The 68,888-nt window shown below is 55.2% G+C and overlaps 2 protein-coding genes and 1 pseudogene across 4 annotated transcripts in view; 1 reads left to right on the top strand and 2 right to left on the bottom strand.

Annotated features, from left to right (window-relative positions):
- Positions 1 to 5,324: 5,324 nt before the first annotated feature.
- On the bottom strand, positions 5,325 to 23,315 carry LOC100585483 (annotated as a pseudogene).
- A 1,155-nt stretch (positions 23,316 to 24,470) lies between these two features.
- On the top strand, positions 24,471 to 59,302 carry EVI5L (ecotropic viral integration site 5 like). Of its 2 annotated transcripts, XM_030807791.1 has the most exons (20): positions 24,484 to 24,647; positions 40,795 to 40,978; positions 42,015 to 42,204; positions 43,200 to 43,424; positions 43,535 to 43,609; positions 44,274 to 44,399; positions 45,714 to 45,857; positions 45,960 to 46,049; positions 47,374 to 47,471; positions 47,555 to 47,615; positions 50,334 to 50,387; positions 51,409 to 51,441; positions 52,491 to 52,631; positions 54,847 to 54,975; positions 56,161 to 56,301; positions 56,405 to 56,560; positions 56,671 to 56,817; positions 57,286 to 57,381; positions 57,498 to 57,593; positions 57,737 to 59,302. In XM_030807791.1, the coding sequence occupies exons 2-20, from the start codon at positions 40,842 to 40,844 to the stop codon at positions 58,019 to 58,021; spliced, it is 2,424 nt and encodes an 807-aa protein (XP_030663651.1). In that variant the 5' UTR covers positions 24,484 to 24,647; positions 40,795 to 40,841; the 3' UTR covers positions 58,022 to 59,302. The 2 variants fall into 2 exon arrangements, with proteins under 2 accessions (XP_030663652.1, XP_030663651.1); XM_030807792.1 differs by lacking the exon at positions 51,409 to 51,441 and having other exon boundaries at positions 24,471 to 24,647.
- A 3,729-nt stretch (positions 59,303 to 63,031) lies between these two features.
- The window catches only part of PRR36 (proline rich 36), a 5,899-nt gene continuing 42 nt past the window's right edge, over positions 63,032 to 68,888 (bottom strand). Inside the window, exons 1-6 of one of the 2 annotated variants that reach the window (XM_030807782.1) lie at positions 68,539 to 68,888; positions 67,681 to 67,958; positions 67,459 to 67,561; positions 67,113 to 67,225; positions 64,054 to 67,020; positions 63,032 to 63,883 (exon numbers count right to left, since the gene is read on the bottom strand). The exon at positions 68,539 to 68,888 is cut by the window's right edge and continues 42 nt beyond it. In XM_030807782.1, the coding sequence (XP_030663642.1) occupies positions 63,372 to 63,883; positions 64,054 to 67,020; positions 67,113 to 67,225; positions 67,459 to 67,561; positions 67,681 to 67,951 (3,966 nt within the window). In that variant the 5' untranslated portion in view covers positions 67,952 to 67,958; positions 68,539 to 68,888 and the 3' untranslated portion in view covers positions 63,032 to 63,371. Of the gene's footprint in view, positions 63,884 to 64,053; positions 67,021 to 67,112; positions 67,226 to 67,458; positions 67,562 to 67,680; positions 67,959 to 68,266; positions 68,417 to 68,538 lie in introns of those variants that run through there. The other variant, XM_030807783.1, reaches the window with a different exon arrangement.

Here is a 68,888-nt window from a genome sequence, read left to right on the forward strand (position 1 = left end):
CGCAGTGGCTCACCTCTGTAATCCCAACACTTTGGGAGGCCAAAGCAGGTTAGGGTTTTCCAAGGTTGCAGGGAGGCAGAAATGTGGAGTGACTGCTTAGTAAGTATGGGGGGCTGAGCATGGTGGCTCACGCCTGTAATCCCAGTACCTTGGGAGGCCAAGGGAGGAGGATTACTTGAGGCCAGGAGTTTCAGACCAGCCTAGGCAACATAGCGAGGCCCCATCTCTACAAAACATTTAAAAATTAGCTGAGCATGGTGGTACATGCCCATGGTCCCAGCTACTCAGGAGCCTGAGGTGGGAAGATTGCTTGAGCCCAGGAGGCTGAGGCTGCACTCAACCACGATTGTGCCACTGCAGTCACCCTGGGTGACAGAAGAAGACCCTCTCTCAACAAAAACAAAAATAAATAAATAGGCCAGGCGCGGTGGCTCACACCGGTAATCCCAGCACTTTGGGAGGCCGAGGCGGGTGGATCACGAGGTCAGGAGATCAAGACCATCCTGGCTAACACGGTGAAACCCTGTCTCTACCAAAAATACAAAAAATTAGCCGGGCGTGGTGGCGGGCGCCTGCAGTCCCTGCTACTCGAGAGGCTGAGGCAGGAGAACGGCGTGAACCCGGGAGGCGGAGCTTGCAGTGAGCCAAGACTGCACCACTGCACTCCAGCCTGGGCGACAGAGCGAGACTCTGTCTCAAAAAATAAATAAATAAATAAATAAATAAATAAATAAATAAATAAATAACTATGGGGTGTCCTTTTGGGGAGATGAGAATGTTCTGGAACTAGATAGTAGTGATGGTGGCACAACATGGTAAATGTGCTAAATGTCACTGAATTGTGTACTTTAAATGATATGCTTTAAATGGTAAAGTTTATGTTATGTGTATTTTACTACAATAGAGGAAACGAAGGGAATCCTTCAGGATGAAATGAAAGAACACTAGAGAGTAACTCAAATCCACATGAAAGGCCGGGTGTGATGACTGTTGCCTGTAATCCCAGCACTTTGAGAGGCCGAGGCAGGCGGATCACCTGAGATCAGGAGTTTGAGACCAGCCTGGCTAAACATGATGAAACTCCGTCTCTACCAAAAAATACAAAAATTAGCTGGGTGTGGTGTTGTGTGCCTGTAGTCCTAGCTACTTGGGACTTGGGAGGCTGAGGTAGGAGAATCACTTGAACCCAGGCGGCCAAGGTTGACGTGAGCTGAGATCGCACCACTGCCCTCTAGTCTGGGCGACAACGTGAGACCCTGTCTCCAAAAAAAAAAGAAAAGAAAAACCCCACATGAAGAGATAAAGAACCCCTTCCCACCACTGGCATTTTCTGCAACTGCCTCCCATATAAATTCCTCTTGTCCTCAAATTTGGGTCTGCTTAGTGTAGTGATTAAGCATGGACTTGGGGCAACTTGCCTAGGTTCAAATCCCAGCCCTACCACTTACAAGCTGTGTGACCACAGTCAATTGTTAACCTCTCTGTGTCTCAATTTTCTCCCCTGTAAAGCAGGACAATAACTGTGCTTTTCTCGTAGTGTTATTGTGAAGACTGTCAGTGTCTCCCTCACCCAACCAGTCAAAGAACACCAGAACCACACATGTGGTTGAACAAATGTCTTTTCCTCCTCTCCCCTCCCCTCCCACCTCTCCCTTCCCCTCTCTTTTCCTTTTTCTTTGAGATGGAGTCTCGCTCTGTTCCCCAGGCTGGAGTGCAGTGGTGCAATCCCAGCTCACTGCAACCTCCACCTGCCAGGTTCAAGCAATTCTCCTGCCTCAGCCTCCTGAGTAGCTGGGACTACAGATGCGTGCCACCAAGCCTGGCTAGTTTTTGTATTTTTAGTAAAAACGGGGTTTTGCCATGGTGGCCAGGCTAGTCTTGAACTCCTGACCTCAAGTGATCTGCCTGCCTTGGCCTCCCAAAGTGCTGGAATTACAGGCATAAGCCACCATGCCCAGCCAGTTGAACAAATTTCAATGTGTTACTTGTCACAGCAAAGGAGAATACACACCACAGGTAGCTGTTACTGAAACACCAGTTCAGTCGCTGCTTGCCACACAGAAAGCCAATCACTGAGACACTAGTATTGCCCATGAAGAAGGCTTTAATTAGGTGCTGCAACCGAGGAGATGGGAGATCAGTCTCAGATCCATCTCCCTGACTGATTAAAATTAGGGGTTTAGGCTGGGCACGGTAACTCACGCCTGTTATCCCAGCACTTTGGGAGGCTGAGGCAGGTAGATCACCTGAGGTAGGGAGTTGGAGACCAGCCTGACCAACATAGAGAAACCTCGTCTCTACTAAAAATACAAAACTAGCTGGGCGTTGTGGCACATGCCTGTGATCCCAGCTACTCAGGAGGCTGAGGCAGGAGAATCACTTGAACCCGGGAGGCAGAGGTTGCGATGAGCTGATATCGTGCCATTGCACCCCAGCCTGGGCAACAAGAGTGAAACTCTGTCTCAAAAATAAATAAATTAATTAATTAATTAATTAATTAAAAATTAGGGGTTTATATAGCAGGGAAGAAATGTAACAATGTGTGAGAAAACAACAGTTAGGTAGGGGTAAGGAAGAGAAGTTGGTCAACAGGAAGCAGATGGTCAATTAGGCAATCATGATGGGTGAGGGTCTGACATCTCATTGTCCAGGTGTGATCTGCTAAGTTTCAGCTCCTTGATACTATCTGGGAGGCCTGATGGTTGGTTTCCTGGAAAAGGAACTCAGATAAGACAAATGTAACTTTCTCAAGTCAATTCTATGTTTATTGAAAGAAACCATTAATATAAGTTCCATGGGACAATGGGACTAGTTTCATAACCATGGGGTATCTCAATAGGAGAGTGTAATAAAGGACTTATTATATGACTGGGGCTTGTGTTAAATTCTTTAGGGGAGGATTCTAGGTTGGATGCTATCAGGAATAGGGGGTAATCTTATGACTAGGCATTCTAATAAGTCATTTAATTTAGTTTTTTTTTTTTGAGACAGAGTCTTGCTCTGTTGCCGAGGATGGAGTTCAGTGAGGCAATCTCAGCTCATTGCAACCTCCGCCCCCCAAGTAGCTGGGATTATAGGGGCCTGCCACCACGGCCAGGTAATTTTTTGTATTTTTGTAGAGACAGGATTTCACCATGTTGGCCAGGCTGGTCTCAAACTCCTGACCTTAAGTGATCCACCTGCCTCGGCCTTCTGAAATGCTGGGATTACACACGTGAGCCACCGAAGAACTAATAAATCTTATATACAAGGAGTAAAGACTAGACTGAGGCTAAAGCCATGATTGGTAAAAGAGAGTGCTATGAGCTGAGTGTTTTAATTACCTCTGAAATTCGTATGTTGAAATCCTAACCCCTAAGATGATGTTATTAGGAGGTGGTAATTTGGGGTTAGTAATTAGGTCATGAGGTCAGAGCCTTCATTAGTGCCCTTATAAAAGAAACCCTAGAAAGCTTCCTTCACCCTTTCCACCATGTGAGAACACAGCAAGAAGACACCATCTATGAATCAGGAAGCAGGCTCTCGCCAGCCACCAAACGTACCAGCACCTTGATAGCTGGAAGTGCTGGGCAAAGTTCTAGCAATGCCATGATCAGCTGGAGGACCAGACCAGCTCCTAGAACACCATGGTCACCTAGCAAGGCCAGGGCAGCTCCTAGCAACACCAAAGCCAGCTGTGAGCTTCAGATCTGCTCTTGACCACTCTTCTCCTCTCAGGATTAAACTAGCTATGTTATGTAGAGCATGTGGAACAATGTCTGATAAATCTTTTTTCGAGACTTGCTTTTTCTAGCCTCCAGAAGTGTGAGCAATAAATTTCTACTGTTTATAATCCACCCAGCCTATGATGTTCTATTAGAGCAGCCCCAACAGACTAAGAGAGAAAGGTTGTTCCAATTAGCCAAAATATAGGAATGTTTGGTTATGTGTGGTTTGGACAGTACTCACATTTTGTCTATGTTCAGACATGCTTACAGAATGATCTTGCTTTTGTCTTGCTTTGTACACATTTATAGTTACAAACATTTTTGCTTGATGTTGATGTTCTGTGAAATTGTTTATATTCGAGAGGACAACATCATAACCTAGGTGGAAGTGCTGGGTAAAGTTCTAGCAATGCCATGATCAGCTGGAGGATCAGACCAGCTCCTAGAACACTGTGGCCACCTAGGAAGTCCAGGGCAGCACCTAGCAACACCAAAGCCAGCTGTGAGCTTCAGGCCTGCTCCTGACCACTCTTCTCCTCTCAGGATTAAACTAGCTATGTTATGTAGAGCATGTAGAGCAATGTCTGATAAATCTTTTTTTGAGACGGAGTCTCACTCACTCTATCACCCAGGCTGGTTGCTCACTGCAACCTCTGACTCCTGGGTTCAACCAATTCTCCTGCCTCAGCCTCCCCAGTAGCTAGGAATACAGATGTGCATCACCATGCCCAGCTAGTTTTTGTATTTTTTATTTTTTTAATGTTTTAGCAAACTTTGTTGTACAGAACAAAAAAAAAATCATGATTTTGCATGATTTTCTCTCCCACAAAAGCATGGTGAAAACCAGTAACTTACCTATAAAAATATTTTATTTAGGACTGTAATAAGATAATATGTACATTCATACCTTGTCTTCTGAGTATTTAAATGGGGAAAGGTTCATCTGAAAAAAGTTTTCCCCAGGAAACCCACAGTTTCTTGGCTCAACTGACCCATTAAAAAAGTCCACCTAGGGCCAGGTGCGGTGGCTCACACCTGTAACCCCAGCACTTTGGGAGGCCAAGGCAGGCAGATCAGGAGGTCAAGAGATTAAGACCATCCTGGCCAACATGGTGAAACCCCGTCTCTACTAAAAATACAAAAATTAGCTGGGCGTGGTAGCATGTGCCTGTAGCCCCAGCTAATCGGGAGGCTGAGGCAGAAGAATCACTTGAACCCAGGAAGTGGAGGTTGTAGTGAGCCGAGATCACGCCACTGCACTCCAGCCTGGTGACAGACGGTGACTGTCTCAAAAAAAAAAAAAAGTCCACCTAGGCCGGGCTCAGTGGCTCATGCCTGTAATCCCAACACTTTGGGAGGCCAAGGCAGGTGGATCACCTGAGGTCAGGAGTTCAAGACCAGCCTGGCCAACATGGTGAAACCCCGTCTCTACTAAAAATGCAAAATTTAGCCAGGCATGGTGGCACTCGCCTGTAATCCCAGCCAGTCAGGAGGCAGAGGCAGGAGAATTGCTTGAACCAGGAGGCAGAGGTTGCAGTGAGCCGAGATCAAACCATCGCACTTCAGCCTGGGCGACAAGAGCAAAACTCTGTCTCAAAAAAAAACAGTCCACCTATATCAACTTTCTGCCAGTCTGGAGAAGATTTGTTGTCTTTGATCTGACATCATGTGTTCACAAGCTTCTAAAATGTTTGCCAAAATTAAAGTTTGATGGATGGTTTTTGTTTTGACCCATATTCTTCCATTCATTCCAAATACTATCTCCAGGGAATAGAGTTATCCCACTTCCTGTGTGATTCCACAACCTGGATCTAATAGCTTTCTAATTAAGCCCAAAGTCACTTTAAAAAGCAGACCATCAGGGCCAGGCACGGTGGCTCACGCCTGTAATCCCAGCACTTTGGGAGGCAGGGGCAGGCAGATCACCTGAGGTCGAGAGTTCGAGACCAGCCTGACCAACATGGAGAAACCCCGTCTCTACTAAAAATACAAAATTAGCTGGGTGTGGTGTGCATGCCTGTAATCCCGGTTACTCAGGAGGCTGAGGCAAGATAATTGCTTGAATCTGGGAGGCGGAGGTTGCAGTGAGCCGAGATCACACCATCGCACTCCAGTCTAGGCAACAAGAGCGACACTTCGTCTCAAAAAAAAAAAAAAGCAGACCATCCTGTCCAACGATACCCATTCCATTGGCTCATCCTCAGCTGTCAATACACACCATCTCTAGTTCCATGTCTTTATTAGCAACCACAAAGTGGCCACAGACGAGATCTCCAACCTGCACATATGGTCTGTTTCTTTTAGTTGCACCTTCAAATGCCAAGTAAAACAAAGAAGCTGGCTCACTCCCTCAAACATCAGCTCTGAATCTATCTCCAGATTTAGCTGTCACTATGCCAATCACATGGTCTCCTTTTACTCGAACATACTCGTTCCCGGGGCTGCAGCACTTGCAGCCCGGTGGTGTCTCAGCTTTCCCAGTCCTAGTTCTTGTATTTTTTAGTAGAGACAGGGTTTCACCATTTTGGCCAGTCTGGTCTCAAACTGCTGACTTCAAGTGGTCTGCCCACCTCAGCCTCCCAAAGTGCTGGGATTACAGGCATGAGCCACCAGGCCCAGCCTGAAAAATCTTAAGTGCTGTAATTACTGAGTATCCATCATTCAAATAGGCAATTTATACCTATTACTAGGGCACTGTATTAAAACTCATAGTAACATGGCCAGGCATGGTAGCTCACACCTGTAATCCCAGCACTTTGGGAGGCTGAAACAGGTGGACCCACCTGAGATCAGGAGTTCAAGGTCATCCTGGCTAACACGGTGAGACCCCGTCTCTACTAAAAATACAAAGATTAGCCAGGCATGGTGGTGCATGCCTTTAATCCCAGCTACTCTGGAGGCTGAGGCAGGAGAATCGCTTGAACCCAGGAGGCAGATGTTGCCGTGAGCTGAGATCGCACCACTGCACTCCAGCCTGGGCGACAGAGCAAGACTCTGTCTCAATAAATAAATAAATAAATAATAAAAAATAAATAAAACTCACAATAACAGTGTGAGGCAGTGTAGTTGTCTCATTTCACAGCTGAGGAAATTGAGACTCCCAAAAAGTGAGGCTCAAGGTATCAGTGTCGTATATGGGTTCAGATAGAGTCTTTTGGCACTGGAGTTTACTGGATAGTTTCTGCCCACCCTTTAAATGACTCTCCTCTGTGTCAGGTGCTTCATCTCTCACCCCAATTTTCAGGAAGGGTGTGTCCCCATCCTGTTCCTTATTCTTCCTGGCTTGGAGAGATGTGATTCTGAGGAGGGGCTGCAATGCATGGGGTTATAAAAACCCACAGTCCAGAGAGGGGATGGAGAGAGAAGGGAGTAGAGAGGAGAAGATGGAGGAAGTGTGTGAGCCCAAGGGGCCAGGCAACCCTGGTGAGGCTGCCCCACCCCTTCCGTGGGATGTTGGTAGTGAAACAGAAAAGGTTCCCTTGTCACCCTTGCAGGGCGTGTGACGGGGGGTGTGGCTCACTTCTTCCGTGCCCCGCTGCTCAAACCTCCAGGGGGAGCGTGCAGATGGGCAGGTTGTGGGACTCCAACCCCAAGGCAGCATCTAGGGGTGAATGCTTACAGCTCATGAGGCCCCTGTGGGCATGTGTTACAGCATGTTCTTTCAGTTTTGCCGTCCGCAGGTGGCTGATGTTCATCAGCTCAGTTAGACGCTCTGCCTTATTGCAAGGACAGACGACTTTCTCTCTCCTGGGGTTCTTGCCTTAGTGTACTGGAAAATTGGATCACGTGTGATCCAATTGGGTGATCCAATTGGAGGGTGGGTGCAAGTTTTTTTATGGAGTGGCGGTAGCCCTCAGCAAGGTGCTTTTCTGTTTCACTGTCAACATCCCACAGAAGGGGTGGGGCAGCCTCACCAGGGTTGCCTGGCCCTTTGGGCTCACACACTTCCTCCATCTTCTGAACCCATATACAACGCTGGGAGTGGTGGCTGTAGTCCCAGCTACTTGGGAGGCTGAAGTGGGAGGATCACTTGAACCCAAGAGTTTGAGGCTGCAGTGAGCTATGATCACACCACTGCAATCCAGCCTGGGTGATAAAGTGAGACCTTGGTCTCTACAAAAGGAAAGAAATAAAAGAAAAAGGGCTGTCTAGCAAAGACATGGAATCAACTCATCAATGACAGACTGGATAAAGAAAATGTGGTACATATATACAATGGAGTACTATGCAGCCATAAAAAAGAACAAGATCATGTCCTTTGCAGGGACATGGATAAAGCTGGAGGCCATTATCCTTAGCAAACTGACGCAGGAACAGAAAACCAAATACCGCATGTTCTCACTTATAAGTGAGAGTTAAATGATGAGAACACAGGGACACATAATGGGGAACTACACACACTGGGGCCTATTGTAGGGTGGAGAGTGGGAGGAGGGAGAGGATCAAGAAAAGTAACTAATAATCTGTACATGACATATGTTCACCTGTGTAACAAATCTGCACATCCTGCACATATACCCCTGAACTTAAAGTTTAAAAAAATCACATCATTACTCGAAAGAAAGAAAGAAAGAAAGAAAGAAAGAAAGAAAGAAAGAAAGAAAGAAAGAAAAGAAAGAAAAAGAGTTGTCACTTCTGCCTTCACCTGCTCCCTCTAACCCTCTGATGGCTGCCCCACCTGCCACCACTTTCCTGAAATGACCAAGGAGAGTAACTACTGTTCCTTTGTGAAAGCCAACAAGACTTGTTTCTATCTTGTTTCCACTCATTAATGGGGTGGCCCCTCCCTCCCTCCTCCTTGAAACTCCTCTCTCCCAAGACTTCCCTGATGGCCTCACCTCCTGGTTCTCCTCCTGTCTGCCTGACTGCTCCTCCTCCATCTCCTTCATGGGCTCCTCTTCTGCCTGACCTCAAAATGTGCCTGTCATTTACAAGTCTTTACTATCCAAATTCACTCCTGCTGCTGGGAAGGCAAGAAGGAAAGACAGTCACAGCTGGACTGTCTTTCAAGTTTCTCCAGAGCTGGAGCCAGTGAGGCTACACTGGGTAGCAAAGTCAGAGGAAGGAGCCAAGGCAGGAACTAAGTGAGAAACCAACCAAGTTCCAATCAGCCAAGAGTGAAAGTCCAAACTGGTTGTAGAAACTAAATGGCCATGGTTGGGTGCAGCGGCTCACGCCTGTAATCCCAGCACTTTGGGAGGCCAAGGCAGGTGGATCTCTTGAGTTTAGGAGTTTGAGACCAGCCTGAGGAGCATGGTGAAACCTCATCTCTACTAAAAATACAAAAATTAGCTAGGAATGGTGGTGCATGCCTGCAGTTCCAGCTACTCAGGACGCTGAGGTGGAAGGATGGCTTGAGCCTGGGAGGTGGAGGTTGCAGCAAGCTAAGATTGTGCCACTGTACCTCAGCCTGTGTGACACAATGAGGCCCTGTCTCAAAAAAAATGAAAAAAGAAAGAAACTAAATGGCCACAAGGTAGGGTATGGAGACAACCAGGGTGAGCCCATAAAACTAACTGGGCCTGGTGCCTTTCTTCTTACTAGATCTCTAATTACCTTCTTTTCAGCTGTTTTCAAATTGCCAAAGCATCCACAAAGTTGCCAGATCTAGCCAGCCCACAAGCTGACCACAGATGGGATCCTACAATATCTAGTCTGTTCAGGTTTCCTATTTCAGATGGTTTGTATCACTCTGTGATTAATTTCCAAATTATTACTATGTTTGTTCCAACTCTGCCTCCCCCCACCCCACACCTAATAGTTATTGATTGCCACAAACAAATTGCCACAAATGGCCCAGCTTAAACAACATACATTTATTATTTTATAGTTTTTATGGGTCAGGAATCTGGGCATGACTTGCCTGGATCCTTTGCCTAGGGTCTCTCATAAGACTGCAATCAAGGAGATGGCCAGGATTAAAGTTTCATCTGAAGGCTCAACTGGGGAAGGATTCACTTCCTAGCTCACTCTTGTGGCTGTTGGCAGAATCCGTTCCTTTTGTGCTGTTGGGCAAATTATCTCAGTTCCTAGCTGGCTGTTGGCCAGAGGACACCCTCAGCTTATTGCCACATGGGTTTCTCCAACATAGCAACTTGCTTCATCAAAGCCATCAAGGGGAAAAGTCTGCTAGCAAGATAGAAGTCAGAATATTTTGGAATATAATCTCAGAAGTGACAGTTTCTCAATGATGAAGTATTCTATTGGTTAGAAGCAAGATAATCAACAGTAGAGGATCACAGAAGGCCATGAATACTTGGAGGTGGGGACCATTTCAGAAGCTACTTACTACACCCCACCAGAATATAAATATATAAGTTCTATTAGAGCAGGAACACTTTGGTTCACGTTAACCATCACTTCTCCAGTGTTTTAATGAGTGAATGGAGGCTGGGCATGGTGGCTCACACCTGTAATCCCAGCACTTTGGGAGGCTGAGGCAGGTGGATCACCTGAGATCAGGAGTTCAAGACCAGCCTGGGTAACATGGTGAAACCCTGTCTCTATTAAAAATACAAAAATTAGCCAGACATGGTGGTGTGCACCTGTAATCCCAGCTACTCCGGAGGCTGAGACACAAGAATCACTTGAACCTAGGAGGCAGAGGTTGCAATGAGCTGAGATCATGCCATTACACTCCAGCCTGGGTGACAGAGTGAGACTCTGTCTCAAAAAACAAACCAAAAAAAAGAGAATGGCATATAGTAGGTGATCAATTAATATTGGTAAAATGAAAGATTCAATGGGGTAAGCTATGTGGTCTTAAAGTGGAATAGCTAGAGATTGCTTCAATTCAACGATTTTTTATTACATTCAGGAATTCTATTCACAGAACAGTCAAGGAGCAGTGGATGGGTGTAATTGTCATGACAGGTAAAACCAGGGGTGATAAATTGTGGGGTGAACACAGACATAGAAGAGTCACTGGATAAATCTTCTGGCTTGCATCACTGTGTAGGGGCCGTGGATGTGGTCAGCCAATATTAGGCTTAGTGAGTATGCTTGTAGGCATACAACTACAAGGATGTATCAGTTAGTTATTGCTGCATAACAAAATGCTCCCAAAATTAATGGCTTGGGCTAATAATTTATTTGGTACATGATTGTGTGGCTCACCAATTTGGGTCAGATTCAGCTGGAAAGTTCTGCTGGGTATAGCTGGGCTCATTTATGCATCTGTGGTCAGCTGATGGATTGGCTAAATCTGGCTACTCTTGAATGCTTTGGCAACTTGAAAATGTAGCTGAAAATACTTTGACAAAGCTCTTCTTGGGAGGCAAACTCACTATCCCCTCCCCTTGAATCTGAGCAGGCTTGGATTGCTTCAACCAATAGAGTAGAGCAGAAGTGATATTCTATAACCTCCAAGGCTAGATCATAAAACATCATGCAAGCTTCTGTCTTGTTTGCAGGAAGATTCACTTCCAGAGCCTTGAGACAACATGTAAAAAGTTCAACTACCCTGAGACCGCAGTGATGGAGATGTTATGTGGAGGAGTTGTTATATGGAGAGTCCCTGAAGCTACAGGGGGAGAGGGAGAGAGAGAGAGAAAGAGATCGATCCCCCAAGAGACTTCAATCATTTGAGTCATCCCAGCCCAGGAACCAGACATGTGAATGAAGAAGCTTCCAGATAATCCCAGCCACCAGATACCAGCTCCCAGCCACTGTAGGCACTCCCCCACTCTTCAAGTCTCCCCACCTTAAGTCCTAGATGTCATGGATCAGAGACAAACCATCCCCACTATGCCCTATCCATGCTTCAGACCCACAAAAACCATGAGCATATTAAAAATGATTGCTGTTTTATGCCACTAAGTTATCCGATGGTTTCTTACACAGCAATAGAAACCTGGAACAGGGCAGGGTGCAATGGGTCATGACTGTAATCCCAGCACTTTGGCAGAGACAGGTGGATCACCTGAGGTCAGGAGTTCAAGACCAGCCTGGCCAACATGGTGAAACCCCGTCTCTACTAAAAAAAATACAAAAAATTAGCCAGGCGTGGTGGTGTGAGCCTGTAATCCCAGCTACTTGGGAGGCTGAGGCAGGAGAATTGCTTGAAGCCAGGAGGCAGAGATGGCATTGAGCCAAGACCACACCATTGCACTCTAGCCTGGGCAATGAGAGAGAAGCTGCATCTCAAAAAAAAAAAAAAAAAAGAAAAGAAAAAAAGAAGAAAAAGAAAAAGAAAAGAAAAGAAGAAAGGAAACTGGAACAGATAACCTCACTCACAGCTGGAGGTTGGTCGGCTGACAGTTTAGGCCATGCGGGTGACTGAGCCATGTGCCTCTCATCTTTCAGGCTACCTCTGGCTTGTTCACATGATGGTTAAGAGTGGCAAGATCAGTGCAAAATGACAAAGTAGGCAGTTTCAAGCCCGCGTTCCCCACAGAAACATCAAAAAACAAGCAGAAACTGTCAGATACAACTTTGTCAGAACTCTGGGAAACAGTCAAAGGTTTACGGTAGTCCAGTGAATGCTGAATCAAGAAGAAAGACAACTTCAAAACGATCAAAAGCTTTTGATATTTCGACTTGCCTTTGCCCCACTTGCCACTGCCCTCCCTTGTGTGACAGCAGTAGAGGGAAGAGGGAAGCCCACACTCCCAGCGTGAGACTCTCATTCTACTCCTTCCAGAGGGAGCAGAGCAGACTTTATCTGCAGATGATAGGTATGTCTGCTCTAAGCTGTCTAGGAGCTGCCTGAAGGACAAGGTGCTCATCTCTCTTTTTCCTGCCTTGGAACTCAGGCTGGAAAAGTGGTGGCACTGCCCAAAAACACTGCAAGCCAAACTAACAAACTACAGATGTCTGTTCCAAAGATTACAATCAAAACACACAACAGACGGCCTAAGGCTCAGGAGCATAAGCTGGGGAGAGTTTCCTGGGGAAATTAGAAGCACCTGCATGCATAGGGGGATTTACAAACAGGGTTATGACCATGGCAAGATGCATGCTCAGAAAAGACCTGAGAAGACCCTAAGTTATGCTCAGCTGATCCCTAGGCTCAGTGCAAGCCGGGTTAAATGTTGAAAGAGTGCTCCAGCACAGGGCCAATCTGCAAAGACTGAGCGAGGGAAAGATTTTTTGTTTGGCTGGTTTGCTTGCTTTTTTAGCTCCTGGTGTTCAAGAAAATCTGTTAAAACACTAGCTGAACACAAGCTAAGGAACAGAGACTTCAGTGACCACATGCGACAAGTAATACAGTCTTTGCAAGAATAGTTTTGGAAAGTCATTAAGCCAAAACTACTACAGTTTTTAACAATAAAACAAACAACAAACCGGCAAACCCTGGGACAGTGGGAGAATCTGACATCCAAATTTATCATATTACAAATATTTAAATGTCCAGTTTTTAACAAGAAAAATCACAAGGTATAGAGAGAAACAGGAAATTATGGCCCATTCGAAGGGGAAAAAAATTGCAAATTGACAGGAATTATTCCAAGAAAGTCCAGATCTGAGACTTACTAGACAAAGACTTTAAAACAATTGCCTTAAATATGCTCAAAGAGCTAAGGGAAAACATGGACAAAAATCTAAACGAAACCAGGAAAACAATGTATGAATAAAATGAGACTATCAATAAAGAAACGGCTGGGCGCGGTGGCTCATGCCTATAATCCCAGCACTTTAGGGGGCTGAGTTGGGCGGATCACTTGAGGTCAGGAGTTCGAGACCAGCCTGGCCAACATGGTGAAACCTCATCTCTACTGAAAATGTAAAAATTAGCCGGTCATTGTGGCAGGCACCTGTAAGCCCTGCTACTCAGGAGGCTGAGAGGGGAGAATCACTTGAACACAAGAGAAGGAGGCTGCAGTGAGCTGAGATTGCACTGCTGCACTCCAGCCTGAGTGACAGAGTGAGACCGTGTCTCAAAAAAAAGAAAAAGAAAAAAAAAGTATGAAGGCCAGAAGACGGTGTGATGACATACTTAAATTGCTGAAAGAAAAAAAATTAACCAAGAATTCAATATATTTCAAAACTGTCTTTCAGGCCAGGCACATTGGCTCACACCTGTAATCCCAGCACTTTGGGAGGCCAAGGCAGGTGGATGACCTGAGGTCAGGAGTTCGAGACAAACCTGACCAACGTGGAGAAACCCCATCTCTACTAAAAATACAAAAACTAGCTGGGCATGGTGGCACATGCCTGTAATCCCAGCTACTCGAGAGGCTGAGGCAGGAGAATCACTTGAACCCAGGAGGCAAAGGTTGCAGTGAGCCAAGATCGCACCACTAAACTCCAGCCTGGGCAACAGAGTGAGACTCTGTCTCAAAAAAAAAAAAAAAAAAAAAGCAGAGATTGGTAGAATAATTTTATTTTTTATTTATTTATTTTTTTGGAGACGGAGTTTCCCTCTTTTTGCCCAGGCTGGAGTGCAATGGCGTGATCTCAGCTCACTGCAACCTCCGCCTCCCGGGTTCAAGCAATTCTCCTGCCTCAGCCTCACAAGTAGCTGGGATTACAGGCGCCTGCCACCATGCCTGGATAATTTTTTGCATTTTTAGTAGAGACGGGGTTTCACCAGGTTGGCCAAGATGGTCTCGATCTCTTGACCTCATGATCCGCCCACCTCGGCCTCCCAAAGTGCTGGGATTACAGGAATGAGCCACTGTGCGCGGCCTAGATTGGCAGAATAATTCTTTAAAACATGATCTATGTCTTTTTTATTTTTTTTTTCGAGACGGAGTTTCACTCTTATTGCCCAGGCTGGAGTGCAATGGAGCAATCTTGGCTCACTGTAACCTCTGCCTCCTGGGTTCAAGAGATTCTCCTGCCTCAGCCTCCCGAGTACCTGGGATTACAGGCACCCACCACCACGCCAGCTAATTTTTTATATTTTTAGTAGAGACGGGGTTTCATCATGTTGGTCAAGGTGGTCTCAAACTCCTGACCTCATGATCCGCCTGCCTCGGCCTCCCAAAGTGCCGGGATTACAGGCATGAGCCACCATGCCCGGCCTAAACATGATCTATGTCTTGTCTACAAGAGACTCACTTTAGATGCAAAGATACAAACAGATTGAAAGTGAAATGATGAAAAAGATATTCCATGTGGCCGGGATTTATATATAAATTTAAATATATATAATTTAAATATATATATTTAAATTAGCGAGGCATGATGGTGCACACCTATGGTCCCAGCTACTCGGGAGGCTGAAGTGAGAGGATTGCTTGAGCCCAGGAGGACAAGGCTGCAGTGAGCCATGATTGCATCACTGCACTCCAGGCTGGGTAACAGAGCAAGGCTCTGTCTCAAAAAAAAAAAAAAAAAAAAGAAAGGAAGGAAGGAAGGAAGGGAGGGAGGGAAAGAGAGAGGGAAAGAGAGAAAGAGGGAGGCAGAGAAAGAGAGAAAAAAGAGAAAGAAAAAAGAGAAAGAGACAGAAAAGGGAAAGGAAGGGGAGGGGAGGGGGTGGAGGGAGGGGAGGGGGGAGGGGGAGGGGGATGGGGGAGGGGAGGGAAGGGGAGGAAAAGGGAGAAAAGACAACACACCAAAACTTATGAGATGCAGCAAAAACAGCACTGAGGCTGAGGCAGGAGAATCACTTGAACCCCGGAGGCAGAGGCTGCAGAGAGCCAAGATCGCACCACTGCACTCCAGCCTGGGCAACAAGAGTGAAACTCCATCTGAAAAAAAAAAAAAAAAAGAAAGCCTTCCAACAAAGAAAAGCCCACGACCAGATGGTGAATTCTACCAAACATTTAAAGAATTAACACTAATCCTTCTCAAACTCTTCCAAAAAATTGAAGAGAAGGAACACTTCCAAACTCATCCTGTGAGGCCAGCATTATCCTGTTACCAAAGCCAGATACAGACACACAGGCACAAAAAAAAAACCTACAGATCAATATCCCTGATGAATATTGATGCAAAAATCCTCAACAAAACAGTAGCAAGGGCTGGGCGCGGTGACTCAAGCCTATAATCCCAGCACTTTGGGAGCCGCGTGCAGGACGATTGCCTGAACCCAGGAGTTCCAGACCAGGCTGGGCAACACGATAAGACCCCCATCTCTAAAAATAAAATAAAGGACAGGAGCGGTGGCTCACGCCTGTAATCTCAAAACTTTGGGAGGCTGAGGCAGGCGGATCACTTGATGTCAGGAGTTCGAGACCAGCCTGAACAAAATGGTGAAACCTCGTCTCTACTAAAAATACAAAACTTAGCCAGGCGTGGTTGCACATGCCTGTAATCCAAGCTACTCGGGAGGTTGAGGGAGGAGAATTGCTTGAACCTGGGAGGTGGAGGTTGCAGTGAGCCAAGATCGTGCCACTACACTCCAGCCTGGGAAATAGAGTGAGACTCTGTCTCAAAAAATAATTAAAAATAAAATTACAAAATAAAAGGAGACCTTTTTTTTCTTTGGACTACAGGCGTGTGCCACCACGCATGGCTAATTTTTTGTATTTTTAGTAGAGATGGGGTTTCACCATGTTAGCCAGGATGGTCTCGATCTCCTGATCTCATGATCCGCCCAGCTCAGCCTCCCAAAGTGCTGGGATTACAGGCATGAGCCACCACGCCTAGCCTTTCTTTCTTTTTTTTTTTTTTTTTTAGACAGAGTCTCACTCTCACCCAGGCTGGAGTGCAGTAGCATGATCATGGCTTGCCAGAGCCTCAAACTCCTGGGCTCATGCAGTCCTCCCACCTCAGCCTCCTGAGTAGCTGAGACTACAGGTGCACATTCAGAAGACTACTTCAACATAGTAAGGACTATATATGGGGACCGAGTGCGAAGGCTTACCCCTGTAATTCCAGTACTTTGGGAGGCCGAGGTAGGCAGATCACCTGAGATCAGGAGTTCGAGACTAGCCTGACCAGCATGGAGAAACCCCGTCCTACTAAAAATACAAAATTAGCTGGGCGTGGTGGCAGGCGCCTGTAATCCCAGCTACTCAGGAGGCTGAGGCAGGACCCAAGAGGAGAGGTTGCAGTGAGCTGAGATCGTGCCATTGCACTCCAGCCTGGGCAACAAGAGCGAAACTCTGTCTCAAAAAAGAAAGAAAAAAAAAGCAAAACAGTCTTAAATAAAAACAAAGTCAGGCCGGGCATGGTGTAATCTGCCTGTAATCCCAGCACTTTGGGAGGCTGAGGCGGGCAGATCACCTGAGGCCAGGAGCTTGAGACCAGCCTAGGTAACATGGTGAAACCCTGTCTCTGTTAAAAATAAAAAATTTTGCTGGGCACGGTGGCTCACGCCTGTAAACCCAGCACTTTGGGAGGCCAAGGAGGGTGGATCACGCGGTCAAGAGATCAAGACCATCCTGGCCAACATGGTGAAACCCTGTCTCTACTAAAAATACAAAAATTAGCTGGGCGTGGTGGTGGTGCACGCCTGTAGTCCCAGCTACTCGGGAGGCTGAGGCAGGAGAATCACTTGAACCCGGGAGGCAGAGGTTGCAATAAGTGGAGATCACGTCACTGCACTCCAGCCTGGGTGACAAAACGAGACACTGCCTTGAAAAAAAAAAAAGTATTGGAGAAGATGTGAAGAAACTGGAACTCCCGTTAACTGCTGGTAGGAATGTAAAACGGTGTGGCTACTGCAGAAAACAGGCTGATGGTTCCTCAAAAAGCTAAACATAGGGCCGGGCACGGTGGCTCATACCTGTAATCCCAGCACTTTGGGAGTACAAGGCAGTGGATCGCCTGAGGTCAGGAGTTCTAGACCAGCCTGGCCAACATGGTGAAACTCCGTCTCTACTAAAAATACAAAAATTAGCCGGGCGTGATGGCAGGCGCCTGTAATCCCAGCTACTCAGGGGGCCGAGGCAGGAGAATCGCTTGAACCCAGGAGGGAGAGGTTGCAGTGAGCTGAGATTGCGCCATCACACTCCAGCCTGGGGGACAAGAATGAGACATCGTCTCAAAAAAAAAAAAAAAGCTAAAAATAGAATTATCATATGATCCAGCAATTCCACTTTAGATATCTACCCAAAAGAACTGAAAACAGGCCAGGTGTAGTGGCTCACGCCTGTAATCCCAGCACTATGGGGGGTCGAGGCGGGTGGATCACGAGGTCAGGCCATCGAGACCATCCTGGCTAACACGGTGAAACCCTGTCTCTACTAAAAATACATAAAGTTAGCCGGGCGTGGTGGCGGGCGCCTGTAGTCCCAGCTACTCGGGAGGCTGAGGCAGGAGAATGGTGTGAATCTGGGTGGTGGAGCTTGCAGTGAGCCGAGATTGCACCGCCACCGCACTCCAGCCTGGGCGATGAGCGAGACTCCGTCTCAAAAAAAAAGAACTCAAAACAGAAACGCAAACAGATATCTGTGTGTGCCCAGGTTCACAGAGGCATCGTTCACAATAACGAATGGCAGAAACAACTGCACATATCCATCTACAGATGAATGAATGAACCAAGCATAGTTTATACACATGATAGAATATTATTGAGCTATAAGAAGGAGGGAAATTCTGGCCGGGCGCGTGGCTCACGCCTGTAATCCCAGCACTTTGGGAGGCCGAGACGGGCAGACCACAAGGTCAGGAGATCGAGACCATCCTGGCTAACACGGTGAAACCCCATCTCTACTAAAAATACAAAAAATTAGCTGGGCGTGGTGGCGGGCGCCTGTAGTCCAGCTACTCGGGAGGGTGAGGCAGGAGAATGGAGTGAACAAGGGAGGCAGAGCTTTCAGTGAGCCGAGATCATGCCACTGCACCCAGCATGGGTGACAGAGCGAGACGTCGTCTCAAAAACAAAAACAAAAACAAGAAGGAGGGAAATTCTGACATGTGCTACAACGTGGATGAACCTTGAAGACGATGTGCCCCGTGAAATAAGCCAGGGCCGGGCGTAGTGGCTCATGCCTGTAATCCCAGCTACCCGGGAGGCTGAGGCAGGAGAGTCGCTTGAACCCAGGAGGAGGAGGTTGCAGAGAGCTGAGATCGTGACACTGCACTCCAGCCTGCACAGCAGATTCCATCTCAAAAAGAAAAAAAAAGAATTTGGCCAGGAGCAGTGGCTCACGCCTCTAATCCTAGCACTTTGGGAGGCCGAGGTGTGTGGATCACCTGAGGTCGGGAGTTCAAGACCAGCCTGACCAATATGATGAAACCCCATCTCTACTAAAAATACAAAAATTAGCCAAGTGTGGTGGCATGCGCCTGTAATCCCAGCTACTACAGAGGGTGAGACAGGAGAATCGCTTGAACCCGGGAGGCAGAAGTTGCAGTGAGCCAAGATGCGCCATTGCACTCCAGCCTGGGCAACAATAATGAAACTCCATCTCAAAAAAAGTTTAACTCAGAAAAAAAAATTGATCATAAAATTTGTTATTAATCTGGCTAAAACCCTGCCAGAAGAGTCTTTTAATAAACCTCCAAGCGCAAAGTTTGATTCCAAAGAAATGACACTCATCCTAAGAAAACTTCACAATGGTAAAATCAACAGTTCATAAAAACTGTATGAAAACAGCCTGATTTGTGCATCAAATGTTTACTGTAAGAAATACCCCGAAAAATGTTCCTGATAAAAATGACTTCTATCAAATAAAAACAAAAATCAAAAAACTTTGGAAACAGTTTCATGGCACTGTATAGAAAAGGGATCCAGGAATTTGACTGGCTTAATGCAGTGTTTGATGGAAAAGTCTTTTCCAACAGAAATGTGTTGGATTTATTTTTTTCCCACTGTGCTTATAAAAATGGAATCAAAGTGTCCTGGGAATAAAACCATCTTTTGTGTGAAAATGGTAGTGCAAAGAGGGGGTCAAATGTTCTGTTCATTTGCCTTAGGCTTAGTTTTATTCCCCAGACACCAGCTGCTGAGTGTCTCCTAGGCATGGTCCCAGAAAAATAACTGGTCATGACCTCTTCCTGGGGAGGTCCTGGACCCCATCTTGGCCTGAACCTCCACAGACCATTCTGTCTCCCACATTCCTGCTAGTATTCTAGGACCAGAGACCCCAGGACTTTCCTTTTCTGTCCTTTTCTTTCTTTTCTTTCCTTCCTTCCTTCCTTCCTTCCTTCCTTCCTTCCTTCCTTGCAGAGTCTCGCTCCGTCACCCAGGCAGGAGTGCAGTGGCATGATCTCTGCTCACCGCAACCTCTGCCTCCCGGGTTCAAGTGATTCTCAAGCTTCAGCCTCCTGAGTTGCTGGGATTATAGGCGTGCGCCACCACACTTAGCTAATTTTTGTTTTGTTTTTGTTTTTTTGAGACCAAGTCTCACTCTGTTGCCCTGGCTGGAGTGCAGTGGCGCAGTCTCGGCTCACTGCAAGCTCCACCTCCCGGGTTCACGCCATTCTCCTGCCTCAGCCTCCCGAGTAGCTGGGACTACAAGCACCCACCACCACGCCTGGCTAATTTTTTTGTGTTTTTAGTAGACACAGGGTTTCACTGTGTTAGCCAGGATGGTCTCGATCTCCTGACCTCGTGATCCGCCCGCCTCAGCCTCCCAAAGTGCTGGGATTACAGGCGTGAGCCACCGCACCCGGCGATTTTTGTATTTTTACTAGAGACAGAGTTTTGCCATATTGGCCAGGCTGGTCTCAAACTCCTGGCCTCAAGTGCTCCTGCCTGCCTTGGCCTCCCAAAGTGCCAGGATTAGAGGTGCAAGCCACTGCCTGTCCCCATCTCCCTCCCCAGGACTTTTCTGTTCCTCAGAAGCTCCAGCTCACACCAAACTGTTATTCCCAGAGCTCAGTCCTGGGAAGAAAATCTGGCAGCAAACTCCGAGACTTTGGTTCTCAGTCCCCCACACTGAGGGACGAGGGGTGGCCAGCTCAGGGGTTGTCCCTTGCTGATCCTTTGACTCCACCAGCCCTGTCCTCATACCTGCTCTCCTGGCTTAATTAATATCCCATTACAAACCATGTCTGGTGAGGTCCTCAGGACCCAGGAATTAGAAGACAACATCAGTGAGATTAACTTTGGCTACAGACTCTGAAAATCCAAAGTCACCTTGTGATTTTGTGAGGACTATGAAACGCCCAGCACATAAGCAGGCCTTCTTTTCTTCTTTTTTTTTTTTTTCTTTTTGGGATGGAGTCTCGCTATGTCGCCCAGGCTGGAGTGCAGTGGTGCAATCTCAGCTCACTGCAAGCTCCGCCTCCCGGGTTCACGCCATTCTCCTGCCTCAGCCTCTCTGAGTAGCTGGGACTACAGGCGCCCGCCACCATGCCCGGCTAATTTTGTTTTTGTATTTTTAGTAGAGACGGGGTTTCACCGTGTTAGCCAGGATGGTCTCGATCTCCTGACCTCGTGATCTGCCCGCCTTGGCCTCCCAAAGTGCTGGGATTTTTTTTTTTTTTTTTTTGAGATGGAGTCTTGCTCTGTCACTCCAGCAGTGGCGTGATCACTGCTCACTGTGACCTCCGCCTCCTGGGTTCAAGCAGTTCTCCTCCGGAGTAGCTGGGATTACAGGCACCGCCACCACGCCCAGCTAATTTTTGTATTTTTTGTAGAGATGGGGTTTTATCATCTTGGCCAGGCTCATCTCGAATTCCTGACCTAAGGTGATCCACCCGCCTCTGCCTCCCAAAGTGCTGGGATTACAGGCGTGAGCCACTGTGCCCAGCCTCTACAAAAAATTTAAAAATTAGCCAGGCATGGTGGTATTTGCCTACTACAGTTCCAGCTACACAGGAGGCTGAAGACAGAGGATCACATGAGTCTGGAGGTTGATGATGCAGTGAGCGTGATTGTGCCACTGCACTCCAGCCTAGGCAACAAAGTGAGACCCTGTCTCAAAAAAAAAAAAAAAAAGAAAAAGGCTGGGCACAGTGACTCACTCCTGTAATCCCAGCACTTTGGGAGGCCAAGGCAGGTGGATCACTTGAGGTCAGGAGTTCGAGACCAGCCTGGCCAACATGGTGAAACTCTGTCTCTACTAAAAATACAAAAATTTGGCCAGGCGCGGTGGCTCACGCCTGTAATCCCAGCACTTTGGGAGGCCGAGGCGCGTGGATCACAAGGTCAGGAGATCAAGACCATCCTGGCTAACATAGTGAAATCCCGTCTCTACTAAAAATACAAAACATTAGCTGGGCCCGGTGGCGGGCACCTGTAGTCCCAGCTACTCAGGAGGCTGAGGCAGGAGAATGGCATGAACCTGGGAGGTGGAGCTTGCAGTGAGCCAAGATCGTGCCACTGCACTCCAGCCTGGGCGAAAGAGCGAGACTCTGTCTCAAAAAAAAAAAAAAAATTAGCCAGGTATGGTGGCGCAGGCCTGTAATCCCAGCTACTAGGGAGGCTGAGGCAGGAGAATCGCTTGAACCTGGGAGGCAGAGGTTGCAGTGAGCCGAGATCATGCCACTGCACTCCAGCCTGGGTGACGGAATATGATGTCATCTCAAAAAATAAAATAAAATAAATAAGTAAATAAATAAATATATTTAAAATATTTTTTAAAATAGAAATATGTTTGGGTTTTTTGTTTTTGTTTTTTGTTTTTGATGGAGTCTCACTCTGTCACCCAGGATGGAGTGCAATGGAGCAATCTCGGCTCACTGCAGCCTCCACCTCCCAGGTTCTAGCAGTTCTCCTGCCTCAGCCTCCCAAGTAGCTGGGATTACAGGAGCCCACAACCACGCCCGGCTAATTTTTGTATTTTTAGTAGAGACAGGGTTTCGCCATGTTGGCCAGGCTGGTCTCGAACTCCTGACCTCAGGTGATCGACCCCCCTCAGCCTCCCAAAGTGCTAGGATTACAGGGCCACCAGCATGAGCCACCACGCCCAGCCTAGGGTTGTTTTTTGTTTTGTTTTGTTTGAGACGGAGTCTCGCTCTGTCGCCAGACTGGAGTAGAATGGCGCAATCTCAGCTCATTTTAACCTCTGCCTCCAGGTTCAAGCGATTCTGCTGCCTCAGCCTCCCAAGTAGCTGGGACTACAGGCACCCACCACCATGCCCAACTAATTTTTGTATTTTTAGTAGAGACGGGGTTTCACCATGTTGGCCAGGATGGTCTGGATCTCTTGACCTCGTGATCTCCCCGCCTCGGCCTCCCAAAGTGCTGGGATTACAGGCATGAGCCACCGCGCCTGGACCCTGCGAAGGTTTATTAACAGTTCCAGAACGTTGGCAGATGCAAAATAGACAGGAAGAAGGAGGGAGAGGCAGAGAGAACTGGACAGAGGCCGGGACCATGCGTGGATGTCAGTCACTGCTTGCAAGGCCACACAGAGTCTCCTACTACAGAGAAGGTTGAGCTCTCAGACCTTAGGAAGTCCTGACATGCCCCTCCCTGGGTCCGGCCCTCCCGTCCCCATTCTGAACTTAGGACGTCTAGCTGGGCGAGGTGGTTCGTGCCTGTAATCCCAGCCCTTTGGGAGGCCGAAGTGGGAGAACCTGGCGCCAGGAGTTCCCGACCAGCCTGAGCAACATAGCAAGACCCCAGACTCTACCAAAAAAATTAGGTGGGAATGGTGTGCACGCGCCTGTAGCCCCAGGTACTGGGGAGGCTGAGGCGGGAGGATCATTGGAGTCCACGAGTTCGAGGCTGCAGTGAGCTGTGTTCGCATCACTGCACTGCAAACTGGGACACAGAGCGAGACCCTGTCTTTGAAAAATAAATAAATAAAAACACACTTATGACGTCACCTTCTCTGCTATGACAAGGTCCTTCCCTGCCCCACCCCCTCCAGGGCCCATCCCTACATCTTGGGGAGGAAATAAGTCCATTTCGCTCAGTCTTGCCCGCTGTCAGTAACAGTCCCTACGAATTCCTCTCTAGCTTGAGGGATTCTCCACCCCTCCCTTCTCTGTTAAAAGAGTCACGGACTCATTCATTCATTCATTCATTCATCAAACGTTTATAAGCAGTTTCCATGCTGGGGACCCGAAAGAGACCCGACCTAGGCCTGCATCCCGACTCCCCGAGGATCTATCAGCCTGGGAGGATGGGGAATGGGAGGGAGGGCCTATCCCTCCCCACGATCACGGCGAGATCCGAGCTTTGATGGAGGAACACGCGGCGCTGTGACCTTCAGAGAACACACTTAACCTGGCCTGGAGTAAGACAGGGGACGGGCCTGAATCTTTTATGGGACCCCCCAATACCAACCGCCCCATCCCCCGCACAGAACTGGGCTCCTAGACGACACGGTGCCATCACGTTCCCACTTAGTCTTCAGGATTTCTGGCCACGCCCCTTCTCAGACCCAACCCCCGAGCCCCTCCCTTGCTTGACCCTGCCCCATCTCTGGCCTAGGCCACGCCCTCCTCTTAGCCCCACCCCCATTTCATTCAACCCAGGCCTCAAGCCCCACCGCCCAGGACGCCAATGCGCCCACCAATCTCACATACCCATTGGTCAGAGAGTGTCACTTTCCCGCCCTCCTTCAGTAACATTGGTTCCCTAGGTGTCAATCTTCTTTATAGCGCCCCCAACAGTTGCCAGGGCCCAGGTTTGAGGGGCAGATAATAATGGACGTCTCGGGGCGTCTCGTTATTGGGCAGAAAGCCCGGCTCTGGGCGGGGCTTAGTGCCAAACGCTTGGCCGCGTCTGCCTGGTGTTCCTCAGGGCCGCAACCTTTCCTCAGGGACACACCCCCCCCTTTCCTTGCTATTGGTCTTATCAGGTGTTGATCAACAGGATTCCTCATTTCGATACGCAAAACTACCTATCCTTCATCGCTTCCCTCATTTCAATTCGCTCTCTCCTCAGAGGCGGCAACCCTCTGAACGTAGCCAGGGCCCTCCTCACGGAATGGCCACGGATTGGTCAGACACCCCGTCACTCCTGGCTGATGGGCGGAGCCAGGGGGCCTGGGGGCGGTGAATTGGCGGATGGGGCCTCGGGGGCGGGGCAGCGGCTCCTGTCAGCGGGTGAAATGGCAGCGGCGGAGCCGGCGGCGGCCGCGGTCCCGGGGGGCGGCTGAGGGGGCCGGGCCGGGGCTGCGGGGCGAACGGCGCGGCTGGGATCCGGCGGCGCAGCCCGGGGCGGCGAGGCTCGGCACGGCGATGGCGGCGCGCTCGGCGCAGGTAGGGCGGCGCGGGCCGGGCCTCCCGGGCGCCTGCTCAGGCCGGCGGCTTCGCGATGCGGCCCGCGGGGAACTGGCAGGACCGCAACTCGGGCCGTTGTGCCCCGGAACCCGCGCTGGGAACCTCGGCATCCCCAGCCTGGGACCCTCGGGGGACCCTGGCCCCTGCCCACCCTCGTTGCCGATCCCTCCGGACCCCTCCCCGGGAGCTCCTGCAGGATCCCCCTCCCCCACTCCGTCCCCTCCCCGTGAGGACCCCGCAGGCCCAGGACCCCCGTCCACCTTTTGCAGTGACCCTCAGGACTCCTCTCCGGGAACCCCCTCAGGGCTCCCCATCCCCCCATTCCGCCGATCGGCCCCTCAGAAGCCCCCCCCAAGCCCAAGAACCCCCGTCCACCTTCTGCCCTGATCTCTCAGGACCCCTCCCTTCTGGACAACACTTGCCACCCCCTCCCCGCACCCCCTCACTTCACTTCACGTCCTCCTATCGGGCCCAGAACTGCCCCCACCTCACCCCAAGGAGACCAGCCTCAGGGCCTTACCCCGCCCCCCATGCTGACCCCACAGGACCCCTCTCTGGCCTCTGTAAGTCGGATTTCCTACCCCTGCACACAGCCCTCAGCTCAGCCTGCTAGCCCATCTCCCACCCCAGCTGCCACATGCCCAAGGGCACCCCTAAACACCACTCCCCGGCGTCCACCCAGCACACTGTGGTAGCTCCACTGATCCTGCCCCATCTGGATCCTGGCTCCTGGATCCTGAAAAATCCACCTATGCTCAAGACCTCCTGATGGATATTCTGAACCACCCCACTCCCCATCCAGAGCCACCCATCTTTCTGAAAACCCCAAACACACATACACACACACACACACACACACACACACACACACACACACACACACAGTGTGTCAGATCCCCCAGCACACACAGAAAAACTTAAGAGCTCCAACACAGACCCCAGGCATATCTGCCCCTGCCCCCACCCACTCAACACTTCTGCACCCCTCCTCAGATCCCACCTGTCCAGGTCCTCCCAGAGCCCCCAACAGCTCCCCCAGCTCAAGCAGACACTCCAGAGACCATGAGGTGCCTGCCGCGCCCCAGGAAGCCAACCTGCCCCTCCACCAAGCCAGCGCCCACACTGGAGCCCTGGAGGGTGACAGGGCCCCAGAATCCCCCAGCACCTGCCCCTGTGGGAACCTGCCCCAGGTCTCTGCCAAGTTATCCATCCTTCCCTGCTGTGCCCTTTCAAAGGGGAGGACGCTCACTTTCTCTCCTACACTAGTGTCCCGAAGGAACCACTGCCCGCCCCCTGATTTATGCCACCCCCTGGCGGGAAGGGAGAGGATTCACAGCTCCTGGCTTCCGTCCTGAAGTCTGCCCCCAGCCTCCTGACCCCATCACGCCTACTGGCCTCAAATGCCAGAGCCAGCAGGGCGGTCCAGGTTGCTCCTCAGAGCTGGCCTCTGACAGCCCGAGTGAGTTCTTTCACCCACAACTAGTGTGTTTAGCCAAAACGAAACGGCTTCCTTCTATCCTGGCATTTGAGACCCGGGTCGGGGCCTGCCAGAAGCAGGCAGCTCTTTGTTAAGGAATATTTTCAGAAGGGAAAAATGTGCTGAAGAGGCTCGAGTGGAACATGAATGAGTTGTCTGCTTCGTTTTATTCCCCCTCGGCCGGGCTGTGATTGAGCTAGAGGACCTGTGTCCCTGTGTCTTTCCGTCTTATGTGGCTCTTCCCATCCATCCCGTCGCCTTCCCCACTCCCAGCTCTGGCCTCAGGGTCCAACCTGTAGGTTCCCCTGGGCTTCTGTGGTCAGCGGAGGGTGGTTTGGAAGGGATCACAGGTGGCTTGGCCCTGGCACAGGGATGAGACGAGACAGGAGAGGAGACACTGGCGTGGCACTGTGGCCAGGACTGCAGGGGGCGAGGAGCCGGGCCAGTCCAGTCCCCCGCAGCCTGGGCACTGTGCATCTGGGGTCCTTCTGACAACATAACCGTGCTCAGAAACCCTGAGATAAAAAGCCCCAGCTTCCTTGTGGATATTCACTAGCGGATTCTGGACCACCCTGGGAAAAAGCTCATTGCGGCTCAGTACTTCAACTTCCCCATCTGGAAACTGGGGTGCAGGGAGAGCGGCTAAATTTTTAGAACAGAACTTGGAACTGCAGGGAGGCTAGGGTGTGGCCCTATGTGTTCCCCGGGTGCTGTGTGGAAGGGAACGGTAAGGCCTTGGAGGGGAGTCCTATGGGCTCCTGTGAATCACTGACCACCCAGGTCCCTGCTGGGGTCTTAGTTGACACCTCATTGGAAAGTGGCCATCTTCCTAGGGCTGAGCTGTATTGCGGGGAGCCAGCTCGAATCAGGGCTGGAAGAATGAAGATGAGATGGTCTGTTGCAGGACTTGTGGTTATACACAGGGTCTTGCTAGGAGGACCACGGGGAACGGGGTGGGCATGAGGGGCTGTCAGATAGCCATGCTGAGGCCCCACGTAGATCTCTGATGCCCCACATAGACCCTCTGACGCCGGGTAGGAAGAGGTTTGTTCTGTCCACTTGCTGAAGGAAGGCGTGGAGGAAAAGACTCCTGAAGGTCACGTGGTATCTCTTACGCACAGGAAACTAAACTCTATAGCCTCCCCAGGGTGGAATTTTGTGCAGAGACAGTGGGGTATGAAGGCTCCCCGGGAATGACTATGAACTCTATAGGAAACCACGAGGAGGGCTTGTCAGTGATACGAACGCAGTTTTACCCAAGACTGGGCTCGTGGAGCTGCATCTTTGTTTGTGAGCTTTGAGAGGTGCAAGGGGATGAGGAGGAATGTATATTTCAATTTCCTCTTGCAGAATAGAGATGCCAGTTGTTACAGGGAAGCCCTGGGCCTGGAGTCAGATGTTGGGGTGTGAAGGAATGAAAATGTGTACAATGTGGTCCCTGCCCTGCATCTAAAGTCCTCTCACTGGCATGCGGCGGCCCCCCCCACCACGTGCTCAGCACCATGCCAAGCACCATTGACATATTATCTCATTTAATCCTCCCCAAAACTCGGAGGAACCAGGATTGCAGCATGCGCCCTTGCCATCCTGGCCTGAGGCCTGCTGTGGGGAGCATGAGACAGAATTATGTACAGCAGGCTGCAATGGGAGCCTGAAAATAAAGCCTGATGCATCCCTGGGGTGTTGGGGAAGGCACAGTAGGGATGACGTATGGACCAGGTCACAGGCAAGCGTGGCAGGGAAGGGTGTTCCAGGCAGCAGAAGTGCTTGGACACAGGCCCAAGAGGCAGGAGCAAGTGTGGTGCGCTCAGGGAGGCGTGTCCCTGCACTTCCTTTGATAGGCGTCTTACTACAGGCCCTTGTGTCCCCAGTGCCATCTGTACACTTGGCACACACGGTGGGGGGCTCCCCAGCAAAGGGGATCCCTAGTTGGGAGAACTTGGAAAGGCAGCAAAGCCGCCCTTCCCAGGGAAGACTGCAGCACACACATGCTAGTAGCCCGGGCAATAGAAGGAAGGAGATGAGTTTAGGAGAACTAACTCAGCTCATCAGGGTCAGGGAGAACTAACTCAATTCATCAGGGTCAGGGAAGAGACTTACCCTTTTGAGGGAGATTTGGAAGGCCTCATTGGCATGACTCACCTGCACTTTCATTCATTTCTCAGCATGCCACGATGTGCTTGTGAGAGTGTTTCATTGAAATCTGAGGCCCGGCACAGTGGCTCACACCTGTAATCCCAGCACTTTGGGAGGCCGAGGCGGGCGGATCACCTGAGGTCAGGAGTTCGAGACCAGTCTGGCCAACATGGTGAAACCCCATCCCTATTAAAAATAGAAAAAAATTAGCCGGGTATGGTGGTGCACGCCTGTAGCCCCAGCTCGCTTGAACCTGGGAGGCAGAGCTTGCAGTGAGCCAAGAACGCACCACTGCACGCCAGCCTGGGCAACAGAGTGAGACTCCATCTCAAAGAAATAAATACAAATTTTAAAAATTTTTTAAAAAAGAAAAATGGGGGATTTGCTAGAAGGGAACCTATCATAATAGCCGAAAGTAATCTGGTCAGATTACAAGACAGAAAATATTTTTTAGGTCAGAAAGGATTCCGCAGGTCAGAATGGTTCAATTCTCAGATTTTAGCCAAAGGTGTGTGCTGCTGTTGCTGCTATTGTTATCAATAATGATTATTCTAGTTTTACTGTGTTTAATCTTTAAACAGGATCACCACAGAAAGGCAGGGCCTGTTGAAGAGGGGAAGTTTATTTATCCCGCAAATATGGGATGCCTGCTAGACTCTGAAGACCCAATAGCGGGCTAGACAGCCCCAGCCCCTGCCCTAGTAGAACTTTTCATCCAGGAGGGAATAAATATCACAGGTCAGGCTTGTCCTAAGCACATGACAGGTTTAAGCTCATTGATTCCTTCCAACAAAAACTGTGGGATAGATACTGTCATTAGCCCTGTTTTCAGATAAAGAAACTGAGGCAGGCCAGGTGCAGTGGCTCACGCCTATAATCCCAGCACTTTGAGAGGCCAAGTCAGGGAGATAACTTGAGGCCAGGAGTTTGAGACCAACCTGGGCAACATAATGAGACTCTCTCTCTGCAAAAATAATAATAATAATAATAATAACAAAATTAGCTGGACATAGTGGCAAGTGTCTGTAGTCCCAGCTACTTGGGAGGCTGAGGCAGGAGAATCACTTGAGCTCAGGAGTTGGAGGCTGCAGTTGGCTATGATTGTACCACTATACTGCAGCCTGGGTGACAAAACAAGACCCTGTCTCTAAAAATAAAATAAAAATAAAAATAAACAAAAAAAAAATTGAGGCAAAATACCTCATACCCAAGGTCACAAAGATACAAAGTGGTAGAGGAGGCCAGGAGCGGTGGCTCACACCTATAATCCCAGTACTTTGGGAGGCTGAGGCAGGCGCATCACCTGAGGTCAGGAGTTCAAGACCAGCTTGGTTAACACAGTGAAACCCCGTCTCTACTAAAAATACAAAAATTAGCCAGGTATAGTGGCGGGCGTCTGTAATCCCAGCTACTCAGGAGGCTGAGGCAGGAGAATTGCTTGAACCCAGGAGGCAGAGGCTGCAGTGAGCCAAGATCGTGCCACTGCACTCCAGCCTGGGTGACAGAGGGAGACTGGGTTTCAAAGAAAAAGAAAGAAAAAGAAAAGAAAGGGATAGAGGAGGGATTTGAACCTAGCCTGCAAGCTCTGAAGTTCTCACCTGGAGCCAAGAGATCTGGGATAACAACCTACACTCCAAGGCCAAGGATATGGAAACTTCCAGAACCATGTGGAGGAGCAGCTAGACTGGGCGCAAGAAGAGATCAGGCAGGGACCTCTGTATTCAAGCCGCTGTTCTTGTTATCCAAGGGGCAGCTCACCTGTCAGTTGTCCGCCCACCCCTTGCCAAGGAAGAGAGGACCTAAGGTGCTAGGTTGGGCCATTTCCCCAGAGGTCAGAGCCAGCCAAGACAGCAGCAGTCTGTCAGGCTGGACAAATTGGGGTCACGTGGCATCTTGGGCTTTAGATTCCGAAATGAGTCTGTGTCCCTGGTAATCATTAGACATGGAGGAATCAGAAATGGGGGGGTAGGGCCGGGCGTGGTGGCTCACGCCTGTGATCTCAGCACTTTGGGAGGCCAAGGCGAGAGGATCACCTGAGGTTAGGAGTTCGAGACCAGCCTGGCCAACATGGCGAAACCCTGTCTCTACTAAAAATACAAAAATTAGCTAGGTATGGTGGTGCGCCTGTAATCCCAGCTACTCGGGAGGCTGAGGCAGGAGAAGTGTTTGAACCCAGGAGGCAGAGGTTGCAGTGAGCCGAGATCGCGCAACTGCACTCCAGCCTGGGCTACAGAGCAAGACTCTGTCTCAGAAAAGAAAAAAAGAAGGAAATGAGGGGTAGGGGAGGAAGGGAAACAACATGGAAAGGAAACTCGGGGTCTTCATTGCTGTCTCTGAAAATGCCACACACTGAAAAATGCATCATATGCGCTCGCTGTTGAAAAATAATGACTGTTTTCACTGAGTAACCCCTGCACTTGGGGTTTCACATATGTGTATCATCCCCATAGTAAAAGAATACAGACAGCTGCAGCACAGCGGGTGGATTTAGGGCAAAGGCTGTACAGTCAGAAATCCAAGTTCAAATCCTTCTTCTTCCTCAGCCTAGTCAAGGGACTCTGTGCCATATGGCACTTGTGTGTTAAAGCCGTCGTTGGCTTTTCTGCTTACACTGTACAGAAATTTCTATTTTTATTTTTTTCATTTTTTTTTTAGACGGAGTCTCTCACTCTGTCATCCAGGCTGGAGTGCAGTGGCGTAATTTCAGCCCACCACAACCTCTGCCTCCTGGGTTCAAGCGATCCTCCTGCCTTAGCCTCCGGAGTAGCTGGGATTATAGCCATGCGCCACTACACCTAGCTAATTTTTTTTTTTTAATTTTTAATAGAGATGGGGTTTCACCATGTTGGCCAGGCTGGTCTCAAACTCCTGACCTCAAGTGATCTGCCCCCCCTCAGCCTCCCAAAGTGCTGGAATTACAGACATGAGCCACCACGCCCAGCCTTTATTATTATTTTTAAAATAGACTTGGGCTGAGGCAGGAGGATCCCCTGTGGCCAGGAGTTCAAGACCAGCCTGGGCAACAGAGTGAGACCCCTGTCTCGAAAATAAAATAAAATGGCCAGTTGTGGTGGCTGACGCCTGTGATCCCAGCACTTTGGGAGGCTGAGGCAGGCAGATCACCTGAGGTCAGGAGTTCAAAACCAGCCTGGCCAACATGGTGAAGCCCCATCTCTACTAAAAATACAGAAATTAGCCAGGCGTGGTGGTGCGCACCTGTAATCCCAGCTACTTGGGAGGCTGAGGCAGGAGAATCGCTTGAACCTAGGAGGCAGAGGTTGCAGTGAACCGAGATCACGCCACTGCACTCCAGCCTGGGCAACAGGAGTGAAACTCCTTCTCAAAAAATAAAAAATAAATAAAACAAAATAAAATAAGACTATTTTGTAGAACACTTTGAGATTTATAGAACAATTGAGAAGATGATACAGAGTTTCCATATGCCCCATACCCAGTCTCCTCTATAGTTAATGTCTTCCCATTCATATGATACATTTGTTGTAGTTAATGGGCCAGTATTGATATATTATTATTAACTAAAGTCCACCTTTCATTCAGATTTCCTTTGTTTTTTTCCCAGTAACCTTTTTCCATCCCAGGATCCCACATGACATTTAGTCGTCATGTCTCCCTAACTTCCTCTGGGCTGACAGTTTCTCAGACTTTCCTTGCTTTTCGTGACCTTGACATTCTTTTTGTTTGTTTGTTTTGGTTTGTTTTTTGTTTTTTGAGATGGAGTTTCGCTCTTGTTGCCCAGGGTGGAGTGCAATTGTGGTGCAGTCTCAGCTCATCACAACATCTGCCTCCTGGGTTCAAGCAATTCTGCCTCAGCCTCCCAAGTAGCTGGGATTGCAGGCATGTGCCACCACACCTGGCTAATTTTGTATTTTTAGTAGAGATAGGGTTTCTCCATGTTGGTTAGGGTGGTCTCGAACCCCTGACCTCAGGTGATCTGCCCACATCAGCCTCCCGACGTGCTGGGATTACAGGTGTGAGCCACTGTGCCCGGCCAACCTTGACGGTTTTGAAGAAGGCGGAGTAGGTGTTGTATAGAATGTCCTCTAATACTGTTCTGTCTGGTGTTTTTTTTTTTTTTTTTTTTTTTTTTTGAGACGGAGTCTCGCTCTGTCACCCAGGCTGGAGTGCAGTGGTGCAATCTCGGCTCACTGCAACTTCCGCCTCCTGGGTTCAAGCCATTCCCCTGCCTCAGCCTCCTGAGTAGCTCAGATTACAGGCATGTACCACCACGCCCAGCTAATTCTTTGTATCTTTAGTAGAGACAGGGTTTCACCGTGTTGGCCAGGCTGGTCTCAAACTCCTAACCTCAAGTGATCCGCCCACCTTGGCCTCCCAAAGTGCTGGGATTACAGGTGTCAGCCACCATGCCCAGCCTCTCTGGTGTTTCTCATGGTTAGACTAGGGTCTTGGGGAGGAAGACCACAGGGGTGAAGGGTCCTTCCTGTCACATCCTATCAAGGGTACATGTTAGCCACGTGACTTATCACTGTTGATGTTGACCTTGATCACCTGCCTGAGTGACATGGAAAGTTTCATCTTCATTTATTCAACAAACGTTTGTTGAGCATGTACTGAATGCCAGATAGTGCATTAGGGGCTTGGAATAGAGAATTAAGAAGAGAGGCTCTTGTCCTCACATCGTGCATGACCCATAGGGCAGGCAGGCAGGTATAGAAATAATTGCCATAGAATGTGCATTGGGCTTGGGTGTAGGCAGAGGGGTGGATGTTTTCAGGGAGAGGGAGGGGAGAAGTGAGCCGGGATGCTGGAAGAAGGGAGGTTGACAGAGAAGGTTTCACAGAAAGAATGGCCAAACCGGCCAGGCACAGTCCCAGCACTTTGAGGAGCCGAGGCGGGAAGATTACTTGAACCCAGGATGTCAAGTCTGCAGTGAACAGTGAGCTATGATCATACCAGTGCACTCCAGCCTGGGAGACAGAGCAAAACCCTGTCTCTAAAAAGAAAAAAAAAATCCTTGGCCAGGCGCGGTGGCTCACGCCTGTAATCTCAGCACTTTGGGAGGCCAAGGTGGGCAGATCACGAGGTCAGGAGATTGAGACCATCCTGGCTAACATGGTGAAACCCTGTCTCTACTAAAAAATACAAAAAATTAGCCAGGCGTGGCAGCGGGCGCTTGTAGTCCCAGCTACTCAGGAGGCTGAGGCAGGAGAATGGCGTGAACCCATGAGGCAGAGCTTGCAGTGAGCCGAGATCGCACCACTGCACTCCGGCCTGGGCGACAGAGCAAGACTCCATCCATCTAAAAAAAAAAAAAAAAAAATCCAAACCAGGTCTTGGAGAATGCCCTTCCAGTCAGAGGAAACAGAGTGTGCGCAGACACTGGCAGACACCAGGAGACCCATGTGCCTGGAGGGCTGAGTGTGCCAGGCAGGGATGCAGAAAGAGGCGAGGCTGGGAAGGGCATGCACGTCTTGCAAAGACATCTGGGCTCCATCTCACCACTGGGAGCTGCTAAAGGGTCTTAGGCAGGCACATGACATGGTGAGAGCTGCAGTTCTGTACGGTTCTGGTGGCCCCATGGACAGAGCATCAGAAAGCACAGAAAGCTCAATGGACGTGGCAGGCGCCATCAAGACAGCAGCTTTGGTGAGGCACAGTGGCTCATCCCTGTGATCCCAGCACTCTGGGAGGCTGAGGCAGGAGCATCACTTGAAGCCAGGAGTTCAACAGCAGCCTGGGCAACATAGTGAGACCCCATGTCTACGAAAAAATAGAAAAATTGGCAAGGCATGGTGGCGAATATCTGTGGTCCCAGATACTCAGGAGGCTGAGGTGGGAGGATGACTTGAGGCCAGGATCTCGCACCACTGCACTCCAGCCTGGGAAACAGAGCAAGACCTTGTCTCTAAAAGCAACGAAAACAACAACAACAAAGACAGCAGCTTCCAGCCTGGAGAGCAGAGGCCAACTGGGAGTGAGGTGTGGGGTGTGGTTGGTAGGCCTGGCTGAGCTCTAGAACATGAGAAGGCAGGAGGGGAACACCCAGGCCTGGCCAGAGTGGGTGGGTGGAGGTGGCAGGTGGCACCAGGGACCCAGATAGATGCACCCACAGTAGGACAAGGGGCCTGCTTCTGTCAGGAAAGCATTGAATTTGAAGAGCATCTCCGCATGAGGGGCCAGAAGGGTCTTTCTAAAATGCAAACCTAGGCCACGCGCAGTGGCTCACGCCTGTAATCCCAGCACTTTGAGAGGCCCAGACGAGTGAATCACTTGAGGTCAGGAGTTCAAGACAAGCCTGGCCAACATGGCGAAATCCTGTCTCTACTAAAAATACAAAATTAGCCAGGCATGGCGGCACATGCCTATAATCCCAGCTACTTGGGAGGCTGAAGCAGGAGAATCTCTTGAACCCGGGAGGTGGAGGTTGCAGTGAGCCAAGATCATGCCATTGCACTTCAGCCTGGGCAACAAGAGCAAAATTCTGTCTCAAAAAAAAAAAAATCACCCCATTAAAGCTTACAGTTTGGTGGCATTTATTCCAATTGTGTTGTGCAGCCATCACCACTATCTAATTCTGGAACATTTCTATCACCCCAAAAAGAAACCTATACCCATAAGCAGTTTCTTCCCATTTCTCCCTCCCCCAGCCCCTGGTGACCACAAATCCACTTTCTGTCTCTATGGATCGCCTATTCTGGACATTCTGTATAAAGGGAGTCACACAGTGTGTGGCCTTTGGTGTCTGGCATTCTCACTGAGTGCCTTGTTTTCAAGGTTCATCCATGCTGTGGCCTGTCTCGGTGCTTCACTCCTTTTCATGGCTAAGTAATATTCCACTGTCTGGGTGGACCAGGTTTTGTTGATCCATTCACCCATTGATGGACATTTGGATTGTTTCTGCTTTTTGGCTGTTGTGAACAATGCTGCTGTGAACAGATGTTTGCCATTCTCTTGCGTTGAGCCCTAGGAGTAGATTTGCCGGGTGGCGTGGTGACAGTGTGTTTAAGTCTTTGAGGAACCGCTTGACTGTTCTCCATCCTACCGTATTGTTTACTGCAAGCTTTTATCTCAATCTGTGAAGGATGGTCTGGGTGCTTGTTTCTTGGTCTCTGCCCTGGTCACTCCAAGAGGGCACAGGTGATTCCTGCCCTGGTGGGGGAAACACAGAACATGGAATGGTGGGTGGGCTGGGGGCTGATGGAGCTGTTCGGGCAACTTTGGCAACTTTGGCCAGTTCTTGAGAGAAAGGAAAAGCTGGTGACATACATTTGGTCATTTAAGCCCCAAGAATGAGATTCCCAAGGGCATCAAGACCAAGGCCAAGGAGGGACCCGGGGAGGAAGAGATGCCACATGGGAGACTGAGAAGTCCTGGCCAGAGAGGCAGGAGGGAAGCCAGGAGCCCAGTCCTCATCAGCCAGGTAGGTGGGAGGGGGCTTAGGGAAGGAGGAAGGTGCCCGGCAGTGCCCCCGAGAGGGAAAGCGAAACGTAAGTCGGAGATGCCCAGCATTCCAGCACTTTCCATCCCCACGCCCCCCACAACCCCCAAACACAGCCCCTTTCCAGTGTTCTGGCCTGGCTCAGCTTCCTAAGCTGTAGGTGGCCCTGTGGAGGTGTGGCTTGAGTGGGTGCTGGCAGGGACAGGGTCCAGGACCCCCCTTCAGATGGCTGAGGAGCAGTTGAGGTGAAGCATTGAAATTAAGGACATGGAGAGGCTGGGACCCCAGACCCAGAGGCCAGTGGGTGGGTTGCCAAGGCCCGTGCCCATCCGGCATGGGGAGATGGAGATGGGGCCTCCCCTGCCTCACTCCCTGCCATGTCTCCTGACTAGACAGTGGCCAGCCCTCAGGTGGCCCTCAGTCAGCACCAGGAAGGAGTGATTGAGCCAGCATCATGGCACCATGGGAGGGGTGCAGGGCTGCCCACAGAATCAGGACAGCAGCCCACCTCCACCCCAAACCTGCTGTGTTCCCAGGGGGTGAGGGCCACTCGGTGGAGGAAGTGTGTGTGAGCGCATGTGTGTAGATGGGTGGGAATGAATGTGTGTGTGCCTGAGTGTGAGTGCAGGTGAGAGTGTCAATGAGTATATTTTGTGTTGAGAAGTGTGAAAGAGTATGTGTGTATGCCTGAGTGTGTGAGTGTATGTCATGTGCATGAGGTGTGTACTGTGTGTGTGAATGTGCATGGGTGTGTGTTGTGTGTGCATGTATATGTGCGACTGTGTGAATGTGTATAGGTATGTGTGCATCAAGTGTGTGCATGTGTACATGTGTATGAATGTGCATGGGTATGTATCAAGTGTGTGCATGTGTGAGAATGTATGAATGTGTGTGTATGTATCAAGTGTGTGCATGTGTGTGTGAATGTGTATCAAGTGTGTGCATTGTGGGGATGTGTGAATTTGTGTGTATCAAGCATGCATGTGTGTGAGAATGTGTGAATGTGTATCAAGTGTGTGCATGTGTGTGAGAATGTGTGAATGTGTATCAAGTGTGTGCATGTGTGTGAGAATGCATCAATGTATGTGTATCAAGCATGTGCATGTGTGTGTGTGAACTGTGTAAGGGTGTATCAAGTGTGTGTATGTGTGTGAATTATGTGGGTGTGCATGTATCAAGTGTATGTGTGTGATATGCATGGGTGTGTATCAAGTGTGTGCATGTGTGTGAATGTGTGTGGGTGTGTATGTATCAAGTATGTGTAGGGATGTGTGTGCCAATTGTGTATCATGTGTGTGTGGATGTGCACAGGTATGTGTGTATTGAGTGTGTGCGTGTATGTGTGTGAAGGCACTGGGTGTGTGTGTATCCGAGTGTGTGTGTGTGTGCACGCAAATATGCATGAGCATGTGTGTATCGAGTGTGTGCATGTGTGTGAAGGTGTATAGGTGTATCTGAGTGTGTTCATGTGTATGTGTGAATGTGCACAGGTATGTGTGTATTGAGCGTGTGCATGTGTGTATGTGAAGGTACTGGGTGGGTTTGTATCTGAGTATGTGCGCATGTGTATACGTGTGACTATGGATGAGCGTGTGTGTCAAGTGTGTGCGTGTGTCAAGTGTGTGCGTGTGTGTGTATAGGTGTGTATGTGTATGAGAGAATAGGCATGGGTGTGTGTGTCGAGTGTGTGCATGTGTGTGTATAGGTGTGAGAATAGGCATGGGTGTGTTGTGTGCATATGTGTGTATAGATGTGTGAGTGTGTGTGAGAGAATAGGCATGGGTGTGTGTGTTGAGTGTGTGCATGTGTGAAAATAGGCACGGGTGTGTGTGTTGAGTGTGCATGTGTGTGTATAGGTGTGTGAGTGTGTGAGAATAGGCATGAGTGTGTGTGTCAAGTGTGTGCATGTGTGTGTATAGGTGTGTGAGTATGTGTGTGTGAGAATAGACATGATTGTGTGTATACGAGTGTCTGCATGTGTATGTGTGAGAGTTTGTATGTGAGTGGGGGTGGGTGTAAATGTATGTACATGCGTGAGGGAGTGGGGTGGCTGTGAAGAGTGTGAGAGTGCATGTGTGTTGTGCGTGCACACATGCTCCAGGAGGATGGTTTCCACTGAGAGAGACGGGATGAGTGGAGAGAAAGTTCCGGTGGGATCAGGAGGTTCCTGCCTCTCAGACTGCAAGTTTCAGCCCTGCCTATTTAATACATTTCACTTCCTGTATGAAATACACACACATTCGGCCGGGCGCGGTGGCTCACGCTTGTAATCCCAGCACTTTGGGAGGCCGAGGCGGGCGGATCACGAGGTCAGGAGATCGAGACCACGGTGAAACCCCATCTCTACTAAAAATACAAAAAATTAGCCGGGCGTGGTGGCGGGCGCCTGTAGTCCCAGCTACTCGGAGAGGCTGAGGCAGGAGAATGGCGTGAACCCGGGAGGCGGAGCTTACAGTGAGCCGAGATTGCACCACTGCACTCCAGCCTGGGCGACAGAGCGAGACTCCGTCTCAAAAAAAAAAAAGAAATACACACACATTCGTGATAAATAGCTGAACAATGTCTGCTAGTGGACGGCTCCGGGGTTTGGGGATTTTTAAAATCAGAAACCGAGGCTCTGCCGGGTGCAGTGGCTCACCTCTGTAATCCCAGCACTTTGGGAGGCCGAGGCAGACGGATTACAAGGTCAGGAGTTCAAGACCAACCTGACCAACATGGTGAAACCCCATCTCTACTAAAAATACAAAAATTAGCTGGGTGTGGTGGCACGCACCTGTAATCACGCAGGAGAATCGCGTGAACCCGGGAGGTAGAGGTTGCAGTAAGCCGAGATCGGGCCGTTGCACTCCAGCCTGGGCGACAGAGCAAGACTCCGTCTCAAAAAAAAAAAGAAAGAAAGAGAGAAAGAGAGGGAGGGAGAGAGAGAGAGAAGATAAAGAGAGAAAGAAAGAGAAAGAGAGAAAGAAAGAAAGCGAGGCTTGGGCAGAGATTGGGTGGGGCTGATGCCCTGAGCTTGGGTTTCCTCGGTTCTGAAGCTCTCACTGCTCCCCAACTCCATCTGTGTTTCTGAGGCTCCAGCCTGGCCTCCACCACCTCCTCCCCATTCTCCCAGCTCTGAAGCTGCCCTCCCAGCCCCTGCCCGCCCAGAGAGGTCCTTCTGATCAGCACTTCTTGTCCACAGCCCCTGTCTCTGTCCCGGCAGACTTTGACTCTGTGGGCGGCCCCAAAGCGGCCCCCACTGTCCCTGTCTCGGGAATGATTAACTCCTGACTAGGTGATGCCCAGCAGCTTGGTCTTTAGGGCAGGTGGCCCCGGCCCACTTGGCAATGAGAGAGTTACTTCCGCTCCCCAAAATCCAAAACCCTCAGCACCCGGCAGACTAGGGGAACGCTTGAGGGCCCAAGGTAGAACCAGCAGCCCTGGGGAGCCACAGAGGCCTGGAGAAAGAGGGTTCTGGGTCCCTATACGATGAAAAAAGAATGGCGCACCTCCCCCAACCCCATTCCAGGAGGACTGGGGTGGCCAGGGTCAAGTCCATCCAACCTGTAGGCCCTCAGGGGTTGGCTGGGGGCTGAGTTTGGGCTGTGGGAAGGTGCCCTGTGACCCAGCGGTAGCCAGGCAGGTATACAGTGGTCTGCTGTGGTCCCACCACTGTCCCCCTGCCACCTGGGGGTCCAGATATCCCCACTCCAAGGACCCAGCGAGGCCCCCTCTGTAGGTGGAGCTGTCGGCCAGGTCAGGTGGGGCCAAGTGGAACACGGCAGACTCCTGCTACTGAGCGTGCCAGGTAGTGGGCGGGCATGAGGAGCCGTGCAAATAAGGAGGCAGGAACAGGGTTCCTTCCTGCCGCCAGGACCCTAGGTACCCCCATCTTCTCAGACTCTGGAGGCTAGCCTGGGGTCACCAGGAAGAAGCATGAAGGCACACCATCCCCAGGCACTGCCTCCACTCCCATAGCTGTCCCTTTCCCCTAGGGCCCCCTGCTAGGGGTCCCTGGCCATCAGTCCCCACACAGGCCACAGCAGAACCCATAAGCCTTGGCCCCAGGATGGACAGTGATAGCCAATGTCCGTGGGGCTGTCGCTGATTGTCAGGCTCTATTCTGACCACGTTATGTGCAGTCACGTGCCCAGTTTCCACAGCCACCCTTGAGGCTAGGTCCTGTATGATCTCAGTGTACAGAGGCTCAGAGACGCCAAGTGACTGGCCCAAGGTCACACAGCTGGTCGAGGGGAGCCATGCTTCAGACGCAGATCCATTTGAGCCCAGGACCTTTGTTTTTGACACAGCGTTGATCTGCCTCCGCCAGGCTGGCAGAAGGCAAGAGGCCAGTGTCCTTGAAGCCCCCAGAAGGGTCGGGCCAGATGACACGGCAAAAGGATAGGAGAGATGTGCCTGGGACTCGCCCAGCACGTGGCAGGCCAAGATCTGGATACGGATCGGAGCCCACAGCTCTGGCTCTGTGTCTGCCAGGGCACAGATTCCCAGCACTCTGCCACGTCCCTGGCTTCCCAACCCAAGGGGAGTCTACTCTTCTGGCCGTTGGCAGTGCCAGACAATTAACAGTCAAGAGTAATTGCTCTTGGCCGTGCCAGCAGCCCACTTTGGTTGATGAGATGGGGAAAGTCAGACACTGATGTGGGGCTCCCAGGGCAGGCCATGGAGGGGACGGGGACCAAGTTGTTAGGAAGGGCCAGCAAAGCAGGGGCTCCTGCACCCCGGGGTCCCAGCAGGGTCTGTGGAGCCCGAGTGACAGGGAGCCTCTGCTCTGGGCCCTGCTCCAGCCTCAGGGGCGTCAAGTTGAGCCTTGGCCTTCATGCCCAGGGACAGCCGGACGGCTCACATCCTGGCAACAGTCCTCCCGTCTCCATCCAGACGTCCGGCCTGATGACACAGGCAGGGATCCCAATCCCCAGGGTCTCGAACAAAAGGGGCAGCATGGCTGTCAGCTGGGCTGGGGCACATGGGGATGAGGGGTGCACGGATGGGGGTGGACCAGAGGCAGGAAGCCCAGGGTGAGGAAATGTCCTGAGGGTGGGCAGGCAGGATGGAGTCGCACCCACCCAATGCCGACCATGCATGTCTCTGGCCCCCAGACAGAGCTGTGAACCAACCCCGCTCACGGCTAACAAGCCCACCCACCATGGCGAGCCCCACTCTGAGCCCCGACTCCTCATCCCAGGAGGCCCTGTCGGCCCCCACCTGCTCCCCGACCTCTGACTCCGAGAACCTCAGCCCCGATGAGCTGGAGCTGCTGGCCAAGCTCGAAGAGCAGAACCGGTGAGTTGGGGGCAGGGGGATGGGGTGAAATCTTGGGGTGCAGCCTGGGCCCCCACAGGAGTTCCCAGGTGCCCTCACATTCAGAGCCAGGCCCAGTGTGTGTAAGGTGACAGCCACCTCCAGATGCTGGATGAGAGACACCTCCTTTCATCCTCCCAACCCTGGCTGAACATATGTGTCCCCACCCTGTTCAGATGAGACTGAAGGTTTGAGAGGTCAAGTGAATCTGTGAATCCCCCGTGGTTGCTGGAGGCAGGACTGGAGGAAGAGTTGAGTCGGGCCTTCCTGCTTTCCTCCTCTGGCCCCACCCCCATTTAAAATGCAGGTTTCAGGCTGGACATGGTGGCTCACACCACCAAACACTTTGGGAGGCCGAGGCAGACGGATCACTTGAGGTCAGGCGTTTGAGACCAGCCTGGCCAACATGGTGAAATCCTGTCTCTACTAAAAACACAAAAATTAGCTGGGCGTGGTGGTGGGTGCCTGTAATCTCAGCTACTTGGGAGCCTGAGGCAGGAGAATTGCTTGAACCCGGGAGGCACAGGCTACAGTGAGCCAAGATCACGCCACTGCACCCCAGTCTGGGCAACAAGAGCAAAACTCCGTCTCAAAAAAAAGGGGGCACTGAGGGCAGTGGCTCACGCCTGTAATCCCAGCAGTTTAGGAGGCCGAGGCAGGTGGATCACCTAAGGTCAGGAGTTCGATACCAGCCCAACCAACATGGTGAAACCCCGTATCTACTAAAAATATAAAGTTAGCCGGGTGTGGTGGCATGCACCTGTAATCCCAGCTACTCGGGAGGCTGAAGCGGGAAAATTGCTTGAACCAGGAGGCAGAGGTTGCAGTGAGCTGAGATCACACCACTGCACTCCAGCCTAGGCAACAGAGCAAGACTCTATCTCAAAAAAGAAAAAAAAAAACAAGAGGGACCTAATCCCTGGTGTCCTCTGAGACCCCCGGAGGATGGGCTGGGTTCGCCAAGGATCCCTGTCCCCAGGGAGTCACTGGTTCCCCTCTGCCGGCCCTTCCTGCCCAGGCTCCTAGAGGCCGACTCCAAGTCCATGCGCTCCATGAATGGCTCGCGGCGGAACAGTGGCTCCTCGCTAGTGTCCAGCTCCTCGGCCTCCTCCAACCTGAGCCACCTGGAGGAGGACACGTGGATCCTGTGGGGCCGGATCGCCAACGAGTGGGAGGAGTGGCGGCGCAGGAAGGAGAAGCTGCTCAAGGTGGGGGGCGGCCAGGCAGGCGGGGCTGGGCCCATGGTGTGGGCAGGTGGTGCGCAGTCACTCAGCCACCAGGCAGCACCAGGGTCTGCGGGGCCCCAGCCTGGGCACAGCGGCAGCGGTGGAGATGTGCAGGCACTTTCAGGGTGTCCTGTCAGGGCACAGGGACAGGAGAGAGTGAGTCAGGGTGGTGCTGGACAGGCCCTGCACCGTCGGGTGCCCATGTGCTTGCTGCCCTGTAGTGCCCATGAAGGATGGGGGTGCGGTGGCTCACGCCTGGAATCTCGGCACTTTGGGCGGCCAAGGTGGGAGGATCGCTTGAGGCCAGGAGTTCAAGGCCAGCCTGGGCAACATAATGAGACTCCGACTCTATAAAAAGTTTAAAAATTAGCCAGGTAGGCCGGGCGCAGTGGCTCATGCCTGTAATCCCAGTATGTTGGGAGGTCGAGGTGGGCAGATCACCTAAGGTCAGCAGTTCAAGACCAGCCTGGCCAACACGGCGAAACTCCAACTCGACTAAAAATACAAAAATTAGCTGGGTGTTGTGGCGCGCACCTGTAATCCCAGCTATTTGGGAGGCTGAGGCAGGAGAATCACTTGAACCTGGGAGGCAAGAGGTAGCAGTGAGCCAAGATCACGCCACTGCCCGCCTGGGCAACAGAGCGAGACTCCATCTCAAAAAACAAAAAAGTTAAAAATTAGCCAGGCGTGGTGGTGCACAACTGTAGTCCCAGCTACTCAGGAAGCTGAGGCAGGAGGATCGCTTGAGCCCAGGAGTTCAAGGCTGCAGGGAGCTATGATCGCACCACTGCACTCCAGCCTGGGTGATAGAGTGAGACCCTGTCTCTAAAAAAAGGGGGTGTAAAAGGATTGGGGACCACGAGTTCTGTGCCATGCTCGAGGCCTGTATGAGCCACACCTGAGGAGCTGGGCTGGGTGGCCATGGGGAGGCTGCACTGGGACCAAGTCCAGCCCCGGCTTCCCACTCCCATGGCCAGGAGCTGATCCGCAAGGGCATCCCACACCACTTCCGGGCCATCGTGTGGCAGCTCCTGTGCAGCGCCACGGACATGCCAGTCAAGAACCAGTACTCCGAGCTGCTCAAGATGTCCTCGCCATGTGAGAAGCTGATCCGCAGGGACATCGCCCGTACCTACCCAGAACACGAGTTCTTCAAGGGCCAGGACAGCCTGGGCCAGGAGGTCCTCTTCAACGTCATGAAGGTCAGGCCCAGGGCTCCCCGCTCCCTCGGTCCCAAAGGAAGGAGCAGTTCCCCAGTTCACCGGCTGTGCTGGACGGCGGGACCCTGCCCTCAGGACCCGTTCCCTTCTAGGCATACTCGCTGGTAGACCGGGAGGTGGGCTACTGCCAGGGAAGCGCCTTCATCGTGGGCCTGCTCCTCATGCAGGTAGGTGGCTGGGGGGTGGCAGGGCTCCTGCCAGACAACAGCCCACCCTGGGCTCGGCCCCCAAGAGATGGACAGAAGTGGCGTGTCCTCCACCCAGCGTCCTGCTAGGGGCAGATCCTCCCTCTCTATCCACACCCGTGACCTCTGCCAATCGCCAGGCCAAGGCCCAGTGAGTGGCACATGTCTGGTTGGGTCCCGTCCACTGTACCATCCAGGACAGAGACAGGGTTCGGAGGGACAGGCTGTCTCTCTCTGCCACCTCTCAGGGTTGGACAGGAACCTCAGTCTGGGGACTTAGGCCATCCAGCGTGGTGTTTATGGGGCTTGGGGGTCTCCTCCAGAGAAACCGGGGGGCTTAGGACAAGGAGAGAGGACACAGCTGGGACAGGAGGTGTCCTAACCAGGGGGATGCTGGCAGCGGCCAGCCCTGGGTTCAAGTCCAGCTCCCCTGTTTCCTGCTGAGTGGCCCTTGGCAGGTGACCTCATCCTCAGGCTTTCCATCAGTAAAACAGCGAGTGAGGACACAGGGACCAACAGTGTGTCATGAGAGTCTAGGGAGCCAGGTACCGACATGGAGATGGGCCCCTGTACCCCAGGTCCCTGGTGAGCAGCGAGATGCCCCTCCCCGCTGCCCTGAGCCCCCGCACCTGCCCGTCCCCCCTAGATGCCTGAGGAGGAGGCCTTCTGTGTGTTCGTGCGGCTGATGCAGGAGTACCGGCTGCGGGAGCTCTTCAAACCCAGCATGGCCGAGCTCGGACTCTGTATCTATCAGTTCGAGTACATGCTGCAGGTGAGCAGGGCCACAGGTGGCCAGGGCTGCAGGGGAGCAGGGCTGCAGGAGGGCAAGGCCACAGGTGGGCAGGGCTGCAGGGGAGCAGGACCGCAGGAGGGCAGGGCTGGCACCCCAGACCGTACCCGGGCATCTCTTGGACTGAAAATTCCAAGCCTGTGAAATCACACCTGGATGTTCCAACTCCAAAAGGCACTCCTCTCCCCATGCAGCACTGCCCTGAAGGATGCTTGGAGGGACAGGAGAGCCACCACTGAAGGGGGGCTCCCAGGGCTGCTGAGGCAGAGGGGTGGGGCAGGCTCACATCGGACACAGCCACAGCCACCTCCCTGTCTGCTCCAGAGTGTGGTGGAAGGAGGGAAAGTGTTGTCTGCCTGCCTGATTACCGGAGAGCCGCAGACGTCTGTTTATAAATAGCAGCCCCCGCAGGGCCTGCTCCTGGCTGGCAGGCAGAGCCGCCAAGGCCGTTTGCGAACATACACACACCCGCATGCACACGCACACACACACACACCACCGGCCTGCCTCAGCTGCCATGGCAGGTGGGGCTGTGCAGTCATCCCTCGATGTGACAGCCCCACTCCCTGGGCCTGGAGCATGGGCGGTGCTGTAGCCTAAGAGGGCCTTGTAGTGCCACAAGGAGGAGGTCTGGGCTGCAGAGAAGGCACCACCCCACCCCAGGCTGGGTAGCAGAGCCCTCCCACAGCCAAGCTTGCAAACTCAAGGCACAGAGAGCCCCTGGCGCTGGGAGGAAGCCGGGGATCCTAACGCCTTCTCCAGCCTCAGTTTCCCCAGCCGTCTGCCACTTTCTGGCTGTCTAGAGTTCAGGCCAATCCAACACAGCTTGCACAAAGCTTTATGCTGGGGGCCGAGGGAGGTACAGCAGCTGGCAGGTCACGTAACAAGGTGACGGGGGCTCCCCCCAGGGCCAGAGGCTGGCACCTGCCCATGCTCCACCTCTGGCTCTCAGGGTGTCTGTGGGGAGTGATCCAACTCCCCCAGCCTCAGACATACCCTCTTAGGCTGTCGTGAGGACCCCATGAGCTGCCATGGGCGCATCGCCTACCCAGGGTGGGCCCCCAACACACACAGGCGGCTGCAGATCTTGCCATCCCTGCCTGGCCCCCACCCCATGCTGCTCAAAGCTCTGGGGTGCTTTGGCCTCCCCCAGACAGAGTGCTGAGGGAGCACCAGGAAGGGAGCCTCGGGCTGCCCAGTGCAGGTCCAGGAAGGCTCCCTGGACACTGAGGCCCAGCACCGCCCGGTGGGAGGACGTCCCCCTCACTGTGCCCACCCGGCCTCCCACCCCTGCAGGAGCAGCTCCCAGACCTCAACACCCACTTCCGCTCCCAAAGCTTCCACACATCCATGTACGCCTCGTCCTGGTTCCTCACACTGTTCCTGACCACCTTCCCACTCCCCGTCGCCACCCGGGTCTTCGACATCTTCATGTATGAGGTGAGGACCGATGGTGCCTGGGGAGGGAAGAGAGCCCCTTGGAGGTGGCTGGAACAGAAGCCTCCCTGCCCTCCACCTCCCACTGCCTTTGCGCCTTTGCAGGGGCTGGAGATCGTGTTCCGAGTGGGCCTCGCCCTGCTGCAGGTGAACCAGGCGGAGCTGATGCAGCTGGACATGGAGGGGATGTCCCAGGTGGGCCAGGAGGGCCAGGGCCGGCGGGGCTGCCCCTAACCAGGGGCTCCGAGTCACAGGATGCCCTCACAAGTGACAGAGAGGGCCTGGCTTCGAGGGTGGAAGGTGGCGTGCCTGACATCCCTGATCTGTTCCCATCCACTCTGTTCCCCTGAGGTCTCCCTAAGGGACCAGAGGACCCCCTAGGCTCTGCCAGACACAGTCGGGGGCCAGCAGCCTGGCCGCAGGGAGATAGGAGGCCCAGGCCCGGGCTGAACCCTGGGAGCCCCACTGCCCACCTCCTGCCCCCAACCCCACAGATGCCCCGAAGCCTGATGGCAGATCATGACTCTGGCTGACCATGAGGGCATCCCCACCCTGCCCCCCGGCCTGGTGAGGGCACAGGAGGGAGTTTGGGGGTCTAGGCAACCTCACGCCTTGCCCCGCCCCAGCCTGGCCTTCCTGGAGGCCCTGCTGCTGGCCAGCCTGCCTCCCACCGCCACTTCTCTGCTGTGTGGGCCCTGCCCCCTCCCCGCGTCCTCCAGCTGGTGCTTCAGGGAAGAATGCACAAAGGCCACGGTTGTGTCCGTGAACACGGGCAGGCATTGTCCACAGCTACCAGAGGGGGCCAGCTGGGCCGGGTGCAGGAGCCGTGTCCCCCCTTGGCTTACCTTAACCCTTTGCACAGGCCGGAGGCCCCTGGCATCCCCATCCTCCTTCCCCCACGAAGGTCCCCTGTGTCAGACCCCCCGACCCTCAGCCTTCACTCGCAGGAGAGCCTCCTTGGCCTGCTTTTCCTTTTTTCTTTTTTTTTTTTAAGTCAGAGTTGCTCTGTGGCCCAGGCTGGAGTGCAGTGGTGCAGTCCTAGCTCACTGCAGCCTCCACCTCCTGGGCTGAAGCAATCCTCCTGCTTCAGCCTCCTGAGTAGCTGGGACCACAGGTGTACACCACCATGCCCGGCCAATTTTTTTTTTTTTTTTTTTTTTTTTTAGAAATGGGGTCTCACTATGTTGCCCGCACTGGTCTCAAACTCCTGGGCTCAAGCTATTTATTTCCCCCACCTCAGGCTTTTAAATCATTAGGATTATAGGCATGAGCCACCACATCCAGCATCTGCCTGCTTTTCTTCTGGAAACTAAGGCTTTGGCTGCAGGCAGCCCCCCATTCCGTCCCCTCACGCTCAGTCTTTCCATTGCTCCACAAACACTGAGGACACGGCATTGAGGACATGGCGACACCCCAGGCAGACTGGTTCCTGCCCCCCTCCAGGGCAACAGGGCTCGGGCGGCCCCCGGTGGTCAGGGCCTGCATGTTGGTGACCTGGTGACCGGCTGTGTCCCCACAGTACTTCCAGAGAGTGATCCCCCACCAGTTTGACAGCTGCCCGGACAAGCTGGTCCTCAAAGCCTACCAGGTCAAGTACAACCCCAAGAAGATGAAGAGGTCGGTGTCTGCTGGGCAACCAGGGTGGGAAGGGGGGACCCCCTAGGGCATGACAGTAACCACCGGGCCCTCCCGCTCTGCAGGCTGGAGAAGGAGTATGCAGCCATGAAGAGCAAGGAGATGGAGGAGCAGATCGAGATCAAAGTGAGTCCAGGGTCCGGGGGTGGGGGAGGGCGGGGGACGGCGGCGACAGGGATGGGAGGTCCTTGGGGGCTGCCCTCCGTACTCTAAAGATCGGCCGCTAGGGGGCGAGCCTTCCCAGCGCACAGGCGGACCCGGCCGTCCTTGGCGGACAGGCCTCCGCCCACCTGCGCCGTCCTTCACCTGTTAGGCCAGCTGTGAGCGCCTCCCCCGCCTGACGCCGCGGTAACCAAGACAGTCAAGGTCCCTGCCCCGCTGGGCCGCCCAGCGTCATGGGGAAGCAATCAATAAACCACTGAACTAGAGTGTGGACTCTAAATGCTCTGAACAAGGATGTGCACGCGGTGGGCAAGGCTGACCTGGGCAGAGGCTCCGGGCCCAGGGTGTCGAGGGCTAAAAGCCCAGCACAGCAGCGTGCCTTGGAGGCTGGAGGAATTTCAAGAAGTTTGCAGTGGAGGGCCCCCCAAGGGGACCGCCCTCTGGGGAAAGATGGAGCACGCAGGGCCCAGACACCAGGGTGTGTAGGGCAAGGTGTGGGCACTCACCCAGGGCCCCTGGTTCCTGGGGCACCTGGCCCGCCAGCCCTGCAAGGTCAGGGGGTTCCCTGAGTGTGCAAAGCTTCTCTCTCCTTCCTTGCGCATTCTTCCCTTTACACGTGATTTTAGTTATTTACTCAACAAGCATTTACTGCCGGGCGCGATGGCTCAAGCATGTAATCCCAGCACTTTGGGAGGCGGAGGCAGGTGGATCACTTGAGGTCAGGAGCTGGAGACCAGCCTGGCTAATACAGTGAAACCCCGTCTCTATTAAAAATACAAAAATTAGCCGGGTGTGGTGGCACACACCTGTAATCCCAGCTACTCGGGAGGCTGAGGCAGGAAAATCACTTGAACCCGGGAGGCGGAGGTTGCAGTGAGCCAAGATTGCAGCATTGCACTCCAGCCTAGGCGACAGAGTGAGACTCTGTCTCAAAAAAAAAAAAAAAAAAAAAAAAAAAAAAAAAAAAAAAAAAAACATTTATTGAGCACCTGCTGTGTGCCAAAGTCACAGCTGAGACTGAGGGTGCCCCAGTGATAGGAACAGACACAGACACAAACCCAACACAGCCTGGCTCCATGCTCTTCAGGGGCAGAGCCACACAGTGGCTAACACTGGAGTGCAACAGACAAGGATTCAATTCCAGCTCTAGCAGGCACGCTGGCTCACACCTATAATCCTAACACTTTGGGAGGCTGAGGTGGGAGGGTGGCTTGAGGCCAGGAGTTGGAGACCAGTCTAGGCAACATAGCAATACCCCGTCTCTACAAAAATATAGAAATAAATACAAAAGGTGCGCCCAGCTCCTGCAAGGACGGCTGTGCTTGGTGCTGTGATGGGTTGAAGCCAGAGAGATGATAGGGAAACCCAGGGGCCAGGGATCAGGGCTCCAGATTGCTATGAGGACCAGAGACCTGAAATAGCTCTGACCCAGCCGAACTGAGGGACTAGGGCAATGCCCTGCCCCACTCTGACTCAGTTTCCCCACATGACATGCATCAATGACTGTCAAGTCTGCAGTTCTGTCTGACTGCATTTGCTTCCTGGGAATGTTCTAGGTGTTTCCATCACCTTTTCTCCCCAGAAGAAACCCAGGAAATATTCTGTGTGACCTGCAGTGTGGCAGGACCCTCACTCACCTGCCAATCCAAACAATTTCTGTACCACCTTCGTATCAAGCAAGGGGGCGCAGGTACAGTCGAGATTCAACTCGTTTGCAAAACCTCACCTGCTCCCCAGAGGGTCCTGGGGGAACCTAAAGTGCAAATATCTTTTTCTTTTTTTTTCTTTTTTTTTCTTTTTGGAGACGGAGTCTTGCTCTGTCACCCAGGCTGCAGTGCAGTGATGTGATCTTGGCTTACTGCAACCCCTGCTCCCGGGTTCAAGTGATTCTCCTGCCTCAGCCTCCCCAGTAGCTGGGATTACAGGCATGCACCACCACGCCTGGCTAATCTTTGTGTTTTTAGTAGAGGCTGGTCTCAAACTCCTGACCTCAGGTGATCTGCCTGCCTCGGCCTCCCAAAGTGCTGGGATTACAAGCATAAGCCACTGCACCTGGCCTAAAACCGCAAATATCTAGCCAAAATCCATCAGCACAGAATGGAAGGCAGGAGCAAGGGAGACATCTTCGAAACCCCAGCCAGGGAAGAGCAAAAACCAGTGGGGACAGGTTGCTCTCGGCAGGTCATGGGAATGTAGTTGTCGAGAAAGGATGCGTGATCAGCACGCTGGAGCCAGACTCAAAGAGGAGCCTGCCCCCGGAATTGAACCCGGGTGCTTGGGGCAAAGCAGCGAGGGGTGCGTGGTGGCTGCTCCACAGCCGCTTCCCCCACTGATTCCCACACAACCCTGGGCAGACTGACCCACGTGTGGGATGGAGTCTTCTGAGGGGGTGTGGGTACTGACTGGCCCCCAAACACACATGTGGCCACGAAGGCACTCACATTATTTTTGCTGAACCCAGGTTTGTTTTAAAACTTTTTATTTTTTTGTAATCAAGCCAGTCTGAACAGGAATTGGCCCTGTTTTCTGAAATCGCTGACCCAGAACGTAAGACGCTGGCTGTGCCCTGCCCAGAAAAGTGGCCTGGCCCTAAGGGGACTGACGCCGGCGGTGGGTAAATGAGGGGTGCGTGTAGACAGGTGTGGGGGCGGGCTATGACATGATCTCCACCCACCCCCATAGAGGCTTCGGACGGAGAACCGGCTCCTGAAACAGCGGATTGAAACCCTAGAGAAGGTGAGGGGCGTGGCCACTGTGGGGACATGGTCACCATGGGATGTGACCCACCATGCGGGGCATGGCCACTAACCTGGGGTGGAATCCTCCAAGTCTTTCCCTCTCTGGAGGACTAAGCAGCGCTACCTTCCTGCCCCGGGACCCGACCTGAACCCGATTTGGAGTGCCCTGTAACTGGGGGCGACTCGTATTATGATTAATCCTGGAGTGGGGGCGAGTTGCAACCCAGTGGCCTGCAGCCACGGGAATCCATTTATGTTCCGCACCCTCCCCGGCTGCGCAGACGGGGAGGGGTGAGGAGGAGGGAGAACGGCTGCTTTGATGGACGAGCCCCATAATTGGGCCACAAGCCACCCCACCCTGTAATTTGGAAGTCTTGCCCTCAAAAGAAAGGAAAGGAAACCCATGGAGGAGAAGCGTGGCGCCATGGTGGGGAGCCACGGCCCGGACTCTGCTCCCCAACATGCTAAAGATGGGGGTGGAATTGGGGGCTCACTGAGCCCCAGCCCTGGGAGCCCCCACTTCCTGCTCCTCACTCATCCTCACTTGACCCTCCACTGGCCACAGGAAGTGGGTCGGCAACGGGATTTGATTGCTCTCACCCCAAAGCCTTATTCTGCCTTAAAATTAAAACGCACCCCACTCCTCTCCCACTCTCCGGGAGGTCTGCACAAAGCCAAAATTCCCCCCACCCCCCAGTTTTTCCAGCCAGCCATGGCCCGGCTGGCCCTGGAGGGTGGAACAGTGGGTTTCCCAGCCCTGCAGCCTCCCCCACAGCCACAGGCACCCCCGACCTCCCCGCTCACGCCGAACCCCTCTCCAGGACGGAGCTGGCTCTAGCTTTGGTCTTCCTCCGGGTCCTCTCCTGCTGGTTCTCTGGTCTTCCCTCCTCTCTCCCCTGCTTCTAGAGATAGTCCACTGCATTAGTGACAAGTGGTTCTTGTCTGTCTCCCCTCTCCTGTCCCCGCGCCTTCCGCTCTGCCTCCTCCCCCTGTCGCTGGGAACCCCCTTCGCCGGGTAGGAGAGCGCTGCTCTGGCTGATAGGTTAATCCAGGTACTGTAGCTTTTTATCCCCTCTCCGGATTCCTTCCTGGCCCCTTCCCTGCACCCTGCACATGACAGCCAGTAACCGCCTCTTCCCTGCCATTCTGCGGGCAGGCCTGGCGCCATGCATGGGGCAGCTGGGGACCGCTTCTGGGGGACACAGAGGCTTCCCAGGGGGCGGGGCATGTGAAGTGGGGAGAAGTGTGTGTGTGGAGGGGCTGTGAGTGCGTTTGGGTGTGAATGTCCACATGCATGTACAGAAAGCTTCCTCCGGGCGACACAGGGTGGTGACCCAGGAGGGCTGGGGAACCTAAAAGCATATTCACATAAGGCCCTGGTGTGTGCAGTGCTGCGGTCACACACACGCACAACACATGCACACGCACACACGCGCCCCGGCCCTCACGCTGCTGCTCTCTGCTCCTACCTGCAATGCCTGCTACCACCTTCTCTAACTCATCTGCTCCTGCTGCCACCTCATCTTGAATGGCTTTATCTGGAAGCTGCCACCCGCCACCTGGTGGCTTTGAGCCTGGAATGGGGGGCCCAAGTTGGGTAGGGGACGAAGATGAGGTGGGGGAAAAAAAGGGGGTCTTAGCCCCAGGCAGGTGGAGGCCCCAGAGCCCAGGACTAGAGAAGATGCCCCTGGGAGAGGTGAATGCCCCCGGGAGCCCAGCCCTGTCCTGCCGGGGCCTCGGCTGTCCCCAGATCCTCACCCTCACCAGCAGAGTCTGGCATGAATGCCTCGCTGTGCCCCTGGATAAGGACCCCAACTGGGGCAGAGACTGAGAGCCAGAGTGGGGAAGGAGATGGAGCTTTCCAAGGCCAGGGCTAGCTCTGTTCCTCCCGGGCTCCTCCAGGTGTCCTATTCCTGCCTGTCACCCACCCACGTCCCCAGGCCCAGTGGGACGCTCATCCCAGGCTCTGAGTACGGGAGGCCCCCCACCTCACTTCCCCCCACCTCCACTCTCTGGGCCTCCCCCTGTGGCGGGAGGCAGGGCCTTGGGTGGGAGCCGAGGGTCACGGCCTCCCCCTGCCACCTGTCCTTGCTGTTCTCAGGGGCAAGTGACACGGGCACAGGAAGCAGAGGAGAACTACGTCATCAAGCGGGAGCTGGCGGTGGTGCGGCAGCAGTGCAGCTCGGCGGCCGAGGACCTGCAGAAGGCACAGAGCACCATCCGGCAGCTACAGGAGCAGCAGGTACGGGTGGGTGTGCGGGGTTGCTAGGCGGGGCCAAGGCCTGCGCCCCCGCCCCCGCCCAACGGTTTTCTTTCAGGGTTCATATCTGCCCCGCCTCAGCGCCTGGCCCTCCTGTTCCTTTCTGGGGTAAGGGGAACCCAGAGACAAGCGCAGATTCTCCCCCAACAGCTCCACATTCTGAGACATCCTGATTTCCATTTCTTGCCACCTCGTAGTGTGTCTGCAGTATCTGACTTCCCAACCCCCAGCCTCAGCACGGAGGCCTCTGAAGACTGGGCTGTCCCTGCAGGGTTCCCTCTGTGTCACAGGCAGCAGACAGGGCTGTGACTCCTTACCCCAGGGTCTGAAGGATTGTTGGGTGTCCCTGGGGGGCCAGCCATGAAGAATGGGAGCAGGGCAGTCCGGGACTGTTTGGGGAGCTCTGAACCGGCAGGGTGGGGCTGAGGGGGCACCCTGAGTGTCTTATGGGCCATGAACTTTGGGTCCCATGATGGGCAGGCCCATGAGCTAGGACCCCACCCCAAGATCTGCTTCTCCTGAAAGCGTTGAGAACTTAACTGCGACCTGGTGCAGTGGCTCACGTCTGTAATCTCAGCACTTTGGGAGGCTGAGGCGGGCAGATCACCTGAGGTCAGGAGTTCGAGACCAGCCTGGCCAACATGATGAAACCCCATCTCTAATAAAAATACAAAAATAAGCTGGGTATGGTGGTGCGCACCTGTAGTCCCAGCTACTCAGGAGGCTGAGGCGGGAGAATCGCTTGAACCCGGGAGGTGGAGGTTGCAGTGAGCCGAGATGGCACCACTGCACTCCAGCCTGGGTGACAGAGCAAGACTCCATCTCAAAAAAAAAAAAAAAAAACTTAACTGCAGCTGCACCCAGCAGTTGGCCTTGCTGATTGCAGGGACCACCAGTGGCTGCAGCCCTAAACCCTGCAGGCCACAGGGACACATGCCCTGGAGGGGCAGGGAGCGATGCTGTAGGCCCTGCTGCCATCCTGGCCTGACCCAGCAGGGCCTGGCAGTGGGGTGTGGGTTGGAGAAACCATGGAGTGCTTGAGAAAGAAGAGCCATCCAATACAGAGGTGCCCCCTCCACCCCCAGGCCCAGAGACTGTGGCTCAAGCCTTGGCCAGGGGATTCTAGCTGATCCACTGCTCCTGGGGAGGAGAAGGGGAGCTTCACTGTTTCTCACTTGTCCCCATGAACCACATCCGTGTGATGCTGGCGTTGTGGCCCTCAGAGTCTGCGAGGACTCTTGTCCCACCTTGCTCTGAGGCAGCATGGACATTAGGGAAACTGAAGCTGGGCTCATCCCACCCACCACATGAGGCCGCCTTTCAGGCTCATCAGGGAGACTCCACCAGCCACCCCTGAGCTCCAGCTTTGGGGGGATGCAGAGATCAGGGAGGCCCAAGGCCACCTCCTCAGGCCCAAAGGGAGGCCACTGCAGACAAGATGAGGTGGCCCAGAGGAACCACATAGGGCCTGGAGGCCATCTGGGCCGAGGCAGAGCCACCGTCACACATGGATCTCGGAGACCCACAGGAAGAGGGTGGTGGCTGGGAGGGCTGAGGCAGTCCCCCAGAGAACTGCCCTGCCAGGCCACAGGGTCAGTGAGAGGGAGCCTAGCTCCCACCCCAGGGACAAGGTGTCCTTTTTCAGGTCCAGGTGACAGTGTCCATCACTCCGGGGACCCCCACTGGGGAACTTCTGAGAAGCCAGGGCATGGAGCAAGAGGGTGATACCCACAAACTCTTTCCCCATCCTTCCCTGTTTTGAAATGGAGGGTGGGATGCAGAGGAGAGAGGTGGAGAGACAGGAGCACAGCCCCAGGCCTCACCCCACCCCCGGCCTCGCCCACCATGTGGCTGGAACGGTGACCACCCAGCAAGAACCCATCTCCCACCCTCACCAGTGATCCCGGAAAACCACAGTCACTGGGGTCCCGTGGGGCATCCAAAGGCCAGGGCAAGTCCCCTTTCAGAATGTCCCCTCTGTGCAGCCTTTCCAGGAAGGAAGCTGGACCAGGCCAGCTGCATGGATGCCAGGACCTCTAGGCCCTGAGCATCAGGGGGTCCAGCCCAGGACACCCCAGGCCTGGGCCCCTCTCCCTGATGAAGGGCTCTGGGGAGGGGGGCAGAAGCCAGCAGGCATGGAGGCTGCCCATCCCCCAGCCATGGCCTGGGGCCCCACCCAGCTCTCTGCCTCCCCCAGGAGAACCCCCGCCTCACAGAAGACTTCGTGTCCCACCTGGAGACCGAGCTGGAGCAGTCGAGGCTGCGGGAGACGGAGACACTAGGGGCCCTTCGGGAGATGCAGGACAAGGTTCTTGACATGGAAAAGGTGCGACGGGGAGGCAGGCAGGCAGGTGTCGGGGGGACCCTGGGGCACAGGAGGGGTCCTGGGTAAGCTTTGGGAGTGACCCCAGGTCAGAATCCCCCACCCCCATGCACACACAGCCATACATATGCGCACACACAGCACAACCCCACGCGGGGCATGCCCACCCTCCTGTATGAGGCAAACTCCAGCAGTGTGGCGGCTTCTGTGAGCTTCCTGGATACCCCCATCCCACCTGTATGTATTTCCCCCAGTACTGGGTTCCAGGAAGGAAGCGGGGAGAGGGGGATGGGGGAGGGGGACAGGAAGGAGAGAAAGGAAGGCCCAGGCCCACTGGGGCTGCCTCCCTACACATTCCCATGGAGACACCATCCCAGGCCTTCTGGGTCCCTCCCCAACTGCTCTCTGACTTGGCATCGACTCCACTCTCCCACGGAGCTCCCAGAGGAAGGAAAGCACCCAGGGACCCATTCACACACTCAGCAGGAGCCATTCCCCACTCCCTCGAGCCTGCGCTATTTTGGGAGTCCTCCCAAATGGAGGACTGAGAGGCCATCTGCTTCCAGGCCCTCATCACCAGCCAAGAGCTGGGCTCTGCTCCCGCCTCCCTCCACTTCACAGGGAAGTGTGCCTCCAGGACATGCTGCTAGATCTGTCCCAGCACTAGACCCAAACACGGTCAGTGCGGACCTCATCCAGAAAGCTGGATTTGGGTCCTGGAGCACAAATCCTCCATCACTGAGCCCTGGGACACCAGGACAGGGCCTAGGCTGGCACTCAGCCTGTTCCCGGGGAGAGGGACTGCCTGGCCTGGTGTGGCCCGGCCTGGGGGCCAGAGGGCAGACAGGGTGTTTCTGCTGGGGCAGGTCCTCCACCTGATCATGTCGCTGAGGGGATGGATCTCAGACCTCGGGGAGTCAGTGTGTGCAGGGCGGCGTTTATGGGGGTTGCCCTAGGACACCCTGTGAGAGTAGGTGCTGTTACCACACCCATTTTATAGCTGATGAGCTCCAACCGGCTTCCACAGGCGAGTCCGCTCCCCGTGGGCCTTGTCAAGGGGGTCGCCCTCCCCCATCTGAGCCGCCCAAGGCGGAGCTCAGGAGGAAACGTGGCTGGGGGCGTTTGTCCTGCAGGAAGGGCCATGCGACTGCGCTGTTCCCCCAGGCCTTGACCCCTCTCTCCCCGCAGAGGAACAGCTCGCTGCCTGACGAGAACAACGTGGCGCAGCTGCAGGAGGAGCTGAAGGCGCTCAAGGTGCGGGAGGGCCAGGCGGTGGCCTCGACGCGAGAGCTTAAGCTGCAGCTGCAAGAGCTCTCGGACACCTGGCAGGTGAGGGCCGGGTGGGCGCCGGAGAGCAGAGCGCCCCCTAGGGCCGTCCCCTCGGGGCTCTTGGGCGGAGGCTGACCGCCGGCCTCTCGGCTTCACCCGCCAGGCCCATCTGGCCCGCGGCGGCCGCTGGAAGGAGTCCCCACGAAAGCTGGTCGTGGGCGAGCTGCAGGACGAGCTGATGAGCGTGCGTCTGCGCGAGGCCCAGGCGCTGGCCGAGGGCCGCGAGCTGCGGCAGCGCGTGGTGGAACTTGAGACTCAGGTGGACTCGGGGGGCCTGCCCGTTGGGGAAGACGCGTGGTGTCCGTGGCCAGCCCCTGGGTTAGGCCCTGACCGCCGCCGTCCTCCGTCCTCCCTTCCTCCCTACCCCAGGACCACATCCACTGCAACCTTCTGAACCGCGTGGAGGCGGAGCGCGCGGCGCTGCAGGAGAAGCTGCAGTACCTGGCCGCACAGAACAAGGGGCTGCAGACGCAGCTCAGCGAAAGCCGCCGCAAGCAGGCCGAGGCCGAGTGCAAGGTGCAGACCCCCGCGGCCCCGCCCTGCCCGTGGCACCGCCCCCGGACGCGCCCCTACATGAGGCCCCGCCCCCAATCCGCCTCTGCCCGCGGTCCTGCCTCCTGATCTGCCCCTGCCCGCCGTCCTCCCGCCCCCGCCCGCGGTCCTCCCGCCCCCGCCCGCGGCCCCGCCTCCTGACCCGCCCCCGCCCGCACCTCCCCTGCCCGCGGTCCCGCCTCCTGACCCGCCCCCGCCCGCACCTCCCCGCCCGCGGTCCCGCCTCCTGACCCGCCCCCGCCTGCACCTCCCCCGCCCGCGGCCCCGCCTCCTGACCCGCCCCCGCCCGCACCTCCCCTGCCCGCGGTCCCGCCTCCTGACCCGCCTCCGCCCTTGGCCCCGCCTCCTCATTCGCCCCTGCCCGCGGTCCCGCCCCCTGATGCGCCCCGCCCCCTGACCCGCCCTCCTTTCCCCCCAATCCTCCGACCCCAGAGCAAGGAGGAGGTGATGGCTGTGCGACTGCGGGAGGCGGACAGCATGGCTGCGGTGGCCGAGATGCGGCAGCGCATTGCGGAGCTGGAGATCCAGGTGAGCGGCGGGGCCGGGGTGGGGGGGCGGGGCAGGGGCAGGGCCTGGGGCAGGAGCGGGGCCGGACCCCAGGCCCAGCATGGCACTGGCCCCGCGTGACCTGGCGCACCCCGCAGAGGGAGGAAGGCCGCATCCAGGGCCAGCTGAACCACTCGGACTCATCGCAGTACATCCGCGAGCTCAAGGACCAGATCGAGGAGCTGAAGGCCGAGGTGAGCCGGCGCGGGGATGCCGGGGACAGGCCTGGGTGTCGTCGGCCTGGGACGAGCCGAGCGCCGGTGCCTTGCGGAGGATGCGGCTGGGAGGGCGGGGCAGAAGGCCGGTCCACGCCTGCAGCGCCGGTCCCCCGCCCCAGGTGCGGCTGCTGAAGGGCCCGCCGCCCTTCGAGGACCCGCTGGCTTTCGACGGGCTGAGCCTGGCGCGGCACCTGGACGAGGACTCGCTGCCGTCGTCGGACGAGGAGCTACTTGGCGTAGGCGTAGGCGTGGGCGCTGCCCTGCAGGACGCGTTGTACCCTCTGTCCCCGCGCGATGCGCGCTTCTTCCGCCGTCTGGAGCGGCCGGCCAAGGACAGCGAGGGCAGCTCAGACAGCGACGCCGATGAGCTGGCCGCGCCCTACAGCCAGGGCCTGGACAACTGAGGCGGTGCCCAGCGCGCCCGGAGTCAGGAGGCCGCAGCCGCCGGGGGGCGCATGGGCAGTCTGCATTCTGCTCCCCACCTGCCGCACTTGACAAACTACACGCCCTCTGTGGCTCGGCCACCCCTAAAGCGAGGCCCGGAGAGGCAGCGCAGAGGGTAGGGTCCGACCTGGGTCTCCTCAGGACCCCGGGGCAGGCTCTCCCTCCCCAGCAGTGTTTACCCATCTTGGTCTGTACCCCTCCGGGCCCTCTGGCGTTCCAGGGGTGCCTGGAGGGGCTGACTGCTCTCTTAACAGGAGGGCAGAGGGCAGGGGACAGACGACCCAGAGGTCCCAGCACTGAACGAGCAGGCAGCTCCCACCTCCTAGCAGGCTTCCTTCTGGGACAAGGGCGGCATTGCTGGGAAGCGCTCAGGAGCTAACCGAGGCCTGAGGAAGGAGAGCGCCAGCTCTGGGCTGGACATCAGCACCCCACGACACTCCTCGGGACGAAGTGACCCTTGACTAGCCCCTGGCCATCTCTAGGGGAGTCAGGCCGCTGGGGACAGATGGCCAGGCCGGCCTCTCCTGCCTGGCGCAGGCACCATGGCCCCTGCAGCGGAAACCAAAGTCCCCCTACTGTGTGCGGGGCGCCTGGGGAATGAGTGGCCAGCGGGAAGCCTCCCTGCTTCTCTGGGGCCAGAGCAGCTTCCAGGAAGTGAAGAGACCCCTCTCCCCAGCGCCCCACATCTTCCTCTGGGAGACACTCGCGCCCCCTATCCTGGCCAGTGGTGGAGGGGTATCTGTATGGGGGTCCTCGGCCTCCATCTACTTCCCTTTCTTCCTGTGTTCCCAGCCCCACCCTCAGCCAGGGCCAGGCCCCCAGGCAGGAGCTTCCCAGCGAGCGGCCTCCCCTCACTTCCTCCTGGTGGTCCCGTTGCCTCTGCTGAATCAGAGCTGAGAACGGTGCCAAAATCCAACGATACCCCCAGGCCCCTTCCTCCCTCCCCCCGGCCCCCCGGGCCTCACGACCCTGGGGGCTGCCCCCCTCGGTGCTCCTGGGGCCTCCAGTAGAGTAGCGTCACAAGCAATCTCCCTGGCGCGTCCTGGGCGGGGACCCCTGCTCCGTCCCCGCTTCCTAGCTGCCCACTTTTCAGCGTTACGAAGCCTGGGGACTGGGGCAGGCACCCACGGGGCTCTCCCACACGCCCCCTACACTGCCCACCACCATTTTGCACACTGCCTGTTCACTCCACATGTCGCCCAGGTGGGAAAGATGGAAAATAAAGTGTATTTACACAGTCACGGACTGGCCTGCGGGCTAGGAAGAGAATCGCAAGCAGCAGTGGGTGCCCAGCCCCGGGACCAAAAACCGTGCTGAGGGAAGGCGGGGCTGTCCTTGCCCTCAGGAGCTCCCCACAGTCTCATAGAATGGGAGTGGGAGAGGATAGAAAGGCATTCAGTTTGGGGGCAGGGCATGATTTCCCACCTGGGTGAATCAACTTGGGCCTCCCCTGAAGGAGAGAGAGGCATGCCAAATCGCTGGGCTTCAGGAAGCACAGGACCCAGTTGCATTCATTCTGCTCCCGCCTCCAGGGGTATTGTGGGGTACTCTGCCCTGTGCCTGGCTCTGAGGGAGTCTCCAGTGGAGCAGAGGAGACAGGCACTGGGCAGGGGGGAGCCTGCACTAATGTGGTAGGTGCACTAATGTGTAGGGAGATCAGGGAAGGTTTCCTGGAGGAGGTGGTGTCAGGGCCTCTTCCAGGGGTAAAAGCATAAAGATCAGACCAACAGGAGGCACACCATGCCTAGGAAGGAGGAACAGGAAAGCCTGGGTGTGGTCAGATCAAGAAGGGACTGCTTACGTCAGGAGAGGGAGTTTGGGCTTTGAACTGGGGGCCATTGGGAGCCCATGGAGGGCTTAGGTAAGAGAGCCCCATCAGATGGACCACAGAGTGTGAGGGGGCGAGTGCCGGGAGGACAGTGAGTAGGGGGCAGAAAGAGTCCTTTGTGGGGTTCCCCACAGAGCTGAGGCAGAGTCCCAGCTGCTGGGTGGCGATAGGGGGCAGGGTGGAGGACAGAGCCAGGAGTGGCAAAGCAAAGCTTCCTATAAGCACTCAAGGCAGTCGACTCTGCAACATCCGTCTCCTGGTTTCCAGTGATTCTCCTGCCTCAGCCTCCTGAGTAGCTGAAACTGTAGGCGCCTACAACCATGCCTGGCTAATTTGTTTCATTTTGTTTTTTGAGAGGGAGTCTCACTGTCACTCAGGCTGGAGTGCAGTGGTTCGATCTCAGCTCACTGCAACCTCTGCCTCCCAGGTTCAAGTGATTCTCCTGCCTCAGCCTCCCGAGTAGCTGGGACTACCGGCGCACACCACCACACCTGGCTAATTTTTTTTTTTTTTTTTAGACGGAGTTTCACTCTTGTTGCCCAGGCTGGAGTGCAGTGGTGCGATTTTGGCTCACTGCAACCTCTGCCTCCCAGGTTCAAGCAATTCTGCTTCAGCCTCCCAAGTAGCTGGGATTACAGACATGCGCCACCACGCCTGGCTAATTTTGTATTATTTTTAGAAAAGATGGGGTTTCTTCATGTTGGCCAGGATGGTTTCGAACCCCTGACCTCAGGTGATCCACCCATCTCCCAAAATGCTGGGATTACAGGCATGAGCCACTGCGCCCGGCCCAATTTTTGTGTTTTTTTTTTTAAGTAGAGACTGGGTTTCACCATATTGGCCAGGCTGGTCTCAAACTCCTGACCTCAGGTGATCCACCCTCCTCGGCCTCCCAAAGTGCTGGGATTACAGGCGTTGAGACATGGCGCCCAGCCCCTAGAGGCAGAAACATAACTGGGTTCAGGCAGATGCCAGCCAGGGCCTGCCCTCTGCACCCAGTCATGGGTCCACAAAGTGCCCCCTACCCCCATGCCTGACAGCCAAGCAAAGGACATGACACTGCTTGTGTACTGAGACAGCCAAGTCCCATGTACTGTCCTATCACATGCCACAGCTCTCCTGGCCACACACGGTGCAGATGTAACCCTGGGGACCCTCACAGTCACTGTCCGTGCCTCCTGCTTCCATGGTAATTCCACCCCCGCTGGCTCCCCAGGACGGGGCAGGACCCCAGAGGAATTGTCTGAGGTTCTGCCCTGTCCTTTCTGGCAGCTGGCCTTGAGCCCCAGCTCCCCAGCATGTCAGGAGTCAGCCTTGGGCTTGTCCCAGAGTCTGGAAACAAAGACACCCAGCTCCCCAAACCCACTAGGGCCCAGCTTGAGAGGACACCTCTATGGTTTGCCACAAAACTCTGAATTTGACCGAAGGACTGTGCTGGTGTCCTCCTCCTCTAGTTCCCAGGGGTGCAGGTGGCAGTGCCCCTCCAGGCCAGAGCCCATTTCTCCTCAGACCCCAGGCTAGGAGGTGCCTTGTCTGGGATGGGGACAGGCAGGACTTGCTGGTCTGTGACTGACAGGAAGCTGGTCACAGGATGGTGTAAGGGTACTGGGTCCAGGGGCAGAGGCAGGGCTGAAGACCCAAGGCCAGATCCTACTCTGTCTTCTTACCCACCTGGGGATGTCACCATCATTCTTGGTGCCATGCAGGAAACCCGGGGGAGGAAAGGCCTAGCAGGGGAGCTCTCTGCAGGGGCATGGGGAACAGGGAGAGACTGGCTAGGGTTTGAGAGGCTCCAGAGCTGGGGGTTAGGGTTAGGGTTCGTTGGGGGAGGAAGGGCAGGAAACTCTGATTGGAGGGGGCCTGTGAAGATGTTTGGGAATCTGATAAGGATGCCTAAGGGGACAGGGCAAGGATGCTGTGGGGGTGGGATGCACCAAGTGGCACTTTAAGGACACTTGGAGACAGGGTGCAGTGTGAGGACTCCCCCATCTCCCACCTAACCCTGGGAGAGGCCACTTCTTCCTGCAATCCCCTACTGGGGCAGTTGGCCCGGGACCCTACACCAGCTGAAGGGCCATGGGAAGGGGTCCCCCATCTTTGCCTCAGTGCCCTCCAATCTTCCCACCTGTTCCCCAGGAGTGTTAGTTGCCCCGCATCGAGTTTGAAGTGTGCCAGGCCAGGCCTGGTGGCTTACGCCTGTAATCCCAACACTTTGGGAAGCTGAGGAGGGCAGATCACCTGAGGTCAGGAGTTCAGGACTAGCCTGGCCAACATGGTGAAACCGTGTCTCTACTAAAAATACAAAAATTAGCCGAGTGTGGTGGCGTGTGCCTGTCATCCCAGTTACTCGAAAGACTGAGGCAGGAGAATTGCTTGAACCTGGGAGGCAGAGGTTGCAGTGGGCCAATAGCACCATTGCACTCTAGCCTGTGCAAAAAGAGCAAAATTCTATCTCAAAAGAACAAAAAACAGGCCGGGCGCGGTGGCTTATGCCTGTAATCCCAGCACTTTGGGAGGCCAAGGCGGGGGCAGATTACGAGGTCAAGAAATCCAGTCCACCCTGGCCAACATGGTGAAACCCCGTCTCTACTAAAAATACAAAAATTAGCTGGGCGTGGTGGCATGTGCCTGTAGTCCCAGCTACTTGGGAGGCTGAGGCAGGAAAATCGCTTGAACCCGGGAGGTGAAGGTTGCAATGAGCCGAGATCGCGCCATTGCACTCCAGCCTGGCCACAGAGCGAGACTCCGTCAAAACAAACAAACAAAAAAGAATATAGAATAGAATAGAAAAGTGTTCCAGTTGCTCCTTCACCTCGGCCACGCACTGACTCATCCACTCGGGCGCACAGGCCCAGCCAGGCCCCTCCTGAGCCGAATGTTTCCGCCAGAAGTCGGACACCAAGAAGCCCAAGTTCACACACGTGGATCGGTGCGCAGCACCAAATGGCCGGGACTCAGCAGGGCTCCGCCCTAGCCCCACCTGGCCTGCCCCTTCTCTCCCAGAAGAGGAAAACCGCACTTTATCCAGAGCTCCAACCGGTTCGCGCACAGCCGCCAGCAAGGCCTTATCTGGCCTGGACCCCCGCAACGCTCAGCCCGCTGGAGGCCCCCAGCCCCAGCCCTCTCTGTGACAGCGAAGGTGTGCAAGCCCCAGTGTCCCAGTTTTATTGCAAACTCAGGCTGTTCGGGGTGGGCAATACACTGGACACGGGGCGGGGTTCGGGGAAACGGGGCGTGTCCCAGGCCAAAGGGGCGGAGTTGGAGGGGCGGGCCTAGGTCAAAGCTGTGGGTAGGTCCCGAGCCTCCGAGGCCGAAGGCAGGGGTGGAGCCTGGGCCGAAAGGTTCAGGCTCTAGGGAGCTAAGACTAATCCACCCAGCGGGGCTCCTGGGCAGTGGAGACGGGGTCTAAAACAAACAGGCGTACCCGGAGGGGCGGATCCTAAGGCAGGGGTGGGGTGTAGTAGGCGGGGCTGTGGTCTGGCTCAGTGGAAGGTCTCCACCTCCACCACGGTCCAGTCACCCTGCGGGGAGGCCACGTCGTCCGGAGAGAAGCTGGTGACAGAGGTGATGCTGGCACGGGACTCGTCCAGGGGAGACAGTAGTTCGGCCCAGCGGCCGAGTTCGGCGTCGCTGAGCGCAGCCCGGGCGCCCCCCGTGACGCCACCACCCCCCGCGCCTCCTGAGCCCCCGCCGCTGCCGCCCGCGGCACCCTCGGCAGCCGCCAGCAGCAGCGTCCGGCTCAGCAGGTGCTGCACGACGCTCGCCTGCAGCGCCCCCAGTGGCAGCTCGCCCAGGCGCGCCTGCTTCGGGCTCCGCGAGGACGTCCCCGCCCCGGCCCCAGCCGCCGCCTTCCCACCGCTTGCGCCGGGACTGGGCCCCGGATCCAGTGCGCCTGGGGCGGGGGTCGTGGACTCGGGCCCTTCAGTCTCGTAGATGGTGCACAAACCGTCAGCAGAGCCCGGTCCGGCAGCAGGAGGCCACGGCAGCTGCGCACCTGCGGGGAGAGACGCCAGGTGGGCCGTGGGGGGGATAAGCCCCGCCCCTGCCTCAAGGTCCCGCCTCCTTGTCTAAGCTCCGCCCCGGACCCAGCTGTCCCGTCCCCGTGCTGCGAAGCCTCGCCTCCGACACCGCCCACAGCCAGGGCGGGTCTAGGGTGCCCCTTACCTGGGGCTCCGCGGAAAGCCAGCGGCGGAGCTGGGCCTCGACTCCAGGCAGCGGGGTGGCAGGCGGCGAGCTCTGCGTCGGGGGGCGGGGAGGCTGCGGCGCCGCCCTCCGGCCCGCTGTCGTAGCCACGCAGCTCCTCTGGCGTGCTCGTGGCGCTGCTGCTGTGGCCGGCCAGGTCCGGGCCGCTCAGCGTGCTGGACGGGCTGCGCGAGGGCGGCGGCGGCGGGCCGGGGGCCAACGCCAGGGTCAGCCGTGGGCCCGAGACGGAGGTATCCGGACCCGGGGTCGGGGGGCGGCGTGGGGCCTGCAGGGTGGGTGAGGCAGGGGGAGAGGGAGGGACCTGCAGAAGGGGCGCTGCCAGAACAGGTGGGGCCTGTGGAGGAGGCGTGGCCAAAGGAGACATTGTGGGTGAGGCAGAGGGTGAGAAACGGGCCTGCCCAGGGAGTGAGGCAGACGGAGAAGGAGGGGCCTGCAGAGGAGGTGTGGCCAGAGCGGGTGGGGCCTGTGGAGGGGGCTTGGCCAAAGGAGACATTGGGAGTGAGGCAGGGGGAGAGGGCAGGACCTGCAGAGGAGGAGCGGAAAGAGGGGGTGGGGCCTGTGGAGGGGGCGTGGCCGAAGGAGACATTGGGGGAGAGGCAGGGGGAGAGGGTGGGACCTGCAGAGGAGGCGTAGCTAGAGGTGGTGGGGCCTGTGGAGGGGGCGTGGCCGAAGGAGACATTGGGGGAGAGGCAGGGGGAGAGGGTGGGACCTGCAGAGGAGGTGCGGCTAGAGAGGGTGGGGCCTGTGGAGGGGGCGTGGCCGAAGGAGACACTGTGGGTGAGGCAGGGGGAGAGAAAGGGGCCTGCACTGGGGGTGAGGGAGGGGGAGAGAAAGGGGCCTGCCGAAGGTGCGCTGCCAGAGCATTTGGGGCCTGTGGAGAGGGTGTGGCCAAGGGAGACAGAGGGGGTGAGGCAGGGGGAGAGGGAAGGGCCTGCAGAGGAGGCAAGGCCAGGGCAGGTGGGGCCTGTGGAGGGGGCATGGCCAAAGGAGACAGAGGGGGAGAGGGCATGCCCTGCAAAGAGGGTGAGGCCAGAGCAGGTGGGGCCTGTGGAGGAGGCGTGGCTATGGAAGAGGGAGTCTCCGGAGGGGGCGTGGTCAATGGCGAAGGTGGTGCTTGCAGAGGGCGTGGGGCTGGACAAGGTGGAGTCTCCAGATAGGGTGTGGTCAGGGGAGCAGAAGCTGTCTGCAGAGAGGGCGGGGCTAGAGAAGGTAGGTTCTCCAGAGGGGGTGTGGTCAGGGAAGCAGGAGGTGTCTGCAGAGAGGGCAGGGTTAGGGAAGATTGGGTCTCCAGAGGGGGCATGGTCAGGGAAGAGGGAGGTGCCTGAGGAGAGTCGGAGGCCAGAGAAGATAGCGCCTGCAGAGGGGGTATGGTCAGGGGTGAGTTTAGGGGTGAGACAGCAGGAGAGAGAGAAGTCTGCAGAGGGGGTGAGGCAGGAAGGGAAAGAGGGGCCTGCAGAGGGGGTGAATCAGGGGGAGTAGAGGCCGGCCGAGAAGGTGAGGTCAAAGAAGCTTGGGTTTGCCGAGGGGACATTGTCAGGAAAGAATGTGTGGCCTGCAGAGTGGGTGAGCCCAAAGAAGTTGTGGCCTGCAGAGAGGACAAAGCCAGAGGAGAGGGAGGTGCCTGCAGAGACGGTGAGGTCAGAGAATGTTGGACCTGTATTGGGGGAATGGTCTGGGGAGAGGGCGGGGCCTGCATAGGGGGCGTAGTCATAGAAGGTGGGGCCTGTGGGTGGGGCGGAGCCTGCAGAGGCGGTGAGGCCAAAAGGGGAGAAACTAGAGGAGGATCCTGCAGAGAGACTGTGGTCAAAGGAGAGGGAGAGGCCTGCAGAGGCAATGTGGCCAGAAGAGGAGAGTCCTGCAGAGGAAGAGTGGCCAGAGTGTGGGGCGGGGCCTGGGGAGAGGGCAGAGACGGGGAAGGACAGGCCTGCGGAGGGGGCGTGGTCAGAGCAGAAAGTCCTGGCTGAGGGAGTGTGGCGAGGGGAGAAGCCGGATTCCCCAGAGATGTTGCCGGAAAAACAGGGCCTTGTAGAGGAGACGTGGCTGACAGAGGAGGTGTGGCCAAGGGAGGGAGGAGAGTCGGAAGAGAGGGCAACGCTGGATTAGCTTGGGTGGGGGGCATACTCTGCAGAGGGGATGAAACTGATGGAGAGACTGAAGCCACAAAAGCGGCTGTGGCCAGGGAAGAGACGCCTGCTTCTGGAAAGGATATAATCAGCGGTGTGGGTGGAGCTTGCGAGGGGGGCGTGGCTGGTGGAGAGGGGAGGGTCTGCAGAGAGGGTGGAGCAGAGGGAGAAGGAGGGGCTAGAGGAAGGGGCGTGGCCAACTGACAGGTAAGCCTCGAGTGGGACGTGGCCGGCAGGGTGGGCGGGGCCTGACTTTGGAGAGCGGCTGGCGGAGGAGGCGTTACCAGTGGAGAGGGAGGGAGCGTGGCTGGCAGGGGAGTGGCTGCGTTGTCGGGAGGCGGTACGGGTCTTGCCTTGGTACCCGATGGAGAGGGTGTGGCCAAAGGAGAGGAAGAAAGCGGGCCTAGTGCTGGGGCTGCGTCCTTCCTTGAGGGTGTGACCTGAGGGGGGCGCAGAGCCTGCAGTCCTTTCGGCTTGGGCTGCGAGGAATGCGCAGGAGCCCTGGGTGTTCCGCGGGCTGAGGGCCCAGAACGGGCTGGGGAGGAGAGAGGGGTGGCGCTGGAGCTCAGGGAGCGCGAGGCCGGCCTCTGGAGACCCCCACCAGCGCTGGGCCGCCTCCTGGCAGCCGGGCTTGGCTCGGTGATACTGTGCTCCAAGGTGCTGCTCACTGATTTCCGGGGGCCCTCTGTCGGGGGCCGTGGCCGGGCACTCGGAGCTGGCCGGGGGAGCCCCACCTCGGTGCCCGCAGCCCGGGACCGACGGGCCATGGCCGGGGAGGGGGTTCCTGGGGTAGGCCCGGAAGTGTCTGGAGAAAAAGTAGAAGGCCAAGGGTCACTGATACCTCTGAGGCGGCCCCCCTCGCTGCCCAGGAACCCCACTTTTCTCCAGGTCACGTACCTCTCCGTGCCCCAGCGCTGAGGGCACTCCTTTTGGGAGCCTCTGTAGCTTTTTCTCTGGCCACAGTTTCCTCCGCTGGGATCCGGAGTCCCTTCTGACCAAGAGGGCCTGGCCTGGAGACAGAAGGGGCCACGCTCAGGCCTAGGTCCTTGTTTGGCTTCCCAGGCCTATTTTCCCATCTGTGAAATGGGCATGAGCCCTCTCTGAGGACCAATAATGGCTTTCACCCAATTTGTGCCCAGTGACCTGCAAGTGCTCCCGCGCCCCAACTCGTGTAAAATAAAAGGTTCCAGACTCTGTGACTCTAACTCTGGCTTAGGAGACTGGGGGAGAGGGAGCAGGTTACCTGGTGGTCCCGCTGGCACGCCCTGGGCTAGAAACAGGGCCTGGGCTGGTGTTCTTGGCAGGAGGAGCTCTCTCCCCTCTCCCAGAGGCTGGGGGCCTGGAGGCTGCGGGGAGAAGGCCGAGTCACAGGTGCCCCGGAGAGGTGGCGGTGGAGGTGAGACTGGACAGGTATTGGACGGGGGAGGGAAGATGGGGGCGGAGCTGAGGAAGGAGGCTGGGGTACCTGGGTTTCGGGAACTTGTCCCAGCACTCCGCGTTGGTCCCGCTCGGGGAGCAGACTCGGGAAGAGTGGCCCCGCCGATGCCCCCCGCTCGCTCTGCCAGAGGCTTTCGCCCCACTGCTCCCGCAGCTCCCAGAACTCGGAGGGCTGCCGGAGTTACTGGGGGAGGGGGTCGAGGAGAGCCTGGGGGCCTGGGGGTCAGAAGTCCAGGAGGGCGAGCAGTCGGCGTCCGCGCGGCGGCCCCTGCCTTCGCCTTGTCTCTCTTGTTGTCCATCTTGCACCTGAAGAGACAAACCGGTCCGCATCCCAGGTTCTGGACAGCTACGCTGCCTCCAGAGACCTGGACCCTGCTACCTCACTGCCCTTTCGCAGCATCGCCACCCATGGACACTCAAACCTCGGCCTCGGCTTCCATCTGCTCGGCTCCCACGCACCTACACCCACTCGCCAGCCCCACTGCTCCTCGCTGTCCCCAAGTCCAACCCCCCACCGCTTTTCCCTAAAGAGAAGAGGCCCTGCCCGCCCCAGCCCACCTCCTCCCCTGCCTCGGCTCCAATTCAGGACCGATCTCCACGCCCCTACCCCTTACCCCTTCAGGGACTCAGACCGCCAGCCTGGAGAGCAGGGGACTGCCACGGGCTCAGGATGTGGGGGACCGGAGCGCACGCCCGGGTCTCCCCGCCAGCCCCCAGCGGCCTCCCCCGGCCTCCCCGAGGGATGCCTGCACCTGCCGGGAGGCAGAGCGGCCCCGCTGCCCGCGAACGGGCTCCGGAAGACAAAGAGCCGCGTCCCGGGCCCGACCCCTCCCCCAGCCGGGCCTGGCCCGCGCCCAGCCTCTCCACCTGCTCGCGTCGCGCTCACCTCCGCCTCCGGCCTCCGGCCGCTCCTCGCAGAGTCGCCTGGGGTGGGGCCCGGGCCGGAGCGACGCGGTGGCCGCCAGCAGCGAGGAGGCGAGGGGAGGGGGCTGCCGGCTGCGGCGCCGGGGGAGCCGAGCCGGTCCCGCCCCTCGGCCGCGGGCGGGAGAGCCGGGGGCGCGCGCTCGATCCCGACCCGGGAGCGCGGCCGGCGGAAGCGCGCCGAGGGGGATGGGGGAGAAGCGCGCTTTGGAGAGAGGGGTGGCTTCTCCGCGGTCCGGGGGAAGCCTGTTTCCACAGCTGCGCCTGAGGCACCCAGAGAGTCAACGGTTTGGACTGGGGGAGCAAATCCCTGGG

The sequence above is a fragment of the Nomascus leucogenys genome, unplaced genomic scaffold (assembly GCF_006542625.1).
Source record: "Nomascus leucogenys isolate Asia unplaced genomic scaffold, Asia_NLE_v1 Super-Scaffold_241, whole genome shotgun sequence".
NCBI lineage: Eukaryota > Metazoa > Chordata > Mammalia > Primates > Hylobatidae > Nomascus > Nomascus leucogenys.

Excerpts from the sequence above, each read along its gene's own strand:
- EVI5L (XM_030807791.1), top strand. The coding sequence starts at position 40,842 with ATGGCGAGCCCCACTCTGAGCCCCGACTCCTCATCCCAGGAGGCCCTG. Across the intron at positions 42,205-43,199 it reads GGAAGGAGAAGCTGCTCAAG|GAGCTGATCCGCAAGGGCAT; the intron begins GTGGGGGGCGGC and ends TCCCATGGCCAG. Across the intron at positions 56,561-56,670 it reads TGGTGGAACTTGAGACTCAG|GACCACATCCACTGCAACCT; the intron begins GTGGACTCGGGG and ends TCCCTACCCCAG.